Source organism: Mesoplodon densirostris, chromosome 1, assembly GCF_025265405.1.
Source record: "Mesoplodon densirostris isolate mMesDen1 chromosome 1, mMesDen1 primary haplotype, whole genome shotgun sequence".
Classification (NCBI taxonomy): Eukaryota; Metazoa; Chordata; class Mammalia; order Artiodactyla; family Ziphiidae; genus Mesoplodon; species Mesoplodon densirostris.
The window spans coordinates 16966686-17038774 of NC_082661.1; the positions used below are offsets into that span (position 1 = coordinate 16966686).

General features: G+C 38.6%; 1 protein-coding gene and 1 non-coding gene across 2 annotated transcripts; one reads left to right on the top strand and one right to left on the bottom strand.

Annotated features, from left to right (window-relative positions):
* Positions 1-7236: 7236 nt before the first annotated feature.
* On the top strand, positions 7237-55101 carry CCDC186 (coiled-coil domain containing 186). Its single transcript, XM_060099220.1, has 16 exons — positions 7237-7350; positions 16473-17168; positions 21869-21995; positions 28394-28522; positions 33610-33822; positions 34734-34853; positions 38183-38287; positions 38755-38853; positions 39021-39107; positions 40690-40832; positions 44173-44428; positions 45074-45263; positions 46675-46755; positions 48813-49023; positions 50271-50490; positions 51176-55101. Exons 2-16 carry the CDS (start codon positions 16534-16536, stop codon positions 51257-51259), a joined length of 2700 nt encoding a protein of 899 aa, XP_059955203.1. The 5' UTR covers positions 7237-7350; positions 16473-16533; the 3' UTR covers positions 51260-55101.
* A 10086-nt stretch (positions 55102-65187) lies between these two features.
* On the bottom strand, positions 65188-65260 carry TRNAW-CCA (transfer RNA tryptophan (anticodon CCA)). Its single transcript has one exon. It is a non-coding gene; the product is annotated as a tRNA-Trp (tRNA).
* Between the last annotated feature and the right edge of the window lie 6829 nt (positions 65261-72089).

Consider the following 72089-nt stretch of genomic DNA (forward strand, 5'->3'; position numbering starts at 1 on the left):
CTTTCTTTTACTCCCTTGGAATCCAGCTACCCTTCCCCTATGAAGCCCAGAGCATCCAGGATACACTGTAAACAGGGACATAAGGCCTCTCCTGTCTTTCCAAGAGACCACAACCTAGAGGCCAGAGTAAACCCACAGTGAGTTAATTCCTTTAATACCAAAAGTGCATGCAGCAGAACCAAAAGTGCATGCAGCAGATACTTAACTAATACTTTTTCTTCTCTGTTTGCTTTTGTCCTCCTGGTAACCCCCTGCATTCAGAGAGAATGGCTATTCAAAGGACACAGGCAGTTTTAAAGCTATGAAACTCAATGGTTCCACAGAACATGAGCTTTAAAGTCGGTCAGACCCAAGTCTGAGCAGTCTCATCTTCCTCATTTAGCTATGCTACCTTAGGCAAATCACTTCATCTTTCTAGGATTCAGTGGCTGTGAAGTGTGGCCAGCAGTAGTAACTTCCTCACAACACCTCATCATAAGGATTAAATGCGACACTGCATGTAAACTACCCAGCACAGCGGCAGGTCCTTACTAAATCCTTAAAAGGCAGCCATTATTTTTACTTTACTTCTATACCACTCCCACACACAAAGAATTTCTTCCACTCAGGTGGAATTAGTTCGCACACTGAAGACGAAAATAATTTGAGGATTAAAGTATTCCTATTTCTTTATTCCTACAGACAAGGAAGGGAGACCTGAGAAGGTTTAGTAATTTGCCAAACCCACGAGGACCAGCGCCCTTACACAGCTAAGATGAACACTCAGGTCACATTCCTAGGCCATGCAATTGCGCATTCAATAACCGGACGGCTCAATAAGGGAACCAGAGGCCAACAGGGCAAGCATATTTATAGCAGGGCCTGAGTGCCAAGAAAAGCGACTAGTACACAGCAGACAGGCTATAAATACGTGTTAAATGAACCAGTGTTGACCCACCTACATGTAAGCGAATGCTGCGACGTATCTTCCCTTCTACAGTAGATAAGTAGGGGGAAAAAGTCTAAAAAGTATTGTCTGCACTGTAGCTTTGAGTTAAATGAAGACATTGAATCCATGAACCAAAATTGTTTTAGAGTGAAGGGGAAAGAGGTCCTCCAATAGGATGCAAGTGGATGTTCATACTTAGAAGAATCATGCCTGGAAGTACTATTTTTCAAATCTGCTGCAAGGTCCCCATCTGCCCAAAGCGCAACTCCCACGTCTCAACTCCCACGTCTCTCGCCCCTCCTCCCAATACAGGATCCTCCCCACCAAAACCTCCCACCCAAGACCTGCCTTCCCAGCCAAAGCTCCCAGGGCTTCTCCAACCTTCCATACTCTCTCCACTTCCAGGCCCCTGGTACCCGCTCAACGTACGACCTCAACGCCCGACCTCAACGTTCAGTGCCCAACATCCGGCCCCCAACGACTGAAGCTCCATAACCCTCAGGCAGTCCCTTTCGCTTCCCCATGCACCTGGGAATCCTGACCTGGAAAGAGGCAAAAGGGCCGCTGACCCAGACCAGTCTCTGAAGCCTGGCGGTGGTGGCACCTGCCCGTGTCCCGGAGCCCAGCCGCCAGGTGCGATCCCTGCGGTTGCCTCGCTCTGGACGCCCAGCCCGCTCTCCCGCGGCAGCGGGCGCCTGCGCAGTCCGCATCCACGTGCTGCCGCTGCGCCTACGTGCTGCCGCTGCGCCCACGTGAGCTCTCTGCGCGTTGGGAGCTGCGCGCTGAGCCCGGGGCCGCCATCTCTGTGCTCTAGCGTCGGTACAAAAGCTGCAGGGTCAGAGGGAGGTGCACTGCGGAAACTTAAGGTAGTCGTTCTTGCTTCTTCTAGAAAGGAGTCCCTGGAATCTCCAAGGGCAAAAATGCAGACCTTGTCTCCGCAAGGGTCACCTGAGTTATATTAATCACTTAAAGTCTTAAAAAGTTTTCTCAAATCAATTCACTGCTTCTGTCTGCACGCGGAAACCAGGTACACGTGATCACACTGTTTGCTCTGAGAGCACGTAATTATAGGTTGATGTTGCTCAAAGAAAAAATATTTTAAACTATTTTTTGAACTATGACCTTTAAAAAATTCAGAAGAAAAAGGGTACCCTTATGTAACCATCACCCAGTTCACTATTATCAATTTACGGTCAATCTTGTCTGCAGCTGTACCCCACATACTCTCCATCGTTTTGAGGCAAATTCCGACTTGTATATTGTTTTCTTTTTAATAGATTATATTTTTAGAACAGTTTTAGAAATAAATATAGATTGAGAAGACAGTATGGAGAATTCCCACATAAGCCACACCCAGTTTCCCTTATTAGTAACACATTAGTAGGATATGTCTGTTACAATTAAGGAACCAATATTGATACATTATTACTAAAGTCCATATTTTATTTAGATTTTCGTAGTGTTTACCTATTGACCTTCTTCTGAGCCAGGATCCCATTCAGGATAACACACTTATTTAGTTGTCATGTCCCCTTAGGCTCTTGGCTGTGGCAGTTTTTCAGACTATCCGTGTTTTGATGGCCTTCCCGGCTTCCAGGGGTAATGGTGAGGCATTTTTGTACGATGCCCCATTGATGGAATTTGTCTGATGTTTTTCTCATGTTAAGAGAGTAGTTATGGGTTATTAGGAGGAAGACTACAGAGGTAAAGTGTCATTCCTATAGCATCATATGAAGGGTACGTTCTATGAGCATGATTTATGACAGTTGATATTTTCCATGATCACCTGGCTAGTACTTGTCAGGTTTCCCTACTATACAGTTACTTTTTTCCCCTCCCTTTACATACTATACACTTTGGGAGAAGTCATTATGTGCAGTCTACACCTAAGGAAAGGGGGTTATGCTTCACTTCCCTAAGGGCAGAGTACTTACAGAAATTATTTAGAATTTTTTTAATATAAATTTATTTATTTTATTTATTTTTGGCTGCACTGGGTCTGCATTGCTGTGCATGGGCTTTCTCTAGTTGCGCCGAGCAGGGGCTACTCTTCGTTGTGGTGTGTGGACTTCTCATTGTGGTGGCTTCTCTTGTTGCAGAGCACAGGCTCTAGGCACGCGGGCTTCAGTAGTTGTGACACATGGGCTCAGTAGTTGTGGCTCGCGGGCTCTCAAGTGCAGGCTCAGTAGTTGGGGTGCACGGGCTTAGTTGTTCTGCGGCATGTGGGATGTTCCCAGAGCAGGACTCGAACCCATGTCCCCTGAATTGGCAGGCGAATTCTCAACCACTGTACCACCAGGGAAGTCCCTATTTAAACTTCTTTTGCATGGGAGATTTGTCTCTCCTCTTCTATTTATTAATATATTCAATCATCTCTCTCTCTATCAGTAGGAACTCATAGATATTTATTTTATACTTTGAGTTATATAATCCAATACTACTTTATTTCCTTGCTCAAATTCCAACTTTGGCCATTGGGAGCACCTTCAGTTCTTTTTTTATAAATTTGTTTATTATTTTTATTTATTTTGGACTGCATTGGGTCTTAGTGCCACGCATGGGCTTTCTCTAGTTGCGGCGAGCGGGGGCTACTCTTTGTTGTGGTGCACGGGCTTCTCATTGCGGTGGCTTCTCTTGTTGCGGAGCCCCGGCTCTAGGCGCTTGGGCTTCAGTAGTTGTGGTGTGCAGGCTCAGTAGTTGTGGCTCGTGGGCTCTAGAGAGCAGGCTCAGGAGTTGTGGCCCATGGGCTTAGTTGCTCTGTGGCATGTGGGATCTTCCTAGCCCAGGGATCGAACCCGTGTCCGCTGCGCTGGCAGGTGGATTCTTAACCACTGTGCCACCAGGGAAGTCCCTTCAGTTCTTTTTTTTTTTTGCCGTACGCGGGCCTCTCACTGTTGTGGCCTCTCCCGTTGCGGAGCACAGGCTCCCGATGCGCAGGCTCAGCAGCCATGGCTCATGGGCCCAGCTGCTCCGCGGCATGTGGGATCTTCCCAGACCGGGGCACGAACCCGCGTCCCCTGCATCGGCAGGCGGACTCTCAACCACTGCGCCACCAGGGAAGCCCCCTTCAATTCTTTTTTGTTCTCCTTTGACATACTCCCATCAATATGGGGTTGTTTTTTTTTTTTTTTTTTTTTTTTTGCGGTATGCGGGCCTCTCACTGTTGTGGCCTCCCCCGTTGCGGAGCACAGGCTCCGGACGCGCAGGCTCCGGACGCGCAGGCTCAGTGGCCATGGCTCACAGGCCCAGCCGCTCCGCGGCATATGGGATCCTCCCAGACCGGGGCACGAACCCGTATCCCCTGCATCGGCAGGCGGACTCTCAACCACTTGCGCCACCAGGGAGGCCCAATATGGGGTTGTTTTTATTTTTTTGAGCACGTTCTTACTTTCTGGGATATTGAATCTTTACATCCATATATATTTAAGGATGTATTTTTAAAAGATTATGACTGTTAAAAAACATCACCAAAATGTATCACACCTTTAAAAATAATTTCCTAATGTCATCAAATTAGTATTGAAAATTTCCAGATAGTCTCAAATGATTTTTAACGGTTGGTATGGTCAAATCAGATCCTACATTTGCATTCAGTGATGTATTTTAAAAAGAGATTTCTCGCAGCTTATGTATTGAAGTAACTGCAGTTTTTCTCACAATTTTGTTGATTACATCCTCTCTAGCAAGAATACTTCACAGGTGGTGTTGTGTTCCTCTATTGCTCCACATCAGAAGACACTTAATATCTAGTCCTTTCTCTTTGGGGGATATTAAAATTAACTTAGCAGGTTCTAATGTTGTCAGACCTATCCATGCACTGTAAAGTTTCCCGTCAGCTTTTCATCTAATGATTCTGGATTCACTGATGATCATTACCTGGATACGTTATTTCACTAGGGTTTCCAAAATGGTGATAGTCTATCTGTTCCTCTGCATTTGTCACGTGAAATTCTATAAAGAACTTTCTCACATCAACTACTTGACTGAGATTCAGTTTGTAACAGAAAAGGTAGGATGCTTTATTCTTTTATCAGTTTTCAGAATGTGATGATTCCTTGGCATCCTCCAAAGGTGACTAATGACATTTTAAAAAATCAACACTCATTGATTTTTAACCTGGTAGATGTATCTCTATTGCTGTTATTTTTGAATGCTAAAATTGTCCTATCTTTGACCAGTGGGAACACCTTTGAATTGGCTCCTGAGTCTTTTTGACACAACTCCTATGATCTTTGCTTTCTTCTTTGCTTTCTGATACAACCAAAATGTCCTAGGCTTTCTTGTACATTTCTTGCCCCAGATGTAGGTTTAGCCCTTGAGCTCTGAGTATCCCAGGTGACTTTTAGTGGGAAATTATATTTAGAGATGATAGGAGAATAGGGGTGTGCATTGGGTTGATCATTGTTCTAGGCCTTTCCAGTGGACAGCATTTTTTTTAATGGAAATGAAATGTGCCATGAGTTCATACTGATATTTCTAAATTCAAATTTAGGGTTGAAGTGTTTTTACTTAATTTCTTTGATTTTTATATGTGTATTTCCTTTCTCCAATACTGAAAATCTTGGTTCCCAAGGATTACATATACGCTTTATACTAACATATTTCAGAAATAACAGTATGAATGTTATTACTGACAATATGCACACTGAAAAAGCTTAAAGATTCTTTTTTAATTTTTCCCTCTTGGAATAACATCTCAGTAGGAATATTTGGTCAATTTATTGTTTAAAAGTCAAATCATTTCTTGGGACTACCCTGGTGGCACAGTGGTTAAGAATCCCCCTGCCAATGCAGGGGACACGGGTTCGAGCCCTGCTCCAGGAAGATCCCGCATAGCCCGTGTGCTGCAACCACTGAGCTTGTGCTCTAGAGCCCGTGAGCCACAACTACTGAGCCCACGTGCCACAACTACTGAAGCCTGCACGCCTAGAAACTGTGCTCCACAAGAGAAGCCACCATAATGAGAAGTCCACGTGTGGCAAGGAAGAGTAGCCCCCTCTCTCAGCAACTAGAGAAAACCCACGCACAGCAACAAAGACCCAACACAGCCAACAACAACAAAAAAAGCCAAATAATTTCTTTACTGTCACACTTTCACTGCATAATGTGCTTTAATCAGTATCTTCATTTAAGGTGGGAGGTGCCATTTCCTGTTGAAAGGAAAGAGGAACAGAGTTACAAAATGTTGAATTTTTTAAAGTGGGGTTTGTTTTTTGGTTTTGTTTTTTGGGTTTTTTTGTTTTTGGGGTGTGGGTGTGGGTGTGGGTGTGGGTGTGTGTGGGTGTGTGTTTGCCAGCAGTTAGTATCAAAGAAGTTTAACTGAAAAAGAAGTTTTGCTTTATAAACTCTTGAATTGACTTGTCAGAATCAACTATATTCACTCAGTTGTACATAAGATATCTTAAAGAACAGCACTTAGCCGGACAGAGTAGGTTTGCAAACCCTCCAGACTGAAACTGCTCACCTTACTTCTCAGGACGCGATTAGGCAACTATATTGAATACACAACCTCCACCCACCCACCCACCCCCGCCCCCAGTACACTTTTGAAAGTTTTTTGCTAATTATTGAGCAGCTCCAGCATGTCAACCCCCACGCTGCGTGCTGGGATGAGGACACTTCCAGCGCTCAAGGCTCACAGTGCAGTACAGGAGACGAGGCACCAACAGTTTATTATTAAACAATGGCAGTAGGGGCCACGTGGTGTTCTGGAAACCCCCAGAACCTCTCCCAGAGATGAACTGTCTGACGGGCAGGTAGGCTGCTCCTGCTGACGCCGCCCACGTCAGGTGCAAGAATTACACATCAAAGCTTGTAAGTCACAATTTTGAATTCTCATTTTTATAACTTTATGTCCCTGACTAGGATAAGGGCCAAAGGGTTCAGAGGGATCATGTCCAAGGAGCGCGTTCTACAGGAAGCAATAATCTGCTTGGGCCGGGAAGGGGCGTGAGGAAGGACGGGACTAGAGGCGGGAGAGCCGGTTCGCCGGGTCGGCCGGGAATTGGGAGGGGGCTGCCCAGCAAGCCTAACTGTCGTGCCAGGCGCTCCCGGGGTAGGAGACAGCGCTGCGCCGGCCCCGCCCACTGCAGACAGGTTACCCAAGCACCAAGAGGCGTTGCGTCACGCCGCCCGCGCCGCGCTGATTGGCTCCTCCAGGTAGCCCCGCCCCCTCAGCTGTAGCGGGGCCGGCTTCAGCGTCGCCGCCATCTTTGTTGATGTGTCAGCTCCGCGGGGGCTTGGGGAAGTCGCGGCGGAGGGAGCGTGGTGTCGGCCCTGTTCCTCGCCGCTGCCCCCCTCCCCCCCCACACTTCCCCCCCAACACTTCCTGTTCTGCTGGACCCCCTTATGGAGAAGTTGGCCCCTACGCGGGAATTCCAATGGCCTCTTTAGGGGTGTGGCCTAAGGCTCGAAGAAGTGGGGTAAGTGCGTGAGGGATGCCAGGGGCGGGCCGGGGAGTCGCGGTGGCGGCGCGGCGGTTGCCCACCTTCCGCGCAGTCCTGCAGGTCCCGGGGCGGCTCCCTGCCTGGCTTCTCGAGGGGGCGAGGCGAGCGCTGGGGGAAGGAGTTCGGAATCCCCTCCTCTCCCTGCCTCCCTCCCTCAGTCCCGAGCGCCGGGGCAGGAAGCGACCGAGGGGTCGCCGGGGGCCGTGAGGGCCGCGCCTCCAGAGCGGTGCCTAAAGAGCGGCGGAACTTGGGCCGCTTGCCCCGTCTCCTAATGCGAACTGTAGCTAAGCCCTACCTGCTCGGCCATCCCTCATAGACTCAGTCGCCTATTGCTCCTTTCCTCTCCAAGTTCGCTGTGTTCGTGTTTTATGTTGACTGTTGGCGACTTTTTAAACTCTCTTCCAAACACTTCCATTACTGTGATTTTAAGTAATTTAGAGACGATTCTTTGGGATTGTGGATATGAGAGAAATCGTTCTTGGTGTTTATGTTGCCTTTTTTCCAAGGACATCAAGGCATTTGATAAACCTTGGTTGGTAAGGATCATGCTTCAGATTTGAGCCTCTGTCAAACTTGTAAAATGGTAAAACCCCTTCTACATGTTCCCTAGTAGCAGTCTTGGGGAACAGGTGTAATTATTGCTTGGCTGTTAACAGTTTAATAACTTGAGCTAATATTTACATTTTGATATTGTTTAGAGGAAAGAGGCCTGGATTTGGAACATTTGGATTACCTTTGACATGATAATCTTGTTACCTAGGAGCGTTGTTTAGAAGGCCATGCAGCCCCAGGCATTTGGCAGTTTTCTCCGTGTATGCGTGTGTAACGAACGTACTTTTGATGCCTAGCTTTGTTATTTTTTCCGAAATGATAGGTTGGGAGTTTTTCTAAGGAAATTGTGCGGCAAATCAGTGGAAGTGCTTCAAGAGGTGTGTTGGTAGTCACTCAAAAAGAAAAATCTATTAAGTGTTTAGGTATGGTAGTAGGTAGTAGTGGGTGTAGCCTTCCCAACTACTAACTACACCGTCATATTTGCAGTATGTGGAAAAGGTTAAGGTTCAAGAGATTATTGATAGTAAAACTGAACTATCTGCTTGTGTATAAAGTCTGCTCGTCTCTGTACAGCTACTTTCCAATTCTTTATCCATCACTACAGAAATAGAAAACAGTGATGATTGGCCTCGTTCTTTTTTTTTTTTTTTTTTTTTTTTTTGGTCTTTTCCTTTTATTTTAAATTCAGTGACAGTATTGAGTGATTAACAAATCTTGCAGTATAAAGAATTAAAACTCCATATTACATTGTAATAGGCAAGCATGCATAATTACTGAAGATTCTGCCTGGAAATGCCTGGATGGTGTTTATATTGGTTTTATTCTTTTTAAGACCTTGTCTAATTCTTAATACCTGGATATAAACTCAGGTTTCCTTAAACAGTGGAGATTCCTTATAGTTTCATTGGTATTTCAGAGTCTTGTTTGTTGCTCACAGGAAAGGAGTGGTGTAGCACAGTAACCACTCTAACCTTTTAGTTCCTTCAACCATAAACTAAAGAGTTGTTCTTTGATGCTGTACAGTAACAGCATAGCTGATAATGATTACTTATTATATTCATTTTAAAACCATCTATTTACAGCTACATGCTGACATCCTGGAATGAAGGTAAAACAGTGAAGTATACTTACTCTTTAGGAAGAGATGATAGGTTGAAGCAGCCTTTATTAAGAGATTTAGAAAAATCATCTTTCCCTTTGAAGGGAATCATCTTTCCCTAATTTGTGCTAGTTTTTCAAATTCATTTAACAGTTTCATGTTAAAGTAAGACTCCTTAACCTGAAGTTCTGTTTCTTTTCTTTCAGTAAAATTTAAGTCTTTCTTTTATCCCTTATCTCTGGCTTTAAATAATTAAAGCTGATTCTTGAATTTCTCATAAACATGTCACACGGCTTGCAGTGTTGGGAATGTTATGCTCAGTGTCGTTTCAGGGCAATCTTGGGAGCATAGATCATTTAAATTTGCAAATTAACCCTGTAATCTTATCATATTATTGCAAACGTCACCTTTGAACTTTATTTCTCAGCTACTGAGATTTTAAAAATCTATTTGGGCTAAGAAGTAAACAAAAGAAAAAGTATTGGCATGAAGGGGTAATAGACACAAAGTGGAAATCAAACCCAGCAAAGTATTGATTGGATTGTGAGTATAGTTGTCATTCATTAAGGCACATGAACTGTTAGTCTACTTCAGGGATGATTATGTCGTAGCTGATGAGTAATTTAATTTTTTGGTAAACTACACTGTACCAAATTAAGCAAGCCCAGGAACTGTTAGTCTGCTTCAGGGATGATTATGTAATAGCTGATGAATAATTTAATTTTTTGGTAAACTGCATTGTACCAAATTAACCAAGCCCAGGCCAAAGGTGGCTTCAAAATTTAAACACTAACCAGAACTTCTTAATATAAGGCAGACTTAAAACTTAATTTTTTTTAAAGTTATTAGCCTTCCTTTTTGAAAAGGGAGCTATAGGTCAATTACCCTCCCCCCCCTTTTTTTAGCTTTCAGATTTGGGGGCGAAATTAGCTGAAAATACTTTTCATGTTTTCTTAGACTCATTAAAGTTCATTTGGTGAGCTCTGTACAAGTAGCTTCAAACTGAGATTTCTGTATTAAAAGTTTTTCTGTTTTTAACATTACTATTAGAGATATATAAAATTGCATGGATCTAAGATGCCAAACTGATAATATGACATATACTTAATAATGTGATGTATGATGTGGCTACTTATTCTCTTTTTCCTGGAATCCTGATGGACTGTAATGTCTTCTGTTTTCGTGTCACAGGATTTAGTACTATTGGGGGTGGGGTGGGGTATCCTGCTGCATCTATTGCCCTGAGTCTTTTCAACATCTTTTTTTTTTTTTTTTTTTTTTTTTGGTGATATAGTGTACACACTGTAAAATTCACAATGCCCTAACCCTTGGTTGCAAAACTAAACAAATCCCTACAGGGATAATTGACCTTGGCCTCATATAATATACTTCTTAACCTAGTGGACTGAAGACAACTTTTTTTTTTTTTTTTTTTGCCGTACGCGGGCCTCTCACTGTTGTGGCTTCTCCCGTTGCGGAGCACAGGCTCCGGACGCGCAGGCTCAGCGGCCATGGCTCACGGGCCTAGCCGCTCCGCGGCATGTGGGATCTTCCCGGACCGGGGCACGAACCCGTGTCCCCTGCATCGGCAGGCGGACTTTCAACCACTGCGCCACCAGGGAAGCCCTGAAGACAACTTTTAAGAGCAAGTAATAATGTTTCACATAAAGGAAACTCGGTATATTAAATTTTACCCAAAAGCTTAGTTACAATGTGACTACTTTACAAATATATCTTCCTCTTGATAAAACTAGAGTTCTTTGAAATAACCAGCTCAGTTTTTAATTGCTTCTGATTTTAATTGCCATTTTAGAACCTTGTTACACCTGGTCAGAAAGATAGGTCATTATTTTGTTTATGCTGCTTTCAGAGTGTATTCGGGGAGTGTGTAAAAGACCTTTGGATGTACTTACTTTTCCTTCAGAGGACAGTAAACCATTATATTGAAGAACAGGAGTGCCCTCACAGGCTCAACTTGCTTATCTTAATGGACATTATTTGAGAAGCTATAGCTGGTATTATTTGAGACTTGATACAGTTTGTAAGTTTAAAATTTGTAGTTTGTTGTAACACTTATGCTGAACTGAGTCACATGTTTCTGTTGGACTTAAACACTCATGCATATCTTATATAGCTTCTGATGGAACGCTGACAGACCTTCAAATTAAAATACTGTAAACACAAGAGCAAAAGATTTAACATAGATTTTATATGTTGGTCCACTGCACCAGAGAGATATCTCCAGAAGAGATATCTGTTTTATTCACTGCTGTGTTCCCAACACATAGAACAGTGCCTGAACATAATACATGCTCAATACATATTTGGTGAATGAATGAATTAATATCTAGTTTAGAAATGTATTTCTGGCTTGGTACTTTTGTATGAGGCTTGTATGTTTCTATTACCAAATATCTGTGGATTGGATTCATTTGTATGTGCATTTATTGAGTAAGCTTAAGTTCTTTTGTTGTTGTTGTTTATACTGCTATTTACTGAGAAACAAGAAATAGTACTAAAAGCTGTTAAAGACAGTGTTTTCATTTATAAGGCTTTTGCTTGGAAATAATTTTGTAGAATTGCTAGTTCTTTGATTAAGAATAAAATCCAAGGTGGATAGTGGTTGGCTTAAAGGCAAGTAAATGTTTCTCGACCAGTTGCCTACAGCTGACGAGCTCCAGGAAGAGCGAAACCACTTCTCACTCCACTGAAGCAATTTTGAAGTGTGAATTGGTCCTGTAGTACTGTGTCAGAAACAGAAACAACTCTCGGGGGGAACAAAGTGCTTGAATTAAGAGGAATTTTGTGACTGCTAAATTTAAATACAGTATTTTCCCCTAATGAGTAAGAGTTGCTAAAAAGTCAAATAACCTGTGTTACTTCTTACCTCAAAAAAGCAACAGATATTCTACTCTATAATTGTAGTCTCTATATCTATATACATGAGTGTGAATTTGATTTTAAGCACTTCTTAATTAAAACAATCTTGTAAACAAATGTCTAGTTTTACGTCCTACCCCTTTAATCAATTTCTAGGCTGTTCCATCCTCAGTAGCTTTAATGATAACTACCCCCTTTACCCCCACCCCCAAGAAAAAACTTGGACAGCAGCCAAATTGGCCTACATCACCATTGCCAACTGGAGGCCCACAAGAGGAGTCAGCTGACTCTTTTTTCCCCTGGTTAATCGTGGAGAATCAAGCTCATCATGGCTCCCCTCCCCGCACCATTCTTTTTTTTTTTTTTAGATGTTGGGGGTAGGAGTTTATTAATTTATTTATTTATTTTTGCTGTATTGGGTCTTTGCCTCTGTGCAAGGGCTTTCTCCAGTTGTGGCAAGTGGGGGCCACTCTTCATCGCGGTGCGCGGGCCTCTCACCATCGCCCGCACCATTCTTGTACAGTTATTTACTCTTTAGTGATGGCTTTTTACATATATACACATAAATCTTCTTTAACTTCTCTCCTTTTCCTTTTGCCTCCAATCAGTATTCATTTGAGCATCAGAAAACTATGTTTGCAAGTTAAGTGATTCTCAGATACAAGTTCATCTGAAGAGTTTTTTCAAAGGTCATGGGCATATATTACTGAGCAACAGTATAGAAAGTGCTTGTCTTTTGAGGTTGAACTAAAGCCTTCTTTAATTTACAGGAGGATAATACGTAAAACAGTCGAAGCTGAGGTAATTATAAAAAGTTTTGTTTTTTTTTTACCTAGATGAATATCCAGCAGAATGAGACCTTTTTGTTGTTCTGTACTGTCTTACACAAGACAAGTCTTCTTACAACCTGGTTCCCACCCTCTAAATGCCCTTCAACCCCCCTCACCCCAGCTCCTTGTGTAAACCCAGTCCCACCCTCACTGAGAACCACTGAACACCCTTTGCAAGAATGACTGTAAAGGTAGTAGAGAATATATTTGTTAGATTTATTTATCTATTTATTATTACTATTATATTGCTTGAGATTTAAGAAGTTTGATTCAGTTCAGAGTGTGGTTCCTCTTCTTTGCAAGAGATCATTTAAAGGGCTGTTCAGAAATGTCACAAGGAAAAACAAAAACAAAACAAAACCAAAAAACAGACAAAAAAAAGAAATGTCACAAGGAAGGCTGCCACTATGTACCTGATGAGTATAAATGAAGTATGTTTTCATTTACATGAGAGATTATTTTTGTACTTCCCATGAGGGAAAATTTGAAGGAAGATGTGGCCTTAGAATATGTCCTTCAAATATAATTAGGCTCTGGATAGACTGAAGGGAAGAACGTTCTAGATTAGAGCAAAGCCATGGAAATGTTAATGTGCACATTGTTTGGAGGAATCTTGAGTAGACTGGTCAGGGCCTGGCGAAGTGTAATACTATAGCTAAGTACTAGAATTTTAGGAATGTGTTGAGAGAGAAGATTGGAAAAATACTACAACTGGTTTATTGAGGAATTGCAACTCTGAGGTATAAACATGAAATGCTCACATCCCCTCCACTTCCCTCTGAGGTGCAATCCTTCAACAATGTCTTGGTTTGATGTCATAACTCTTCTGCTGCCACTTTTGATAACCAGAAAAAACTTATTCCAGAAATTAAGACAGGTTTCAATCGCTTACAAAACAAAAGCAACAAAAAATGTTAATCGTAAACTCTATCATCTCCCTAAAGAAGTGTTGAAGCTGTTAGTTCCCAGCTGCTTGGATTAAAGAAGAAGAGGTGTACTTTGCCTCTAAAATATGTTCCCTCTCCTTTCTCTAACTAGCCCCTTTGGAGTTGGGGGAAGAAAACCAGCCAGTGGAGGCAGAGTTCTCACTCTCTGAAACTTTAAAGAGGGAAGAGATAGGTCTGCCCTTACTCTGGTCCATCTGGTTGTATTTGATGGTGGTCTCTGGAGGTGGTATATGTGGATTTGGGGGGGGGACAGTGTTGTAGCTCCCTGGACCCTTGTGCCATTGAGGACTTGCTTCATAGGGCAGCTCCTGTTCCCCTTTGGCAGAGCCAATGTGGTATACTCTTCAACCCCTTCTCTGGGTTGGGTGACACAGGAGGGAGGAATGGAGTGAGACTGAGAAACCAACAATTCAGTGTTCCAGGTAGGAAGTTATCAGGCCTGGGTTGGGTTGCAGGCTGGGGACAGTGACAGTAGAAAGGAGGGTATGATTGCAGGAGACATGAAATTAGTAAAAGAATATGAGGCTAAAGGAAAGGAAGGAGTCATGACTAAGAAAAATGATACCATTGACAGAAATAAAAAAAAGATTATCTGGGGGTACTCAATTTTAGGAGCTATTGTTATGATTTTGGATTTAGCCATTTTTGAGTTGAGCCATTGGAAGTGCCTGTATTCATTTGAGATTTTATTTTATGTAGAGATAGAGTGAAGACAAAGAGAAAATTCATTATCTGTAACTCAAGAGCACAGGAATGAAAATAATTAAAGTGGGCATCAACTATGAGTTTTTGGTTTAAGTTATCAAAGTGGATGAATTCTGGGAAGGAAAATAAAATTGAGGACTGAACCCTGGGGAATATGAAAGCTGGATGAGAAGATAACGATTGTTCGTGTAATGCTTTTCTGTTGGCAAAGCATGGTACACAGGCAAGAGCCTTAAGAGTTCTCAAATGAGAGGTTTTTTTTTCACTTGCTATCTATGCTGGAGAGTCACAATGCCTTGTAGACTCATTCTCTTTTAAATAGATTCTTTATCTGCTTTCCATTACATTTGGTCAGCTCTGAATTTGACTTCAGTAGATATCACATAGCATTGACTAGTTATGATGTTTCTAAATTAAGATTTCAAATTCAGCAGCAACACATTCACAAGTTGTATCTTAAAATTAGTTACTTTGAGGAAGGTAACGTAGGCAGCTAATGTCCCTGTTTGAGAATTATTTTATTTTGTCCTAGATTTGGAATACAGCAGACTCACAAGGCTTTTTGTTACTGCACTTATTTGTATTGCCTAAACCAAACCTTTATTGCTAGTGTGGACTTTGTCTTAGTATGCAATATATGCAGCAAGATAATAATGATAATTTGTTTGATTGTCTGGAAATATGTTTTACAGGTAGGTAATTTATAGTATTAAGGCCAACGTCTGTATTAGTCGATGCCAGAGTATTTAACAAACAAGCTGGTCTTCTTTTCCTTTCTTAGAATTATTCTTCCCGTTTTTTGCGTTCCTAGTCCTCAAATACTGCTTTTCTCATATTACTTCTTTGCTTTAATTCCACAAATATTTGAAAACCTAGTAGGTGCTAGAAATTCTATAGTATAATCAGGTATACAAGTCTGTCATGATTTATCGTCCTTCTTAACAACCTTCACTCCTGCATATCATTCTGAGGATTCTACCTGACCATCTTCTCTAACCCTTTTTCACCATCCTCTGACCACCACCTCCACCACAGACCAACGTAAACATGTATCTTTCTTTTATTCAAATATCAATCTTTCTGTTTTCCATTTACACCTTACATCTGGAAGTATTTCTTCCCTAGTTTCTTTCAAAACTGTGATCTGCCCACTTTTTTATGCAACCTCACATGACTCCAGTACATGCTTGGTTGATGTCTGACAAAAGAAGTTGACAATTCTTCTTCATCAAGATTGCTGGAATGTTTTATATTTTTCTGTCTCAGGATAATTTTTAAAGTTGACTAATTTTCAGAAAATGGCTAGATTAGTAACCCTCATAAATGGCATAAAATATATTTTAACATTGTTGAATTAGTTTTGTAAATGTTTCTTTTATGACGTAAGCAATGCATATGAGGTCCATTTGAGTTGTACTGAACATCGTGTGTTCTTGATGAGAATGTTTGGAAATCGCCATGATACTTCCTGCATCCCTGGGTGAAAAATGAATTCCTGCCAGGGATCCTTTACACCCTGACTTCTTTCAGCTCAGCTCTAGGTGTCTGGGCTATAGGTAGCTGTGTTTTGTTATTGTTTAGTTTTCCTTTTGAAGTAAATATTTATCATTGTTAATGTACATTGTTTTATTATCTTGATTTGTAATTCCTTGCCTAGTGTTTTCATTGCTATCTTATTTCCCCAATAGTTTCTTACAAATTCTTTAGATAGTCTTTTTCCCTTTGTGGAGCTGAAGAAATTCTAAACAATTCTTGGGCACTAATCTTCCTGTTATTAGTATCATTCCATGCCCAGTGTCTTATGGGGGTGATTGGAGAATGCCAAACTGCAGCTGAAGTGAAGTTGTAGGACTGGACTGAAGGAGGAAAGAGAATGAGCCTTTGTAGCACCTGACTGGTTGTGGCTCACGTGGGTCAGCTGTTTTGTTCTTTCCCCCCCTCACCCAAGGAAAGAATTTTTCAAGAATTATTAGTGGTAAAATGTGCAGCCTTAGTTTTTCCACATCATGGAATGTGTGCAAATATGTATGGGGTCTTGGTTTAAAAAAACTTAAAAAAAAAAAGTTTATGTTTTGACTTTCTCAGATGTAAAACGAAGATCAGGAACAGCTTTGAAGAGGTGCAAAGTGAATTGGTGCCAGTCAGCATGTCAGAAACAGAGCACATAGCCTCCATTTCCTCTGATCAAAATATTGAGAAAACATCTGAAATAAAGGAAGACTCATGCAATTCGTTTTCTGGTGATGAAAACAGCAGCTTAGAAAATGAGTCCAAACTGTTGTCATTAAACTTTGATAAAACTTTATGTCAGCCTAGTGAACACAATAATCAAATTGAAACACAGGAAAATTATATTCCAGATCATGGTGGAGGTGAGGATTCTTGTGCTAAAACAGACATATGCCCAGAAAATTCTGAACAAATAGCTAATTTTCCTGGTGGAGATTTTACAAAGCAAGTTTTGAAAACAAATGAAGCAGAACAAACAGTAACACAAATATTGGCAGAATTAAGGTCATCTACATTTACAGAAGCAGCTAATCAAAAGACTTATTTAGAAAGTCCTTATGATACAGACTGCACCAAGAAACTTATTTCAAAAATGAAGAATGTTTCAACATCAGAGGATTTGTTGGAAGAAATAGAATCTGAGCTCTTATCTACTGAGTTTGCAAAAGAACACCGACTACCAAATGGAATGAATAAGGGAGAAAATGCATTAGTTATGTTTGAAAAGTGTGTGCAAGATAAGCATTTGCAGCAGGAGCATACCATAAAGAAGTAAGTGTTTTATTCTTTCAGGTTATTTTTTTCCACAGGGATTAAAGATTGAATTCTTTAAAGGAAGGTATCATTTTATCTACTTTTATTTCCACAATAGAGCCATGCACGTGGTAGTTGAGCAGATGTCAAGTTTGCCTAGTTATTTAATATATAACTCTGTATTTTCTTAGAATGTGGTATTTCATTTTCATTATTTTAGAAATAATAGGTAAACAGCATTTTATGAGAGTTGTATATAACATACCTATGTCAAGTACGTTAGCATATATAGAAACATACATATATGTGTGTATAAAGGCACTGTTTTGAATATGATTCAAAATTTCTATTTTACATGTCTTAGTGTATAAGTTTAAAGGCATAAATGTTTTATTAAAGTAAGTTTATTAAAGATCTAGAAAGATTTATAAAGACAAATAAATTTATATTCTTTCGAATTTTTCAGTTTTGAAAGAATGTAAAGCATAATGTCAGAACTAAGATACATTCAAAAGGAATGACAGGTTATAAAATTCAAAAAATTTTCTTAAAATTCCTACTGTAAATTCATTGGTTTAAAAAATTAAAATTAGGAGAACAGAAGAATTGGTTTAGTGTCATTCAGTAGATAAGAACATAATTATTTTTAGACTTCTCTTGGATTTATGGAGTTAATTTCTATTTCAATAACAGTTTAATTTCATTTTATCTTTTCCTAATAATGTTATATATTATTATATAATATATATATAATATATATATAATATATCACCCTTTGTTTTAAATTTATATATGTGAGTGATGCATATGTTTAGGTATTCCTATAACTTTTAATAAAGGAAAATAAAACTTGCTAGCCTTCACTAAAATACAGACGGATTCTCTTTTTAAAAAAGTGATACTTTAAAAAAATTTTTGGAATGGTAAAAAAATTTTTGGAGTGCGAGGGGTGTGTGTAGAGAAAGGGGAGGAGGAAATCTACACACTAGAGGAGGATGACAGAGGAAAATATACCATAATCCAAATATTGCTTGATATGCAATTGGCTTTTAATGATCTCCTTGCTTCTAGTATTTACTCTTCCAGATTTTCAGTAGATCAGTCTTCCCCAAGCCAGCTCACCCTTCATTAGTTTACCCAATGAATTTTAATCTCAGCATCCAGAGCCCTTCTTTTTTCTATTTTTTTATTTTTCAATTGTGATAAAATACACATAACATAAAATTTACCATCTTAACCATTTTAAAATGTGTGCAGTTTGGTAGTGTTAAGTATATTCACATTATTGTACAACTGATCTCCATAGCTTTTTCATCTTACAAATCTGAAATTCTATACCTATTAAACAACAACTCCCTGTTTCCCCCTGCCCCAGCCCGTGGTAACCACCATTCTACTTTGTTTCTAAGAGTTTAACTGCTTTTGATACTATTTGCCGTTTTGTGACTGGCTTATTTCACTTAGCAGATGTCCTCAAGGTTCATCCATATTGCAGCCTGTGTCAGAGCTTCCTTCCTCTTTAGGGTTGAATAATATTCCATTGTATGTATACATACCACATTTTGTTATCTGTTCATCCATCAGTGGACATTTGGGTTGCTTCTACCTTTTGGCTAGTGTGAATAACGCTGCTGTTAACATGAGTGTACAAATATCTCTTGAGAATCCAATGCCTTTCTTAATACTATCCAAAAACCAATGTCAGCTACTCCTGCTCATAACTTTACTGGAATGCTGCTGTTATTGAAAAAACTGATTTTATACTTGAACCATCAGTATTTCTGCCATTCTTGCTTTTTAGGGTAACTTCCTCATTTTCCTGCTATCTGTACTTACCTCTTAGACCTGCCCTTTGAGATCATCCTTGATGCCTCTTTCTACCTCCTTAGATTTGGAGACTTAACCACTTTCAAGCTTCTCTTGTAAATTATAAGATGTTACAGATTTAATAGTAGTAGCAGGAACACTTAAATGCTGTTAATTTTGTGCCTGGCACTTTACATGTATTAACTCATGGAATCCTCACAACAACCCTATGTGGTATGAACTGTTGTTATTCCCATTTTACAGATGAGGTACTTGAAGCACAGAGAGGTTAAGTAACTTGCTTCAGGTCACATGCTAGTAAATGGCAAAGTTAAAATCTGAACCCAATTAGTCTGGCTTCAGTGGATTTTTTTAATGTGGTTATCTGAAATGAACAAGTTACATGTTATTAAATTTATCTAAAAACATTAGGAATACAGTAGAAAATTAATTCCTCTTTTGTTCTGTCATGTCAGAACAGTGGCCACATGGTAGACTCGGGTAAGCACAGTTCTGGTCAGAAGCCCAGAGTTGGAAGATTCCCACTGCCACTTGCACGCTCTGTTTCCTTAGTTAAATCAACCTCTCCAAGACGAAGATTTTTTCATCTTTATGAGGGGACAATACTTACCTGATGGGATTGTTTTGAGGACATTAAAGCATTATAAAAATGTCAAATATTATTTTAAATCTAAGTTAATTTTTTGTTATACATGTAATATTTTATTTTATTATTATTATTATTATTTTTTTTTTTGCGGTACGCGGGCCTCTCACTGTTGTGGCCTCTTCCATTGCGGAGCACAGGCTCCAGACGCGCAGGCTCAGTGGCCATGGCTCACGGGCCCAGCCGCTCCGCGGCACATGGGATCTTCCCGGACCGGGGCACAAAGCCGTGTCCCCTGCATTGGCAGGAGGACTCTCAACCACTGCGCCACCAGGAAAGCCCATACATGTAATATTTTAAATTTCAAATAAAATGCTTTGTGATTAAGGTTAGCTCTAAAACAACTCATTTTTTTTCTTTTGCCTTCATTTAATTTTCTGTAAAGAAAACTACCTTTCAGTTCCTTTGGCTTAAATTTTCATGGATGCATCTATTTCCAAATGGCTTTGTTTACACATCCATTCCTCTATTTTCTAACATCAATATTATTGTCCAAGGTCCCAACCAGAATTCTTTTTTTTTTTTTTTTTTTGCGGTACGTGGGCCTCTCACCATTGTAGACTCTCCCGTTGCGGAGCACAGGCTCCAGACGCGCAGGCTCAGTGGCCATGGCTCACGGGCCCAGCCGCTCCGCGGCATGTGGGATTTTCCCAAACCGGGGAACGAGCCATGTCCCCTGCATCAGCAGGCGGACTCTCAACCACTGGACCACCAGGGAATCCCTCAACCAGAATTCTTAATTAAGAACAGTTATTTGTGTATAGGATGTGCATTTGGCATGTAAGAATAACAATTTCAGGGCTTGCTGTTCTTCACTTCTCCCTCCCTAAATTGTTTACTTCCGAGGTATAGTCAGGATTCTTGTGTTTCAGGTTGTTTTTTGCAACAAATTGAGTGTACACCTTAATCATGTACATAATCAAAGTTAAACCCCTGTGCCATAAAAGGCTTGAAGAAACTTGCATGCTACACATTTTTCTCTTTTCCCAAACATTTTCATGACTTTCCTCCTCACTGCATTCCTGTCCTCCTCAGAGAGGTCTGTCCTGATTACCTTATGTACAATCACAGCTAAAGTCACTCTCCCTGTCCTCTTGCCCTCCTTTAGTTTTCTTAATAGAACTTAATCACAACTTGGTATTTCATTATATATCTATTTATTGTTTAATTTCTCTGTTAGAATGTAAGGGCAGGGACAGTTTGCTGATGTACGCCCAACATATAGACTAATATAGGTACATAGTAGGTACCCAGTGAGCATTTGTTGAGTAAATGAGGGATCTTCAAAGGAGAAGATGGCAAGGAATTAGACCTGGGTCCAAATTTCAGTTCAACCGCTTACTAGCTATATAACCTGGAATAAGTTCTAGGCTTCAGTTTTGGTTTGTTTTCAAATTCATAAAGCATAATACTAATAATTTCATAGACTTATTAATTTATAGACCTGAGTGTTAAATAATGCATTTAAAGCTAAACTTAGTAAATAGTAATTGTACAATAAATGTCAAATAATAGCTGTTGCTAGTAATCCTAAAATATTAGCTGTTAACCCTCTTAGGTATCTTACTTTATAGTTCTGAGTACTTTTACAGGTAATTTTTAAGGTTTTATTTATATTTTTCTAGGGAACTCAAAATGAAATTTCTGCTTAAACTTTATTATTTTACATTGACTACTTTTGTAACTATAAGAATATCATTAAAATATTTTAAAAATCTAAAGCAAGATTTCTCAACCACAGCACTATTGATATATGGGGGCAGATCATTTTTTGTTGATGCTGGGGCTATCCTGTGCATTTTAGGATGTTTAGCAGCATCCCTGCCTCTGTGCACAAGAAGGCAGTAGCAACCCTCACCACTGTAGTGGCTACCAAAAAATTTCTCCAGACAGATGCCTGGAGGGGAAAAATTGCCCCTGGTTGCCACTGACTGACCTGAAGGGATTCCAGTGCTGAAGGGATGAACTACATAATTCATATGCCTGTAGACATAAACTTAAAAGTGTGTGGTTTTCTTTATCTGATTATATTTCTCTTAATTTTAAATATACAAATTTCTAGGAAAAAGTTAATAGCCTGACTGGCCAGGAATGTTTTGTAAAGTATAATATATCATTACGAAAGGACTACTTGGGAATTTTCATTTCTTAATCATAGGTATCTACACCCTAGTCTGCAAACAGATTATATTACACATTGTCATTTTTAATTATGTTTTACTGATACTGCCCTTTTTATATTTAGGTTAATTAAAGAAAATAAGAAGCATCAGGAACTTATCTTAGACATTTGTTCAGAAAAAGACAATTTAAGAGAAGAACTAAAAAAAAGAACAGAAACAGAGAAGCAGCATATGAACACAATTAAACAGGTAAAAAGACAAAAATCTTTAAAGTCTGTTCTTCAATATATGAAATAAATACATTCCTGAATATTTGTTTGTAAATTGAAGTTCTGTAAGTTAAATCATACTTTAAATGCAGAAGATTGCTTGGTATGTGAAGCATTCTCTTTTATGAACTGGGAATCATAGTCTGATCTTTTTGTTTTATATAAATTAATATTTCTCTGTGATATGTGTGACTGTATTCTATATATAATAGAAATCTGAGTGGGAAAGACTGTTTGGCAGTCAAATAGATGATTTGGAAGAAGCAGTATATACTTAAAAGTTTATATCTGGCATTAGAATGTTTTCAAGCTTATAGTTTAATATGTTTCCATACTCAGTATTTTGTGAACTATACTGAAGACTGGCTCTCTTCAGATTTTATCTGGTGAGCTAGCTTCCCCAGCCTTTCGTTTTCTTTCTTTGTTTCTTTTCTTTTTTTTTTTTTTCTTTTTTTAATGTACTGTGATGCTTGGACTGACAAAGTTCATCTTTGTTTTCTTTGTTTCTTTTTTTTCTTTCTCTGTTTCTTTCTTTCTTTCTTTCTTTCTTTTTTTAAATGTACTGTGATGCTTGGATTGACAAAGTTCATATTCAAGACTGGTAGCAAAACTCAGCTGCTCTTTATCTTTCTGAGCTGCTTTTTCTTCTGTGGGAAGGATTAGAAACATTGTAGCCTTAAAAGTCTTTCTTTTTGCCTCATCTTTCACAGAAAGCTATATAATGAAAATGAAAGTAAACAGCTGATAGTAATATAATAAAAAACCAAGTTTCACTTACCTATGCCTTGATATACTTAATGAACCTTTACATAGTTGGAAGGTGACCATACTTGTAAAATTTTACATATTTAATCCTGATTTTTCTGTGGCAAGGGCTACTGCATGCAGACCAAACTTAGAATTTTAAAGTGTGAGGGTGCCTTAACAGTAGCCTGAATCTGTATTTTGGTAGGCAAGTCACTGCTCATGACCAGAAACTTCAGACTAAATAGATGGAGGTGAACCAGAGCTGTTCTTTTCATGAGCTTGTTAGTGGCTGTGCCTTTTTAAAAGAGAAAATTCGATTCACCATTCTCTTGCTAGCCAGTATAGCAGAGTTTTCTTTCCTAATTTTATCTCTGAATCTGCACCACTTAATATGGCAGCCCCTAGCCATAGTGCTATTGAGCACTAAAAGGTGGCTAGTCCAAATTAAGAGGTGATGTAAGTGTGAAATACACACTTAATTTCAAAGACTTAGTACAAAAAAAAGATAAAATGGCTCAGTTTTTCATGTTGATTACATGTTGGAATGATATTTATAGGGTTTAATAAAACATTTATTTCACCTGTTTCTTTTTGCTTTTTAAAATGTGGCTACTAAAAAATTGTGGCTTATATTTCTATTGGACAGTGTTGCTCTAAATAATTTTGTCATAAGGAAAATTAGTACACATGTACTATATGTAAACTAATATTTAGGGTTTTTTATAACAGCTTTATTGAGATATAATTCACGTACCATATAATTCACTTATTTCAGTATATACAGTTCAGTGGTTTTTAGTTGTGCAGGGTTTGTCACAATTTTAGAAAATTTTATCATACAAAAAACTCTGAACCAATTAGTAGTCACTCCTCATTTCCCTCCAACCCCGCTCAGCTATCTCCCCCCAGCCCTAGGGAACAACTAATCTACTTTCTGTCTCTCTATATATTTGCCAATTCTGAACATTTCATATAAATGGAATCCTATAATATGTGTCCTTTTCCTTCCTATAAATGGAGTCATATAATATCTGGCTTCTTTCACTTAGTGTAATGTTTTCAAGGTTTCAATCAAATTGTAGCTTGTATCAGTACTTAAATTAATGGTCAAGTGATATTCTGTTGTATAGGTATACAACATTTTATTTATCCTTTCATCATCTGATGGATATTTGGGTTGTTTGCACTTTCTGGCTATTATTAATAATGCTGCGATGTAGAAGTTTTTGTGTGGACATAGGCTTTCATTTCTTTTGGGTGTCTACCTAGGAGTGGAATTGTTGGGTCAAATGATAACTCCATGTTTAACTTACTGAGGAGCTGGCAGACTGTTTTCCAAAGTGGCTGCACCATTTTATATTCCTACCAGCAGTGTATGAGGGTTTCATTTTCTCCACATCCTTGCCAATGCTTGTTATTATTGGACTTCTTTATTATAGCCATCCTAATGGTTGTGAAATTGTTTCTCGTGATTTTGATATGCATTTCCTTAATCACCAATGAAATTACACATCTTTTCCTGTGCTTCTTGGCCATTTGTAGGTCTTAAGTAGATACTTCTAGGGAAGTATTTTCTCTACCCATTTTTAAACTTTTTTATTGTTGAGTAGTGACAGTTCTTTTTATATTCTGGATTATAAACCTTTACCAGATATATGATTTGCAAATATTTGCTCCCATTCTGTGGATTTGTTTTCACTTTCTTGATAGTGTACTTAGAAGGACAAAAGTTTTAAATTTTGATGATGTCCAGTTTTATCTATTTTTTCTTTTAGTTGCTTGTGCAGTTGGTGTCATATGTAAGACTCCATTGCCAAATCCACGATCATGAAGGTTTACTCCTATGTTTTCCTCTAAGAGTTTTATAATTAGGCTTTTATATTCAGGTCTTGATTCTTTCTGAATTAATTTTTTTTATATTGTATGATATACAACTTCATTCTTTTGTATATGGCTATCCAGTTGTCCCAGAACCATTTATTAAAAAGACTATTCTTCCTCTATTGAATGGTCTTGGCATCCCTGTTGAAAACCAATTGATACATCAACTTATTTCTAGACTCTCAGTTCTGTTTCATTGATCTATTTGTCTTTCATTATGCTAATACCACACTATCTTGATTTCTGTTGTTTTGCAGTAAGTTTTGACATTGGGAAGTGTGAGTTCTCAAATTCTATTCTTCTTTTCCAAGATAGTCTATTCTCAGTTTCTTGTATTTCCATATGAATCTTACTATCAACTTGTCATTCTACAGTGAAGCCAACTGGGTTTGTTAGGGATTGCATTGAATCTGTAGACTTCATTTGGAGAGTATTGCCATTTTAACAATAGTATGTTTTTCAATTCACAAACAAGGGATATCCTCCCATTTATTTAGATCTTTAATTTCTTTCTAAAGTGTTCTGTAGTTTTCAGAGTAAATTTTGCAATTCCTTCATTAAATTTATTCCTAGGTAGTTTATTCTTTTTGATGCTATTGTAAATGGAGTTGCTTTCTTAATTTCATTTTCAGATTGTTAATTACAAGTGTATAGAAACCTTTTATTTATTTATTTATTTTGCTGCCTTGACTCTTCATTGCTGCACTCAGGCTTTCTCTAGTTGTGGCAGGCGGGGGGCTACTCTTCGTTGTGGTGCATGGGCTTCTCATTGCGGTGGCTTCTCGTTGTGGAGCATGGGCTCTAGGTGTGCAGGCTTCAGTAGTTGTGGGTCGTGGGCTCTAGAGCACAGGCTCAGAAGTTGTGGCGCATGGGCTTAGTTGTTCCGCGGCATGTGGGACCTTCCCGGATCAGGGCTTGGACCCGTGTCCCCTGCATTGGCAGGTGGATTCTTAACCACTTCGCCACTAGGGAAGTCCCAACAATTTTTTTATATTATATTCTGTAACTTGGCTGCACTTGTTTATTAGTTCTAAAATTTTTTGGCAAATTTCTTAGGATTTTCCATATATAAAATCATGTCATCTGCATGTAGAGAGTTTTACTTCTTCCTTTCTCATCTGAGTGCTTTTTATTTCATCTCCTGCCTGATTGCCCTGGCTGGACCCTCCAATACAATGTTGAGTAGAAGTGGCAAGAGTGGATATCCTTCTCTCATTTCTGAAGCATTGTCTTTCACCACTAAGTACGGTGTTAGCTGTTGGCTTTTCTCAGATGCTATCAGGTTGAAGAAGTTCCTTTTTATTCCTAGTTTGTGAGTATTTTTATCATGAAAGAGTGTTGAATTCTACCAAATGCTTTTTCTACATCTGTTGAGATGATTATGTGTTTTTTGTTCTGTTGGTATGGTGTATTACATTAATTGATTTTTGGATATTAAACCAACCTAGCTTTACGTGATAAATCCCTTTTGGTCATGGAGTATAATTCTTCTTATATATTGCAGAATTGTTTTGCTAGTATTTTGTTGAGAATTTTTCTACCTATATTCATAAGAGCTGTTGCTCTTGTAGCTTTCTTTTCTTGTGATGTCTTTGTTTGGTTTTGGTGCAGCGTAGTACTGACTTCATAGATTGAGTTGTTCCTTTTTTTGTGGGGGGGACAATTTGTGAAGAATTAGTATTAATTATTTAATATTTGGTAGAATATACCTATGTAGTCACCTGGACCTGAATTTTTTTTTGTGGGTAGTTAAAATTTTTTTGTTGTTACTAATTTAATCTCTTATTACAGGCATGCCTTTTTTAAAATTGCACTTCACTTTATTGCACTTCATAAGATATTGTGGTTTTTACAAATTGAAGATTTGTGGCAACCTGTGTTGTCAGATGGTGGTTAGCATTTTTTAGCAATAAAGTATTTTTTAATTAAGGTATGTGCAGTTTTTTTTAGACATAATGCTATTGCACACTTAAAAGACTACAATATAGTGCATACATAACTTTAATATGCACTGGGAAACCAAAAAATTTGTGTGACTTGCTTTATTGCAGTACTTGCTTTATTACAGTGGTTTGGACTGAACCCGCAACATCTCTTGAGATATGCCTGTGTAGGTCTATACAGATTTTCTGTTTCTTCTTGAGCCAGTTTTGGTAGTTTGTGTCTTTCTAGGAATTGTGCATTTAATCTAAGTTAAATTGTTCATAACATTCATTCATAATTCTTTTTATTTCTGTAAGGTCAGTATGTCCCTCTTTCATTTTGATTCTTGTGATCAATCTAGCTAAAGGTTTGTCAGTTCTGTTGATTGTTTCAAAGAAACATTTTTTGTGTTGTTGATTTTTCTCCATTTTCCTATTCTCTATTTCATTACTTTCCTCTCTAATCTTCATTATTTCCTTTTTCTTACCGGCTTTAGATTTAGTTTGCTCTTTTTTTTTCCCCAGTGTCTTAAGATGAAAGTTTAGTTTTGATTTGAGACCTTTCTTGTTTTTCAATATTAATGTTTATAACTACAAATTTCCCTCTAAACACTGCTTTAGCTGCATCCCATAAATATGTTGTGTCTTTGTTTTTATTTGTCACCTTATTTTCTAATTTCTCTTTGATTTCTCCCTTGGTTATTTAGATGTTGTTTAATTTTTACATGTTTATGAATTGTCAAGTTTCTCTCTGTGTTACTGAGTTCTAATTTCATTCCATTATGGTTGTCAAAGGAAGATACTTTGTACGATTTCAGTGTTTTAAATTTATTGAGATTTGCTTTAAGACCTAGCATAGGTTCTGTCCTGAAGAATATTTCATGTGCACTTGAGGAGTAGGTGTATTTTGCTGTTGCTGAATGGAATGTTGTATAGATGTGTTAGATTTAGTTGTTATATAGTTGTGTTCAAGTCTCCTATTTCGTTGTTAATCTTCTTTCTAGTTCTGTTCATTACTAAAAGTGAGGTATTGAAGTCTCCAACTATTATTATTGAATTGTCCACTTCCTTCTTCATTTCTGTCAGTTATTGATTCATGTATTTTGGTGCTATATTACTAGGTGCATGTATATTTATAATTATCATACCTTTCTGCTGGATTGACCCTTTTATCATTATGAGATGAATCTAAAGTACCTTTTTTTTTTTTTTTTTTTTTTTTGTCTGTGCCATGTGGCTTGTGGGATCTTAATTCTTCAGCCAGGGATTGAACCCGTGCCTTTGGCAGTGAAAGCACAGAGTCCTAACCACTGGACTGCCAGGGAATTCCCTAAAGTACCATTGTAAACAGCATCTTGTTTTTTATTCCAGTCTGAAAATCTCTGCCTTTTGATATGATTATTTACTCTCATTTAATGTTACTGTTGACAGTTGGATTTTTGTCTACCATTTTTTAATTTTCTATGTATCTGTATTTTCTGTATGTCTTTCTGTATGTTTCTGTTTTGTTTCCCTGTGTCTCATTTACTGCTTTATTTTGCATTAAGTAAATATGTAACATTAAAATTTTTTCATGATATTTTCTGAGTTATTTCATTGGTAATTACTCTAGAGCTTATCATCCATCTTATCAGAATCTGCTTCAGATTTATTCTGACTTAATCCTATTGATATATCAGAACATTGCTAACATTTACTTTTGATTTCTATGGCTGAAGTATATTCATTGCCATCTTTATGCTTGTTTACATTGTTTATATTTATTTGAAATATTGGTGGTCTGTTTGTTATAACTATAAAAATAATCTGGTAATAATTTTCTTTACAGTTAGAATCAAGAATAGAGGAACTAAATAAAGAAGTTCAAGCTTCCAAAGATAAAGTACTAGCTCAAGACATTGCAACTAAAAATGCAATTCAGCAATTACACAAAGAGATGGCCCATCGGATGGAACAGGTATTTTTCAAGTCATTATTATTATTAACTTTCTGATGATTCTTTGTTTATTAAGTAACCGTTTTAGACAATTTTGGACATTAGTGTGTATTAGGATTAGGATTTTAAAAATGCTAAAGCAATACATAAATGCATGCTAACTACAAAAAACTTCAACCTTTATTCCTGTGATTCTTTACAATATGCTGACCCTGAGCATTAGGAATGTTATATATTTAAAACTTACACTATCAGTTCTCAAACCTTTTATACTAATTAAAGAGAAATGTAGAAGATAAGACATTAAGAAGTTGTTGGTTTTAGTGGACCCAAGCATAGCTTCATTAGAATAACTTAGTGAGCTTTAAAAATATATATATTCTTGGGGACTTCCCTGGTGGCACAGTGATTAAGAATCCGCCTGCCAACGCAGGGGACACGGGTTCGATCCCTGGTCCGGGAAGATCCCCCATCCACGGAGCAAATAAGCCCATACACCACAACTACTGAGCCTGCGCTCTAGAGCCTCCGAGCCACAACTACTGAAGCCTGTGCACCCAGATCCTGTGCTCTGCAACAAGAGAAGCCACCACAATGAGAAGCCCAGGCACTGCAACAAAGAGTAGCCCCCACTCTCTGCAACTAGAGAAAAGCCCGCACACAGCAACGAAGATCCAGTGCAGCCAAAAATAAATAAATAAAATAAATAAATTTGTAAGAGAAAAAATGTGTGTGTGTGTATATGTGTGTGTGTGTGTGTATATATATATATATATATATATATATATATATATTCATATTCTTGGGGACTTCCCTGGTGGCACAGTGGTTTAAGAATCCACTTGCCAATGCAGGAGACACAGGTTCGAGCCCTGGTCCGGGAAGATCCCACATGCCACAGAGCAACTAAGCCCATGCGCCACAACTACTGAGCCTGTGCTCTAGAGCCCATGAGCCACAACTACTGAGCCCGTGTGCCACAACTACTGAAGCCTGCTCACCTAGAGCCCATGCTCCACAACAAGAGAAGCCACTGCAATGAGAAGCCTGCGCACCGCAATGAAGAGTAGCCCCCGTTCGTCGCGTCTAAAGTCCGCACGCAACAACAAAGGCCCAACGCAGCCATAAATAAATAAATAAATAAATTTAAATACTTATATATATTCTTTGGAATTATATTTTAAAATAGAAACAAAGTGATAGTAAAATGTGCACAATAACAATTCAAACAGTAAAACATGTCTTCTTCCAAACTTTTTCTCCCACTCCGTGACCTTCCCAGAGGCAACCATTGATGCCAGTTTCCTGTATATCCTTCTCAGAATATTTGTTCCATGGGCAAGCATGTATATATTTCCTTTCTTCCTCCCATCCTCCCCCCTGTTTTTAAACAAATGGCAACATACTACACTCAGTACTCTGTATCTATTTCCTCTCTAATGATGAGTGTAGGTGAGGTTAATAATAGTAGCTGAAAACGGTTTACAAGTATTCACTTATTTAATATTCAGGATAACCCTAGAGGTGGGTATTATTATGTAGATTTTGGAGATTGTTCCATTCAGTTGTTTCTAGATTGGCTTCATTCCTTTTCTCCCCTAACTTTTCCTCTCAACTTTTTGATTTGAGAATTTTTAAGCCTGTAGAAAAGGTAAAAGAATAGTAAAATGAACACTTGTTTACCCTTCACCTAGAGTCACCAAACCTGGTGAGTTTTATTTAGAAATAGCTTCCTAGCATGAGTGTGCACATGTGTACACTCCCCAGTTTAATTTTCCAGTTTGAGGTTTCTCCATTTCTCAGAACAGATATGTAGAATGTATCTGAACCTCAAATTTACAGGAGGGTAGAGTTAGTTATAAATTCTTAGGGACTTTATAGCGTGTCTCCCTCAGCCCCACATGACCTCATATTGGTACGTATTCAGCCTTAATGAAGCATTCTGGATTCCTGCTGCTGCTTAGGTTTTTTGGCCCTGAAATTTCCCATACTTTTTTTTTTTTTTTTTTTTTGCGGTATGCGGGCCTCTCACTGTTGTGGCCTCTCCCGTTGTGGAGCACAGGCTCAGCAGCCATGGCTCACAGGCCCAGCCACTCTGCAGCATGTGGGATCCTCCCAGACCAGGGCACAAACCCGCGTCCCCTGCGTCGGCAGGTGGACTCTCAACCACTGCGCCACCAGGGAAGCGCTCCCATACTTTCTTGTGAGCTCAACTGTGCATTAAAAAAACATTTGTTGTATTTCATCTAAAATTTTTGGTGTTTTGAATGGGGAGGGTTCATCTGTCATACTTGGAGAAGCAGAACTACTTCTACAGTTTATCTTAATTTTAGTTGACTATTGAATCCTCTCAATTGTGTTACTCATATCTTCATCCAAGTCAATGGTAAACATCTTAAACTAGTCAAATCCGAAGACTTTTACTGACTCTTCTTTCTCTATCTGTGCCATAATGGACTGACTTTCAGTAGAAGCTTAAAGAGTAGTCAGTTATCTCATTTAATACTCCCAACAATCTATGAAGTAGGTGCTGCCATTATTTGGGGTGGGATATAGAAATGTGAACTTTTAGCACCCCAGGTTATTATTATTATTATTTTTAAATAAATCCATTTGTTTTATTTATTTATTTAAATTTAAATTAATTAATTTATTTTTGGCTGTGTCGTGTCTTAGTTGCAACACCTGGGCTCTTCATTGCACTGTGTGGGCTCCTCTCTAGTTGTGGTACGCAGGCTTCTCTAGTTGTGGCATGAGGGCTCCAGAGTGCATGGGCTGTGCAGTTTGCGGCACGCGGGCTCTCTAGTTGAGGTAAGCGGGCTCAGTAGTTGTGGCACACGGGCTTAGTTGCCCTGCGGCATGTGGGATCTTAGTTCCCCAACCAGGGATCGAACCTGCGTCACCTGCATTGGAAGGCAGATTCTTTACCACTGGATCACCAGGGAACTCCCACCCCAGGTTATTCTTTTGCACCTGATTCAGGGATGACTGAGTAACAGGACATTCTGGTGCACATTCCCTGCTGTAGTTAAAAACCTTATAATATGTTATCTCATGTATTATAATTATCTTTTTTCTGCTTCTTATCTCTTAACTTCAATGAAGTTTCCATGTTGCTACCAGGTATCTTTTTAAAACACAATTTAACTTAATAAAATTTAAAACACCTTTTACTAAATCCTTCTTTGGCTTCTCTTTGCCTGTAGGATAAAATCTCAAATCATTAGCATGACAAGAAGAGAAGTCCTTCTTCCTTTCAGGATCTGATCTCTACCTCTTTTTCTGTTTTATAACTACTTCCTCTCCACTGTAATCAACACACCAAATTTAATCAATACAGAATAATTTAATGTCCTCTAAATATATCATGCTATTTTATACTTTTAGGCATTTGCGCATGATAACCACTCTAGCTTGAATTCCTTTCCTTGACTGATCCCTTTACTGAATCCTTCAGTGTCTAGCTCAAGTATAGCACCTAGTTCAAGTACAAATAGCATCTTTCACCCTTCATGCCAACCTTTCCCAGGGACTGTTAGTATTTTTGTATTTCCAAAGAACTTTGTACATTCATCCACTAGAAATTATTTGTTTTGTAATCTTCGTTTATGTGTTGTTCTTACTAGGTAGTGAGCTCTTCTAGGATTTACCATGGCTTATTCTTCATTGTGTTCCCAAAAGCTAATCCATTATCTACGCATTAAGTTATCATGGAACTGGACTTCTTTTAAAGTTGATATTACCATTAGTTGACTTTTTCTAAGTACAGTTATTCAATTATCTAAAAATCTAGCTAATTCTGTCAGCCAATACCGTCACGGTTTTGTCAATCATTTGTCCACAAGCACATCATCAAATCCTCAGGGATCTCTGCCATCCCTATTCCGGTGTTTTCTTTAATTTCTCTTGAAAATTAGTAGGCTATTTCAATGGGGAAAAAATCCCAATTGGATGATTTTTAAAAGTACTTATATGTGTAGTGTTTTGAGTGGTTACTAGATGTGCTTATCAGCTGTAGCAGAACTTCATGAAACATTTTTTGTCAGTCACTTTCATCAGAGCATAGGAGGCTTCCCTACATTACCCTAACACTAAACCTACTTCAATTCAGTTATAGTATTAGTTGGAGTTTACCACTAGATGCCATTGAAGATCCTTAAAGTTTAAGGATCCATCTTCTGTAAAATAAGTATGTGAATTTACTTAAATGAAGGGCTATCTGTAGAAGTTTTCATTGTATGAAATTTCACAGTATGGAGTACCAGCTTATAGTTACAGAGAATTTTAAGTTAGTATATAGATAGATGTCACACCTAATCCAATTAGGTATTTCTTATTAAAATGCCGAATACTTTTCATACAGAGGAACTCAGCAATCACTAATTAGCATATTACTTACTTTTTTGTGAGGGAGCTACGATTATAGATTTTAGAAATTGTCAGCCATAGAGTCAGGATCCTGACAGAAAACAGAAACTGGTGATTTTGGGAGAATTTCATAAAAGGACTCTTTACAAAGGTATGGGTGAGATTTAGGGAGTCCAACCTGGGAAAATGCAGGATCCTGGGGCTGCTGGAGGAGCCATTATCACTCTTCGGGCTAAAGGAATAAGGAGATGGTGCAGGTAGTACAACCCAGAGAAGGTAGTTGCATAGAGAGGTCACCTGACAGGAACAGTGTATGATTCTGGAGGAGGCAGATCTCATTCTCTGCCTACCCTCCTAATCTTCTGCTTAGTGCCTCGTGTTGGCCAAACCCAACTGGAAGTATGAGGGCAAAGAAACTTGTTGATATGGTCCCTGATGGTCACTTTCCCAGAGCACAGGGTGGGCTAGGAAAGAGTGGAAAAGTGATCTGAAGGAGTAAACGGAAAATAGCAACCATATTAGCTAAAGGAAAAGGAATAGGAAAGGGAAGAAGCAAATATTAGTGATACTAATTTCTTCATTGTATCATTTCTCTTTTTTAAAATTTCATGACACAGGTCCTGAAAATCTTGTGTAAAAGACCAAAAAATACATTGGTGATATTATAGGAAAATATTATTTGTTTTAATTAATTTTTATTTGAAAAATATGTTTTATTAATGCTAGATATTTTTTTCAAGGCCAACAAGAAATGTGAAGAGGCACGCCAGGAAAAAGAAGCAATGGTAATGAAGTATGTAAGAGGCGAGAAGGAATCTTTAGACCTTCGAAAGGAAAAAGAGATACTTGAAAAAAAACTTAGAGATGCAAATAAAGAATATGAGAAAAACACTAACAAAATTAAGCAACTTTCTCAGGAGAAAGGACGGCTGCACCAGCTGTACGAAACAAAGGTATAACTTTTGATATTGTATCTTATTTGAAACTTATTTTCTTTGCTTTTCCTTATTTAATCAAATAATCATAACTTAACATGGTTAAACCACTGTTAAACATAAAGTTGTTTTTCTTAGTTTACCTTCAAAGAATGTGAATGCTCTAATAATTCCAGTATCTTGTTACTTAGCTGCAAAAATTTTTCCTATGAAAAGATGAGAAACTGACACGTTGTTTATTAGACAGATCTTTTTAAAAACTTGCTTTTAAAATCTGCATGTTGAAGAAATGACTTTGTGCTTCAAAGGAAGATTTTATTTTGGTAAAAGATATACATGGTTGTCAAAATTTGAGTAGTTTTTGAGCCAGAAGTATACTTTGACCAGAATCTTAATGTAACACTTACACATCATAGAATAGAATTTATATTTCACTTGTAGAAAAACATGTTACTACATGCTGTCCAAGGAGATTTAATTACTGTGCTATTTAGAGTCCTTGCTATTAACTAGCATCCTCATGGCATGGTCTTGTGTCCAGTAGGTTTTCATTTCTTGGTAATCAATGTTATTTTTTATTAATTAACTTTTAGTTCAGGAATGTTGTCATTGTTCTCAAGAATTCTGGCAAAACCAATTTAATTCATATTTCACCTTAAAGTCAGCCAGTTGAGAAGAATCAGAAAGGTATGCTTATACTCACAGCGTACTAGTTGGTTAAAATATAAATGTTAATCATCTTATGTCTGTTAATTGGTTTTAGACTTTTACTGTCCTCTTATGATTTGAACTTTAAGTCAGTTTATAGGCCGTAATGTGCTAGCCCTGAATTATAGTGTTATTGCATTGATTATCTTGAGATATAAAAGATACACAAATGATTGGTTGGTTGTTTAAATGAAAAATATGACCTAGTGATATTATTTTAGGAAGGTGAAACTACTAGACTCGTCAGAGAAATAGACAAATTAAAGGAAGATATCAACTCTCACATCATTAAAGTAAAATGGGCACAAAACAAATTAAAAGCAGAAATGGATTCACACAAGGTGAGTACTGTAATACAGTGGAAAAATTATTAGAATCAGTTTTAAGAGCACATGCAGTAATAGTTATTAATGAGGCATAAAGCTTAGTGACTCCTGTAGGATAGCTTGGGCCTGAATATTTGGTGATTGTAAAAAGATATTTCCTTGCATGATTTACATATTAAATTGGATAGAATGTTGTTTTATCATTCATTGTTTTTAACCCCCCAATGACTTTATTCTTTAAGCATTTTTAGTGTTCTATATTTTATATTAAACATTGCCAGGTTCGGGGGAAGAGGAGAATATGTAGGTTATCAAAATTGAAAGTAAACTCTGGAAATTCTTAAAAAAATATTAGTGATGATACAATTCTTATAATCAAGAAATATGAATTTTTATTTAAATATAAACATAATAAAGAGAAGTTTCCTTATCTGTTTATTATGAATATAATTCTATTGGTATTGTGTATAATGAATATCATATTATTAAACAATATAATAAAAAGTGGTGATAAAGGCTGGTACCTGATGCCACAATTTTAAGCACTAACTGAACTGGTATAAGCAGTAATAAAAATCTGAAAATGATAGAATATGAAGTAAAAAAAAACTTTGAAATATGATTTAAACAAAAGAGCCATATTATTTATAACAGTTACCACATTTTCAAAAATAGGCTTAATGATACTGTTTAAATTATCATTGGCATCTCTTTAAATAATCCTAAGTTGGTAGAACTGTTAACCTTTGGATATTTGTATATTATAATATCAGAGAAAACTGTAGGGAGAGGTGTCTGTGTTGACAGTGGTCAAAGATAGGTTAGAGAATGGTAGGTTTCTGAGCTAATTGCTGATCAGCAAATGAGTGTTAGGAAACTATATGGGCAGAGAAAGAACTGCCAGAAGGAGTAGGAGCAACAATCCTTAGGGCTCACACAGGGCTACAAACCATTTAAAATTGTATTTGACACAGGAATCTCTCAATTGCTATGTTTTGAATAAATGAAGTGAGTACCTACTATGTATCAGGCTCTGTTTTAGTTATTGATGATATAGAAGTGGGGGGGAAAACAGATAAAGTTCTGTTCTCTATCTCTCTCTCCTTCTTGTTGAGCTAATATTCTCATATTTTAAAAAACAATATCTGAAAAAGCCTTCAAATGTTTAAATTTTAAAAGTAACACAGTTTTAGTATGTCACATTATTTTTTAAAGACCTGCAACCGAAAGTATGTAAGTAGGCACTTAATTGTATGGTAGGTTTATCCAAAAACAAAATGATATATAAGAAGCGGTGTGTGAAGGATAGATGCAATTTACATTAAGAGATGGCAGGAAAGGCATTCCAAGTGGAGGAACAACAAGATAAGGAGAAAAGGGAGATGAATAATTGGTGTTTGAGAAAACCAACCTAACTAGAACAGAAGGTTTATGTTAGGTATTCCTTCGTTAATTCAACATTTATTATACGTGAACAATTAATATGTGGCAACTACTGAGCTAGGTGTTATCCAGAAGCTGTATCCTCAGTGGGGGAAGCATGTAAGCTGCTGTACGATGTATCAAGTGTTACAATCTAGGGATTCCCTGGATTCTATCTATGGGAAGGCAGAATAGCAGCTTCTACCCCTTTCTGAAGGGAAGCTACTAGGAGGAGATGATACCTAAACTCTCATTTGAAATCCACATGATAGCCCAAATTATGGGACTGGATGGGTACTCTGAAGGAGAACGTTGGAGCTACAGGGTAGGGCTGCTCTGGGACAGTCACCACAGGAAGTCTAGCTAGTCAAGGACACAGCAAAGGCAATGATGAAGTGGGCAAAAACAGGAGTATGTTGTCTTGTAAACAGAGGAAGGCTATTCAGAGTCAGGAGTGATCAGAACTGGAACAGGTAAGTCAAGAATAAGAAATGAGAAAAAGCAATTGGATTTGATGAGAAAGTAGTCCCTGCAGACCTTCAGAATTGTTATTTTAGGAGAGTAGTTAGGAACAGAAACCAAATTGCAGCATGAATCTGTAAAAAAGTTTTGGATACCTTGGCCATAAACCAAAGAATTGTCTTTTATGTGGGTCTACAAAGAACTACTTAAACACTTTGCTCTTTTTGTCTTTTCAGGTTAGTAACTTCTAGTGATTTGATGAAAACTCTATCAAATTTAACTTTATTTAACGACTATCAATTAACTGTTCAGGCCACATTTAGTTTTTTGTCAGAAGCATAAAATGTCATTACTAGAATAGTATCTGACTCCAGTGGCAGTGCTAAGACAAGAACTTTTTCTGCCGTCTGGTCATTGTTCTCATCATTCATCACATCACTATGCCAACCTTGTTGCTGTCTGTAAAGGAAAAACCCAGTTTTCCTTCAGTGAAGGGAAAAATCCAGTTCTCCCTACTGTGGGTTTCTTCCCTTTGTGTCTCTTTTACTTTTACACAGAACACTTCACTTCTGTCGCTTCTGGTTACCAATGTGTGAAGGCTTTTCCCCACAACAAGCAATTCTCTGTGATACCAGCTGAGTGGCCTACAACTTAACTCAGTTTTGACACTATCGATCCAGAGATAGTGTCAGATCCCACAGGTTAAAGGCTCAGTCCCACAAGACCTCCCCCACCTCCCACTTCAGGCACCAGTCCCAAGCACAGGTTATCACCTGTTCTTCTGATCAACTGGCTATAGATTAGAGGTTCTAACAACCCCCCCACCTTGGGTTCAAAAATTTGCTACAGTACCACACAGAACTTGGGGAATGAGTACAGTTACGTACCTTACCAGTTTATTGAAGGACATTATAAAGGGTCAGATGAACAGTCAGATAAAGAGATACATAAGGTGAGGTCTGGGAAGGTCCCAAGTGCAGGAGCTTCTGTCCCGCTGGAGTTAGGGTGTGTCACCTTCCCGATATTGGATGTGTGCACCATCTGGAAGCTCCCCAAGCCTCATACTTTTGGTTTTTTGTGGAGGCAGCATCACGTAGGCTTGAGATTGATCATTAACTCCATTTTTACCCTTCTGCCTTCTCGGGGGAATGGGGGACAGGGTTGAAAATTCCAAGCTTCTAACCATGGCTTGCTCTTTCTGGGGACCAGCTGTCATCCAGAAGTCCAGTCAGAGTCACCTCATTAGAACAAAAGACACTCCTATCAATTGGGAAATTATGAGGATTCCAGGAGCTCTGTGACAGGAACAGAGGTTCAAGACCAGTATTAGAACAAGAGATGCTCCTAATGGTTTTATCACTTAAAAAATTACAAGGGTTTTAGGAGCTCTGTGCCAGGAACTGGGGACAGAGACCAATATATATTTTCTATCATCTCACATTGTCTTTTTGTCAATGCAGGAAACCAAAGATAAACTCAAAGAGACAACAACAAAGTTAACTCAAGCAAAGGAAGAAGCAGATCAAATTCGGAAAAATTGTCAGGATATGATAAAAACATATCAGGTATACTTAAATTTTTGAATAAATTAGTAACAAATTATGCCAGATATCAGTACTCTTGTTTCATAAATTTTTGTATCTACAATATTCGAAGTGTGGAATAGATTTGGTAGGGCAGCTAAATTAAATACAGGCCATTTCCTATGTTAAAGTACTTGCAGCTTAAATAGAGATCTTACTAGAGAAGTTTTTAACCAAATAAAAACACTAGAAAACATTAGAAGAATGAAGAGTACAAGAAAATGTATAACTTAAAAAAAAAAGCCCACTCTATTATGTTATATATGTTAAGTATGCTCTTCTAGTTGGTGCAAAATTGATGTATTTAAAATCTTTGAATACAGTCATCAATTTTACATACATGAGCTATGTATTTCATGATGAGGAAACTTAATTGCAAAAGCCTTCTTCACATTTCAAAGCATAAAACTTTAAAAATTGTCATACTTTTGTCATTTCTTTCCCATTAGGAATCAGAAGAAATTAAATCAAATGAGCTTGATGCCAAGCTTAGAGTGACAAAAGGAGAACTTGAAAAACAAATGCAAGAAAAATCTGACCAGCTAGAAGTGAGTAGCTTTGTTCTTTGTATACCTTGGATGGTATAATATAGAGGAGAGAAACAACAAGTACTTATTGCCAGCTACTTTTAAGGCCTTCTGGAAGGAGCAGGTAATAAATTTTAGATCTGGTTTAGCATATAATGATTTGTGGTTTCTTTTAAACTTTCTTAAAGATGCATCATGCCAAAATAAAGGAACTAGAAGATTTGAAGAGGACATTTAAGGAGGGCATGGATGAGCTACGAACACTGAGAACAAAGGTAATTCAGTCTTTAATCATGACTCCAGAGGAAGGGTAAATATCTTTAATTTTGTACTCATTCTGATTTTTAAATCTTGGGGAAAGGATATTTATATAGAAATATTCCAGAATCAAATAGTAGCATGTCAATTCCCTAGCAACAAAATTGACTCTTAGAGAAATAAAAGTGTCTTCCATTTCAGTCCCTTTAAAGTGTTTTCCAAACGTTCCTGTTTCACAGCACATTTGCTTTATCTATAAGTTATCCTTGGTCCTCTCTTACATGGGCTTTAGAGCTGTGTCAGAAAATAATAGAAAGGGACTGCCCTGGTGGCGCAGCGGTTAAGAATCCGCCTGCCAATGCAGGGGACGCAGATTCGAGCCCTGGACTGGGAAGATCCCACATGCCACGGAGCAACTAAGCCCGTGCGCCACAACTGCTGAGCCTGTGCTCTAGAGCCCATGAGCCACAACTACTGAGCCTGTGTGCCTAGAGCCTGTGCTCTGCAACAAAGAGAAGCCACCACAATGAGAAGCCTGCGTACCGCAACGAAGAGTAACCCCACTTACTGCAACTAGAGAAAGTAGAGAAAGCCTGCACGCAGCAATGAAGACCTGATGCAGCCAAAAATAAATAAATAAATTAATTAATTAATTAATTAACGAAAAAAGAAAAGAAAGAAAATAATAGAAAACCTTTACATTTCTCCTAGATATATTTAATAGTCTTGTATACAGTTTCTTTAAAAAATGTTTGCTTGCTTGCTTGCTCATTTATTTATTTATTTATTTGACTGCGTTGGGTCTTAGTTGCGGCACACAGGGTCTTCGTTGCATCATGCGGGATCTTTCGTTGTGGCATGTGGGCTCTTCATTGCAGCGTGCAGGCTTCTCTCTAGTTGTGGCACATGGGCTTAGTAGTTGCAGCATGCGGGCTCTCTTAGTTGCGGGCTCTCACGTGGGCACGCAGGCTAAGTAGTTGCGGTGTACGGGCTTAGTTGCCCTGCAGCATGGGGGATCTTAGTTTCCCGACCAGGGATCGAACCCACATCCCCTGCATTGGAAGGCAGATTCTTAACCACTGGACCACCAAGGAAGTCCCTTGTATACAGTTTTAATTTCTAACAACCTCTTAAATCTTTTCCAGTGTTATGGTTCTCATTGTAAGAATATTTGCCCTTTTAATGTAAGTGTGAAATACGTTATCATTATATATCTTTCATTTATTTAGAAATAGGCTTTTAGGTAACCACCTTGAATTTGCGATCACTTAATAATTTTTAAAGTGTCTTTCATGTACCTTTCTATTTGTTCGTCATGCCAGTACTTTGAGGCAGATAGGGAAGGTACATCCTCTTTTCAGATGAGAAAATGGAGATTCAGCCAGAATGAAGTGGCATGTTAAAAATCCCATGACTAAATCATGAGAAATCTGAGACTGAAACCCAAGACTGTTAACTTCCTATTATATTTTCTTCATGTTAATTAATATTGCTTCAGAATTTAGCTTAGATTATTAATATATAACCATTGTCTGAAATAGCTAATAAAGAACAAGAAAATACTGTTTGTAGTTTAACTTGATTATGATTATTTGATAGGTAAAATGTCTAGAAGATGAACGATTGAGAACAGAAGATGAATTATCAAAATATAAAGAAATTATTAATCGCCAAAAAGCTGAAATTCAGAATTTATTGGACAAAGTGAAAATTGCAGGTCAGATACAGGAGCAGCATCAAAGGTATAAAATGAGCAACTTCTGTTTATGCTAATCAACAGGCTTTTTGATTCTATCTCGTTTCTGCTTTTAAGTGCAATTGTTGCACTAAATAAGAGTAATTTTATATTTTACTAGATAAAAAAAATTTTTAAATCCTGTCTTCATTTGAACTTATTTTGGGTTATCTTTGTAGTTCCCATCACGGCTTCTAAAAATCAAAGTTTATATTCCCTAAACATTGGCAGTAGTTTTTTTTTTTTTTTGGCAGTAGTTATTTATAAGACAGAATGGCACGGGTTCATGCCCCAGTCCGGGAAGATCCCACATGCTGTGGAGCGGCTGGGCCCGTGAGCCATGGCCACTGAGCCTGCGTGTCCAGACCCTGCACATCCGGAGCCTGTGCTCTGCAATGGGAGAGGCCACAACAGTGAGAGGCCCGCGTACCACAGAAGAAAAAAAAAAAAGCAAAGACAGAATGGATTGTAGTTTTTTATCCGTTCCTTAGCTTTCAAATTCTATTACTTATACACAGTAGTTTTTCTTCTAAAAGGTAGATATGTATCTATGTCTATATCTTTGCATGTATGTAGCTCAAGGTCAGGAGGTAACATTATTCTTTGACTTCTTTTTTTTTTATATAAATTTATTTTATTTATTTTTGGGGTGCTGCTTTGGGTCTTTGTTGCTACGCACGGGCTTTCTCTAGTTGCGGTGAGCGGGAGCTACTCTTTGTTGCGGTGCGCATGCTTCTCATTGTGGTGGCTTCTCGTTGCAGAGCACAGGCTCTAGGCATGTGGACTTCAGTAGTTGTGGTGCAGGGACTCAGTGGTTGTGGCTCATGGGCTCTAGAGTGCAAGCTCAGTAGTTGTGGTGCACGGGCTTAGTTGCTCCGTGGCATGTGGGATCTTCCTAGAGCAGGGCTTGAACCTGTGTCCCCTGCATTGGCAGGCAGATTCTTAACCACTGTGCCACCAGGGAAGTCCTTTTCCTTGGCTTCTTATAAAACCATTTAGCTAAATTCTACTTACGACATTACCTGAGAGAGCCTGGATTCAGGCTGGATCCAGATACTTTCTTTTTTATACCCTACCAGCACCCAGGCTGCTGAGTGTTGCTGAAGAAATCCTCAAGATCATCCAGATTGATGCTGCTATAAATTCATGGTTAGCAACTTCAACTGGGAATACTAATGCACCTCCAGTCCTACCATATGTCCTTAGTCAGAGCCTTCTCCCCATCCTCTTAGCATTATTCCAAACCTTGCTGCTTTCTTCACACTTCTGATCTTCCCTCTCACCTTGCTCTTTACTCTTGTCAGGCGATTACCTCTTACTTCACAGAAAAAAAGAGAGCTGTCAGGTGACAGTTCTCTCAACCTCTTGCTATCAGTCCTATGAACTTGCCTGCATCTGCAGTCATTTTTCTTTTCCTTCTGTTATTATGGAAGAAATGTTCCTATTCTTTCTGAATCAAATTGTGGTCCCTACTCCTACTGTGGATCCCATGCTCTTCTGCCTTCTCAGGGTCTTTCTTGATTATTCCTTTTTTATCCTTTATCTCTTACCTCCCTTTTTTTTTTTTTACTGACTTTTCTTCTTTCTACATTTAAATATTATATCTTAAAAACATCAAAACTCCTGTGATCTCCTTTCTCCACAACCATAACTGTCTTTATAGAATCATCTGTGCTTGTTCTCCCATTTCTTCACATGCTTTGTTCTTCTGTTCCTCTCCATTTATTCTAATTCCCCAGCATTCCATTACAAACTGCTAATGCATCCTTAAATATAGTAGATACTTCCCAGATTAACCCTTGCTTGAATTTTCAGTACAGACACACTAAGCCCATTACCTTTCTTGACATGCTCCGTTCTTTTGGCTTCATTTCCTTGTACTTTCCTGGTGTTCCTCCCCACTTTCTGGCCAGTCTTTTCTGTCTCCTTGGCAGCCTTCTCTTTATGTCATAAAGCTGTTTTTTGTTCTTATTTTATTATAATCCTGGGTGATCCTAACTCTTCCAGTAGTGTGCTGCAGGACCTTCAAATTAATTATCATCAACCCTTTTTGCTGAGCTCCAGATACACAAGTATCAAAGACACCTCAAACTTATAATATGTACAATACTGATTCATATATCTTGTCCACAAATATGCTTCTCTGATGTTCCTGAGATGAATGATGAGTGTGACATCCACATGATTTTCCAATCCAGGAACCTGGGGGTTACCCTTGGCTCTTCTTTCCTTTCCCTCACACATGTAACCAGTCACAAAATATTGTTGATGCTAACTCTTCAATATCTTTCAAGGCCATTTACTGTTTACATCCCCACTGCTGCTACCATTGTCCAAGCCATTATCAGCTCTCACCTGGCAAACTGCCACGGCTTCTAAACTGTTTTGTTTTGTTTTTTTGCTTACTTCCCTTTTAGTCTGTTTCCTACACTGTGGTCAGCATAATCTTTTTGACAAAGGAAATCTCAAACCTCCCAATGATTTCCCATTGCCTCAAGGATTGCCTAGTGAGTTCAGATGGCTTAACATGGCTTGGAAGGTCGTTAGTAACCTTGCTTCTCCCTCTGTGCCTTCTTCTTTATTCTGTATTTCAGCAATAGTCGGTTAACAAATGTTAATTAATTTTCTCCTAGGTGCCGAGCCCTGTGTTAAGTGCTAGGATATAGTACTGTCCTTATCCTCATCAGTATTGAACGTCTGTTTGTTAGTACCAACAAGAAGTCATTCTCTTGTTCCCTTCCCAGCTTTGCACATACTGTTTCCTCTACCTGGAACATACTTTGTTTTCCCACTCACTGTTACTTTCCCTTTAGCTCAGGAATTAGCAAACTATGGCCCAGAAGCCAAATCCAGCTCACTGCCTCTTTTTGTCAATAAACTTTTTTTGGGGAACACAGCCACTCTCATTCCTTTATGTATTATGTGTGGCTGCTTTCACACTACAGTGGCAGAGTTAAACAGTTGTAACAAAGGCCATACGCTCCAGAAGCCTACATTGTTTACTGTGTGGGCCTTTTATAGGAAAAGTTTGCTAACCCTTTAAATATTAGTTTACTCATCACTTACACTAGATTAGGTGACCCACTCTGTGCTTTCATGATCAAAAATGTTTTTTCACACTACTTGACTGAAAGCTCTTTGAAAGCAGGGGCCATGTCAGTCTTGCTTATGTATATTCCCAGCTCTTAGTTCCTAGCATATATTAGGCATTCATAGTAATCCAAATAAATATTTGGATGAATGAATAAAAGTACCTTCATAAAGAATGTCATTTGATGAAAATTCTCAAACCATTAATGTCTTTTAATAGTTTAATTTTTTTCTTAAATATAAACTTTGTTTTTTAGAGGTAAACAAGAAATTGAAAATTTGAAGGAAGAAGTGGAAAGTCTTAATTCTTTGATTAATGACCTACAAAAAGACATCGAAGGCAGTAGGAAAAGAGAATCTGAGCTACTACTGTTTACAGAAAAGCTCACTAGTAAGAATGCACAACTTCAATCTGAATCCAATTCTTTGCAGTCACAGTTTGATAAACTTTCTTGTAGTGAAAGTCAGTTACAAAGCCAGTGTGAACACATGAAACAGACAAATATTAATTTGGTAAGTATAAGTGTACATTTAACTTTTAAAGCAACATAGCAAGTAGCACAAATTAAATTTCCCTAAAAGCATAAACTTAATGGTAGTTGATTAAACTTTTTTTTTTTTTGGCACTGACTTTCTGATCATTTCAAATGCTATGAGAAATGTCAATTTTTCCTTTGAACTTATGTAGTTTATAATAAAAATTTTTCCCTAACATCATTAGGAAGAAATATTTCACTTTTGAAAGTAAGAAAACCAGGGTTTTTGTCATTCCTAACTGGATTTATTATATATTTCTTAAAAGGACTTTAAATTTCTATATTTTTATAGCTTAAAAATGGTTTAATATTTCCAGGTAGTGAGAGTATCTTCAGGTTACTCATAAAAATAATTTGAGACTTTAAACCAGAAATAGAGACCTGAAAAAAAAAATACAGAGACCTGTATCACATGTTGTTTTACATGTATAGAATGCCATATGCATTAATATATCCCCCTGCGTTACTATATAAAGAATTTGAGCTCAGTAAACAAAACCTGATAATGAGTGATGACAGAAGAATTTACTATGAAAGACCTTGTATTTTTAAGGTTTTAAACTGTGAGCAGTAATTGAAACAGATATTAAAGTTGGTATTTTTTATCTTATTTAATATTTAGGAAAGTAGATTGTTAAAAGAAGAAGAACTGCGAAAAGAGGAAGTCCAGACTCTGCAAGCTGAACTCACTTGTAGACAAACTGAAGTTAAAGCATTGAGTACCCAGGTCGAAGAATTAAAAGATGAATTAGTAACTCACAGACGTAAACATGCCTCTAGTGTCAAGGATCTTACCAAACAACTTCAGCAAGGTATAAAATTCTTCTACACTTAGACCTTGAATGTTTTTGTTTCTTTTCATTGTTAAGGATTTATAGAAAAAACATATTTTACACCAGTTTCTCCCACATTGATTAGAGCTGTTTGTTCTTTTTAATGTATTAATGTTAATAAACAACATGGCTGACCTTCTTGTAGTTCCATGAATAGTTTATAGCATGTTCTATGTTAAAAGACATTTATTCACAGAACCACAAAATGTAAGAATTGAGAAAGTACCTTACCAAGGCAGTAGTGTCTAGACTTTGTTGATCACATACTGCTGTCAATAAAAAACTATTTAAGTATTTGTTCTCCAATTTGTATCTAGTTATTTGTAAATTTTAAACATGTATTACTCTAGTTTATGTACATTAGAAAAACATGAAAAATACAAATTTAAAAAGATTAGATTAAATATAAGTATAAATAGAGTTCTGATATTTTCTCCCTACCCTTGTCTGTGAGTTGTTTTGTGCAGCATCTAGGGTACCTGCCCCCACCTTGTAGACCTCTCACTTAGAGATCATTGAACCCTAACCCTTGATCTTAGGGGAAACTGAGACCGAGAAAGGTTATAAATTACCTGGACACAACAATTAACATTTAGAACTGGAACCCAGATTTCTTACGTTTAAAAATTCATACAAATTGGGAGTCTGTGCTATGTGATTGGTTACAAACATGAAAAGAGATGTATTCTGACATCCTATTCTCTACTATTCCCCACTGCTTTATTTGTATTAAAATAGGGTGAGGGCCTCCCTGGTGGCGCAGTGGTTGAGAGTCCGCCTGCCGATGCAGGGGACACCGGTTCGTGCCCCGGTCTGGGAGGATCCCATATGCCGCGGAGCGGCTGGGCCCGTGAGCCATGGCCGCTGGGCCTGCGCATCCGGAGCCTGTGCTCCGCAACGGGAGAGGCCACAACAGTGAGAGGCCCGCATACCGCAAAAAGAAGGAAAAAAAAAAAAAATAGGGTGAAATATAGTAATATGGTAAAAGAGACTTAACATTTACTTAATATAAATATATTCAGATATTTGCCGTAAGAATTTAGTTTGTTTTCATAGATGTGATTGAAGGGAAATTTGGGAGAAATTTGTGGTACTGTAGAGCTCTTTGAAATCTTTCAGAACTCCAAAAGTTAGGTTCTGTGTACCTAAGTGATGCCAGTATCAGTTGTTATCATAATGTTTCCATATATTTTGTATATGACCTGTACATTTCTAGATGTCATTTTATATGAATGACCCTACAGCCCTCCTTTTGAAAGTACATATTCAAGAAATTTCTCTTGCTATTTATGCCATTTTGGCCTAAGTGATTTTAGCGATTAAAATCAGAGATAGTGGGGACCAGTGGTCATGACAGTTATCACAAGTAATCCATTTCTTTTTCCTGCAGCACGAAGAAAGTTAGATCAGGTTGAGAATGGAAGCTATGATAAAGAAGTCAGCAGCATGGGAAGTCGTTCTAGTTCATCAGGTGAAAAATTAATGGTTTTACAGTTGTTTTTTAGTGATTGATTATAAAAAGAAATAACATTTTACGGGAATTCCCTGGTGGTCCAGTGGTTAGGGCTCTGTGCTTTCACTACCGAGGGTGCAGGTTCAATCCCTGGTCAGGGAACTAAGATCCCATGAGCTGCAGCACGGCCAAAAAAAAAAAAAAGGAAAAGAAATAGGATTTTTTGTTTAAAAAGTATCGATATGCTTTTCTTTAATTTTGAATTATAAAAAGCAGTAGTTGTACATAATTATGTTGTAAAACATATTTCCAGTTAAATGTTTAAGTTTAATCATTAGACAGGGTTTCAAGTTTGTCATGGGGTTCTATACCATCTGTCTCCTTACCTCCTTTTCCTTACCTGCTTCTTTATTCTGTGCAACAGTTTACTCTTAAATTTTTAAATTCAGATTTGTATCCATCTATAGAGAGATTTGGTGTAGTATGTTCTTTCTTTTTCTTTTAATTTTATATTACTTTTAACACCTGAGAGCTAATGAAAGGGTCATCATTATATATCAGATTTTATATATATATATATGTGTGTGTATGTGTGTATTTTTAAATCTTTTTGCTTTTCTCATGGTAAATATACCTATAGTCTAAAACAAAAATTAAGTCTATAAAATTATGATCAGTAGCACTGTGAAAATGATAATTGGCAAAATACCAGCATATTTACCATTTTTGGAATGCCAGGAACCATGCTAAATGTTTTTAACGTATCATTTAGTCACAGAACAGCCATGTGAAATAAGTGTTGTATTCCCATTTTACAGATGGGGAAACTTAAGATTCATAGTGGTTGCATGACTTTCCCAAAATCGACAGTAACAGAACTCTCAGGCTCTGGAGTCTGCATGCCACTACATACACTGCCTGCACATTAGGGGAAAAAACATCATCAACTGTTACAATAGTGGGAAAATTGTGTAGTAGAAAGAACATGGGTTTTAGATTACACATTGGGTATTTAGATCCCAGCTCTACCATTTACTTGTGCATGACTTTGGATAAGATATATTACTTGTCTTAAATCTACATAATAGGGTTGGGAAAAAAATGTGTCTTTGTAGGATAAAAAGGATTAGAAATTCTTCTCAAATGATATTGGTAAAAATAATAGCTAACATTTACTTAGTGCATACTATATATGCTGTTCATGCACTTCAGACATGTTAACTAATTTAAATGAGGATAACAGTCCTACGAGGCAAATCATATTATGATTCACATTTTGAGATGAAGTGACCTTGATACAGAGAGTTAACTTGTCCAAAGTCATACAGCTAGAAAGTGGAGAAGTAAGATTTGAACCTAGGAAGACTGGCTCCAGAGCTTAACCCACTGGCTATATTCTGTCTTCTGTCTTTATCTGTGTCTGTCTCAGTTTAATTTTGGTGTCACTTCAGACTTGTTTTTCTGACTTTTCTGGAGTTTCTCATTTCTCTATTGCACTTACTCATTCTGTTCCTGAAAGACATACTAGACCCTTCTTCCTTCCTTCCTTCCTCCCTTCCACCCTCCCTCCCTCTCTCCCTCCCTCCCTCTCTCCCTCCCTCCTTCCTTCCCTCCCTCCCTCCCTTCCTTATTTATGGCTGCATTGGGTCTTCATTGCTGTGCACAGGCTTTCTCTAGTTGCGGTGAGTAGGGGCTACTCATTGTTGTGGTGCATGGGCTTCTCATTGTGGTGGCTTCTCTTGTTGCGGAGCACAGTTTCTAGGCGCGTGGGCTTCAGTAGTTTTGGCGCATGGGCTTAGTTGCTCTGCGGCATGTGGGATCTTCCCGGACCAGGGATTGAACCCATGTCCCCTGCATTGGCAGGCAGATTCTTAACCACTGTGCCACCAGGGAGGCCCTAGACCCTTTTTTCTATCATCAATGTATTCAGAAACAAGAACTCAGGTCAAGTATGACTTGTGCTCTGTACCCAACTCTGTTAAATTGAATATGTGAAAATGATACTAGAAGAAATAATATATGAGATTAGAGTTGACTCCAGACTAAGTACAATAAGTGGATTTTTTTGTCTTCAGGGTCCCTCAATGCTCGAAGCAGTGCAGAAGATCGATCTCCAGAAAATACTGGGTCGTCAGTAGCTGTGGATAACTTTCCAGAAGTAGACAAGGCCATGCTGATTGAGAGGATAGTAAGGCTGCAGAAGGCACATGCTCGGAAAAATGAAAAGATAGAATTTATGGAGGATCACATCAAACAATTGGTGGAAGAAATTAGGAAAAAAACAAAGTATGTATTATTATGGTACTGTAATCTGTGTTCAAAATACCATTATTCACATGGTAAAGTTATTGTGTTCAAAATTAATCATATCAAGAGCTTTTCTTCCAAAAAATAGTTCTTAAAACTATAGTCATTCAGTTCCCAATCTTTTACTGATCACTTATTTACGTTCTAGGTTTTGGGACTACAGACATGAAAGAAAACACAGGTCTTTCCTTTAAGGTGATACAGAGTTCAGGAGACACTAATTTTTTAAGATACTAAAATACCTTTGGACTAAAAACAGATAGCGCTCTACTTAGCTTTTTATTTTCAAGACGGTGGTTTTAAGAGATACCAGGGTTGTGGATTATCATTCCTGTTGGGCAGGACATAGTGAGATATTATTGGGCATCTACTAAATATAGTAGAGAAATATAAATATAAGGCACTGTGCCTGTAACTTAACAGTATCTCATTGATTTCTTAAAACTACCCAGGGAGAGAATGAGTCCTCTAGTTCAGGGGTCCCCAACTCCCGGCAATGCAAGCTCCCCATCGCTCTCATTACTGCCTGAAGTAGCCCACCCCACACCTCAGGCCGTGGAAGAATTGACTTCCACGAAAATGGTCCCTGGTGCCAGAAAGGTTGGGGACCACTGTGTCTAATTTGACAGGTTAATTAACTGGGGCTCAGGTCAAATTACTAAATGTTCCAGAGTCACCACTCATCCTGTAACTGACAGACCGAGAGCTGGAAATCCAAACCCGTCTCTGACTGGCTCCAGAGCCTGTGCTGGGCCAAATTCCTCTCACAGATACCATATTCATTGAAGTAATATTGTGGGTCTTTACCCATGACTTAAAATTTTTTATTTTGAAATAATTTTAGACTTAGAAAAATTTGCCCATGACTTTTAAACAAAAAAGAGTAAAACACAGTTTTAAGTTTAATGACAGGAAAATAGAAAATATTAACTGAAACTGGAACAATAAATTGCTTACATATTTTGATTTGAAGTAATAAGGAAAAAAATAGAAAAGCAAGTTTATGTATCTTTAATCTAAATACCATGTTAGAACAAAATGGGATTGTTTAAGAAACCATCTGAATAAGGAAAACCCCTTTATTTTCTAATATAGTTCTGTTATTAACTAATAGATAATTATATTTTATGCTAATCATCTTTAAGCTTATGATTAGTCGACTCTTGCAAATTACAGTGTTTGTAATTCTGCAAGGCCATAACTGATAGTGTCGTTTTATTTTGCAGAATAATTCAGAGTTACGTTTTACGAGAAGAATCAGGCACACTTTCTTCAGAGGCATCTGATTTTAACAAAGTCCATTTGAGTAGACGGGGTGGCATCATGGCATCTTTATACACATCCCATCCAGCTGATAGTGGATTAACATTGGAACTCTCTTTGGAGATCAACCGAAAACTACAGGCTGTTTTGGAGGATACGTTATTGAAAAATATTACTTTGAAGGTATTTGTGTTTCTCATTCACTTACCAACCAATAAGCATGACAAAAATGGTGCCTCTTTCATAGTTCGATCCAACACATGGATGGACTATTTCTGTAATGCAGGGTAGCCATTTTTTCCATAGATAAAATTTTGTGTTTTTCTCTTTTTGAAAAGTACAGTTTTTAAAATTAGCAGGAAAGAAAGAAATAGCAAAAAAATCAGTTTAGCTGTTGGATAGACGCTAAGATGAGTCATTTACTGAGTCATTTACTTTGCAATGGGTGGCCTTTGACATATATTACAATTAGTTATAATTGATTACTGAGACTTTAAGATTGAGGCATTTATTTTCTAATGTATTCCAGCTTTATTTTATTTTTTGCAGCTGTTATCTGACCCAGCTATTCTATCTGTGCTGTTTGGGCCTTGATGGTTAGTAATGGATTTAAAAAATAATTCTTTTAATCCGGTAATATTTTTAGGCACTAAAATTTGCTATAGCTTCAGTAGAAAGAGTGTCTGACTCTGAAGTGTACAGGATTACTTTACTGAAAACAGCCGTGTGCCTAGTTTATCTCACATGGCATTTAAGACTGTCACTGTTTCAGTTCAGAATTTAGGCAAAAATAGTTCAAACTGAAATCTTTTTACTTATTATACTTAGTAGTTCTGTTTTCTTTTCCCTCTTTTTCCAATTGTTAAAGGAAAATCTGCAAACACTTGGAACAGAAATAGAACGTCTTATTAAACACCAGCATGACCTAGAACAGAGGACGAAGAAAACCTAACACAAAGTTCTTCCTCAGTAAACAGACAGAAGCTACACAAGGAGCAGGTGCCATTGCCCAGTATTGTTGGAAACTTTTCCCTGCTTTGTGTGTCAGCCAATAAAAAATTTGTTTTGCTTCATCTGTATAAAAAAGTACCTTTTTACAATACAGGTGCATTGCTGTGTATACTGTAAGAATGTAAGCTTTGATGAAACTTGTTTTTATGTGGTGACAGCCTGTCATTGAATCAGAACAACTTATTTAATTTGCTGATAGTCATATGAAGTGCTGAACATTATGACAAGGGCTTTTGAAAACCCCTTCTCCATATTTCTTCCCTTTAAAATATATAATGTCAAAAATGATTTCACTTTTTAAAATTATGCATGAAAGGACAGGTGTTAATCATTCAGTAATATGATATTTCTCCAACATGAAGAAAACTAAAGAAGTAATAAAAACTTGTTTTGACATTCTAATACAACATTTGCTTGTGTGTTAGGGATGCCAGTGAGTTCTTAAACCATTTGATTTTAATGGAAGCTAATAGGAAAACTAGCTCTTGGTAACTAGCAATGATCAGGCATTGTATGCCCCTGTCAGGTTTCCTTATTTGTGCTAGGTACATTTTTTTCAGATTTGAATTGAGTTAATAGTTGAGTTTTTTAAATCTCCAGTTACATAAAATATGATTTAAATTATCTGCTTATTTAGAGAATTCCTGTGGACTTCAGTTATATTTTAAAATGTAAAATGGATTAGTCTCATTAGAACAGAGAAATGAATAATGAATTCTTTGAAACTGAAGTACTTTAGTTTTACTGACATCAAGTATAAAGATAAATTTAAGATATTTATAAAGAACCAGTTCCCAAGAAAATCCAGCATATGGCACTATTAACCATTTTATCTGTGTACCATTCTTTACTGTTAGTATAATTATATATTATAGTGGGGTGATCTTACAGTGCCCAGATATGATGTGTTTGGTATATTTATTTAAAATACAAAATAATTACATCTCTGTAACCAAAAGAATTTTAGAACCAAATTTATGTATCCTGTTGGATTTTTACAATATTTATGATGTACACTTAAATGTTGACAGTCATAGTATCAGTATTTCTGTCATTGAATTTTTTTCTCACCTCTTGTAATTTCTCACTTATTTTAATTTTTGTGTGTGGTTTTTCACATTTCATTATATTCAGATAATTTCTGTAGTAGATACCTTGGCACATATACAGATGTTGCAGCAAGCCTCATTTTCATTTTGGATTTTCGCCAACTTCTTTCTCCCCTTAAGAGAAGTAAGCTTTGCGGTGGATTAAAAGCCTTTAAAGAATTGTGTGGCTTTAACAGTTGGGCTGGGCTTATGGTGGCAATTTCCCTTTAATGTGTTTTAAGTTTTTTTTTAAATCAACATTGCTTAAAAAGATCAGTTACTAAGGATTAGATAATTCAATGCAGCATTTTTTCTGTATATTGAGTTATATGTTGTCATCCAAAAACAAAATCTTTTCACTTCAGAATGGAAATACAAGTTCAGAAACATTTTATATTTAAAATAGCTATAAAAGTTTTAGCCTTACCATAATGTATCTTGTTCTTTTTACCAGTAATAATTTATCAAAATAAAGAAATAAGAGGGTAAGTGCAATCACATCTGAATTATTTTCCTAGTTGTTTTTGACAATACTATCGATACTCTCAAATACTATTTAGAGTAGTCAACATAACTAAATTTTTACAGCTTCTTATGTGATATAGATTCATACACTACAATATTTGTTTTTTTCCTCCCAAGACACAAAATGTATTAATGGAGACCAAATAGTGGTCAGAACCATAGTATTCTGTCTATACACCTTAAAAATATATATACTTTTTTTTTTTTTTTTTTGGCGGTACGCAGGCCTCTCACTGTTGTGGCCTCTCCCGTTGCGGAGCACAGGCTCCGGACGCGCAGGCTCAGCGGCCATGGCTCACGGGCCCAGCCGCTCCGCGGCATGTGGGATCTTCCCGGATGGGGGCACGAACCCGTGTCCCCTGCATCGGCAGGCAGACTCTCAACCACTGCGCCACCAGGGAAGCCCTATATACATTTTTTTGCATACAAATATTACATATGAAAATGAAACCTTCCAATATTAACATTTGTGCCAGCATTCACTTAGAGAAGTTTAATGGTTAAACAATTTTAGAAGAATGTAATTATAAACCATATTTTGACTTATTATTACTTTTCCCACCCATAAATGTATGGAACTGTGGAAAACTTGAAGAAAATGCTTTATTTTCCTTTTGCTCCTTAGTTTCTACTATATCCTTTTGTATATGGATCAGGACTGAGCAAAGTGTGTACAAAAATGTGCATTTATCAGCTCCCTGTCTCTAAACTGATTCACAAACAGATTCTGATGTAAGCATTTAGAGGGCCTTCTACCCTTACTGTACTTACTGAATATATGGAGAGAAGAATGGGGTGTCTAGAAAAGGAACATGGTCTGGATAAACTTGAGATCTTGGAGAAATTTTGTTTTATGTGTTTATTATTAATGGAACACATCAAATGCTGTTTTTGTTAGCAGTATTTTGGTTTCTTTGAGCAGGAAATGATTTTTGTGTGTGTGTATATATATGTATACACTTCACTAGGTTTAATTTTAAAGTGAATACTTGCTGTGACTCCCTTTTTCCCATACCACTTCAAACGTTAGCCTGATAAGTTTTAAGGATTGAAAATGGTGGGTTTTGGACAGAAGAATGAGTTTAAACTTTAGTGGGTTTTTTTTGTAAACTTTCTATCCATAACCATTTAAAGCAGATTATCTTGAAATTAAATTTTGTCAGGCTACCACCATGTTATTTATTCATGTAATAAACACAGTTATTAGAAACCTCTTATTGTCAGTCACCATACAGGGTATCATCATTATACTGGTAGACAGACCAGACAGGGCAATTCCTGTCCTTACGGAACTTATGGTCTAGTGAAGACAGCTGCGAGGCAGTAGGAGCAGCTCTTTAAGCCTCTGCAGCTCACAACCATCCCCTGTTGGAAGACAGTTGATTCACTTGTGCAAGTAGGTGACCCAGAAGTCTCACTCTGGCGTGAAGCTTTGGGAAATGACTCCTTGCTGAGGTACACTGAGAGCAGATTGCTGTTCTCATGGTGGTTCTGCACATTCCTAAGTTGTTTTCACAGTTAATAGTTGAGTTTTTTTAATTGTTTAAAAATTCTTTAATTATGTTTAATTATTCTTTAAGAAGAAGGAAAAAAATCCAAAGACTATAAAATGGTATTTGATTTTTGCCATTTTAGTAAATTATTAATGTCTACTTGATGCTTATAAAGATGAATCTAATCACATTGTCATGCATATTTCCAAACTTTGTTTTGCAGTATACTCTAAAGACTTTTACATATAATTTTAGACCCAAGATTTACCAGTAGAAGGAAAAAAGCACTAGAAACCATTAATATTGTAAATGTTATATATGCTACCGTGGTGAAAATATTTTTATCAATCATGTTATTCCATATCATTAATTTGCCTTATGGACGCTGAGTCCAGTGGTCTATCTTCCAGTAACCTTTTTAAAACAAAACAATTCTTTTTTGACACTAAGATTGTTAATTTTTAACACCAGTTGGTGGCACTAGAAACCTGAAATTTTCAAGGCTGAACAAGAGAAGATAATCCAAACAAAGAATTTTCAGGAAAATAAATGAAAAATATAATTGTATATTAAAGATGTATTTTTCTTCTGGAATGAAATTCTTTTTTAAAATGCATATGGCTGTCCATTTTGACTATGATGAAACTTGTTTACCTTCCAAAGTTCATATATATATATGTGTGCATTGTACAGATAATCTTTAGTTTGATTATACTGTTCATTTTGTAAATATGTTTCTGTATAAAATGAAGCTTTTCAAGAGAATTTTATGTATATATTGTACTTATTAAATAAGTAATGCCTATTTACCAAGTTGTATTTTACTGGCATCTTTGATTATTTATTTACACACACCACTTGCTAACAGACTGATTCTCCAGACTTGGCAAAACCTGATTCAGATTGCTTGAATTTTCTTTTTTAAACCAGATTAAGAATTTTTGCTTTCCATTTTTGTCTTTACTGATTACCATTAAAAGTCAGTGAACAATAGTAAGCAAATTGAATGGCACGTATATTTTAAATTTTTGTTTAAATTATTGATAGCAAAATTTGGCCTTTTATAAAAGGCCTTTTATACATGCCTATGTGAAAATTCCTCATTGAACTTGACAAGCCAGTAATAAATTCAGATTTTCCACAAAATTATGGAATTTACTTGCCCAAATTATCCAGCTTTAACAATAAAGAACTAATACATTCAATAAGAAGATATTGAAATGGCATTAATTTCATGAAGGTAACGTGTATGATGGATATTTCACATCACAATTGTGTTGTTTTCCATTTCTCTTAACAGTTCAAGTACACAGATAATGCAACATTCCGTAAAGAGTTTACTATTGGAAAGAATCCCCTGAAATCAGGATCCTTGGAATAAAGGTAAAATTAATAGAATAGAGGAAGCTTTCCTGACATTCTTAATAGTCTGCGTTCGGCAACTTGTAGATTTGTTTGCAAGAGAAAGGAATATGTAAAAGAAGAGGGTGAGTTATTGGAAGAGTATCGGCTTACGGTTCTTAACTTCAGTGTGACCCGCAGTCGTAAAAGACCGTTCCAACAAACTGAAATCCAAGTCTGTTTTTTCTTAATAAAGTCTGCTTCAATCAATGACTGTAGAATGAATGCACAGTTCTTCAGGACCAGCAACTTGGGAGGATGCCTCTGGCTGACCAATGCTAATGCTGTTTTAATGATTCTGAGAACAGTGTGACCAGACTTGATGTCCCTGCCCCTGCAGAGATGCACCATTAATTCCTAAGTTACATTTAAGAGACTTGATTCTTATTTTTTAAAAGAAGCATCCGGGCTTCCCTGGTGGCGCAGTGGTTAAGAATCTGCCTGCCAATGCAGGGGACACAGGTTCGAGCCCTGGTCCGGGAAGATCCCACATGCCGCGGAGCAACTAAGCCCGTGAGCCACAACAACTGAGCCTGCGCGTCTGGAGCCTGTGCTCCACAACGGGAGAGGCCGTGACAGTGAGAGGCCCGCGCACCGCGATGAAGAGTGGCCTCCGCTCTCTGCAACTGGAGAAAGCCCTCGCACAGAAACGAAGACCCAACACAGCCAAAAATAAATAAATAAATTAAAAGAAGCATCCACTTAAGTAGTTTTCTATTTCTGAGGAATTTTCAGCCTTTAAATTTTCCAAAGGCCATGCTTCTTGCCAGTCAGAAGACTTGCCAGTCTGCCCCCTAATTGTACTTCCAAAAAAAGGGTAGGATGTTAGACCCGAGAGGAAAATCTCTACCATTTAACCCAGTGCAAAAAGAGTTCTATTGAAAGTTTAGGATTCACTGAAATAAGAAAACTTAACTTGCTGATAGTCAACTTCTAGTTACATTTACTTGGGAACTATATTAAATACTAGAATGGCTTTCCACATCATCCACTTTTTTTTTTTGCTTTTAATAACTAACTAAAGGCCCAAGGGCAGGAAATTGTGTGTATGTGTTTTCAGAATCCTTATGCTTTATGTGTCCCAAGAAATAGCAGTTAAACCTGCCACAGTAGCTATTGTTTCTTCGGCAGTTTCTTCTTTATGAAGTCTGACCAGGGAAGATACCCCCAGATGCCCACTACTTCTGATGCCCTTGATCTAGTCTGCCTGCCCACATGAAACACTTTCAGCTCTATTCCCACCAGAGCCCCCATAGATCCCATCTCCCCTCAAAAAACAGGTCCCTAGGAGTCCATGCTAAAGGAGGCTGTTGCTTTGGGCTTCCTGGATTTTGTGTTTTGTTTTTGGGTTAATTTGGGGCAAGCCTGGAGGGATTGGAGGGAGACCCTGGTGGGACTTGCCGGCCAGGAAGAGTCTGTTCCTGGCTTTCCTAATTGAAATTCAGAACCCACTTTCTTATAGAAATCGTATTTTGAAACAGTGACTGACTAAGTCTTATCAAAATTTATGAGTAAAAAGACTTTGTGTGCTTGCCTGTAACATTTATTACCTTTTTTCTTTATGTGGTTAAATGCCTTCTAAGCTCCAAGGCACCAACTTTCAAAAAAAGTTAAAGCAGAGGCTTGGAAGCATAACTTCATGGTAGAATGGTGCTCCACATGCTCAAGCCCCAGGTGCCTTCTGAGAGATTGGATGATCCAATATCACAGTCTCACAAAGGTGTTCTGAAGTTTAAGCAGTCTATCTGAGTAACTTGTTTGCAAAGTGCATACTCTGAAGCACAAATGTTGCTGATGGTTTTTAAAGATCACACTCTACCTGCAGGCATGACGTCGTTCCATTTCAGTAACAGCTTTGGGATAAAGCGGAAGAGGACCCTTCCTTTTGTCTTTGCCCACACCCGCTGCCTCCCCCATCACACAACTTATCACACCTAAAACAACAACCAGAACTCTACCTGTGCAGAGCTGGTTTGGCTGTCTCTGAGTTTCCAGCCTTCATCGATTCCTTCAGCATCCTGCTTGGATGGGCTTTTATTTACCAAGTCAGTCAAGTGAGAGATTAAAGGGAAAAGAGAAAGTCCAGCGACATTCCTTGTCACGTTCAGTGCCTTGTCAAATTACTATTTCGCTGGTGGAAGTGCTCCATGTCACAGACGGGCTTGCCTGTGCTGTGGACGATATACCGCAGGAGGCAAGACCCATGTAACGTGGCTGTTTAGAGAGGATGTTCCATGGTGATTCCTGATCTCACTTTGTACCTTTTTGAAATTGTAAGTCGAACTAGAGATGTACCAGCTTAGCATATGTCTATATATATTTTATTTTGAAGGAGGGGATGCCAGAGAGTTAAACACTGAAGTCCTAGTAGAAATTAACCTTGTGTGATTGTGTGTTGGCATGGAGTAGAGGTGCAGGGTTAAAGGACTGTTTCAGTTTTTAAAAGAATGTATTCATATATTATGTAATTTAAAGTTGACTTCTATTAAAGCTTCCAAAAAAAGAAAAAAAGCCAGTCAATCCTAGGAAACAGAGTATACTGAAATGTTTTTCTAGATTAACCTCTGTCTTAAATGCTCATTAACAGGTAAATAGGTGTCATATTGTATTGCAGCCTGTGGAGATGAGAGGCAGAGACCTTAGCAGGTTTGGGGGGATGGGTAGAGTTGGGGTAAGGACCAAGTTCAAGTAAAGGTGAGGTCTGTGGTGATGGCCTGAGGGCCATGGAGCTCATGGTCTGATACAGCTGGCTACATGATCCATCCTCCAATGAAGTTAAAAGGCCCTCTGATTGGTTCTGGACACTTGTCAGTATAAGAAAAGTAGCTACATATATGAACATGGTTTGTCCTTTGAGGTGCTCTAATGTGTTTTAGGAGTTTACCCAATGCTGTATTTACTTAACACAGTAGCATTTAGAACCTAGTCTCTCTGGTCAGAACTAAATCAAATACAATGTACTGTATTGCTTTTGCATTTTAAGAATGTTTTCCCTTTGAAATGATAAGGAACACAGTTAAAGGACAAACGTATCAAGGCAGGGGCAGGGAACAAATACTAATGAACTGCTTCGAGGGAGGCTCTGACAACCGTATGAGGTAGGAAACAGGTGCACAGTAGTTCTGAGGATCTTCTTGCTAGGGATCTGTTGAGCTGGAATTTGAACCTGGTTTGGGGTTCAAATTTGCCTTTCACTATCCTCTATTGCCTCCCAAAAGTCAAAAGTACTAATACTTCAGTGAGTGGGTTGAAGTCATTTAGATTCTTTGTCTTTGCACTAATATGGTTTAAACAAAAGACCAATAATCTATTAAAGAAGATGGATGTGCAAGTTTGTGTGATTTAGCAGACTCTTAGTTGGAGACTTGGTGCCCCTCTTTTCTTCCTCTTTCTGATTGTCTTTTGACTAAGCTCTTCCTCTAACTGCAGTCAGAGAAGAACAGAAATAAAATCAGTCATTTTGTTCCCTTTTAAACTCAGTAAAGATTTGCACGGGACTCACAGTTCATAGATGATATTATAATTTTCTTGACAGTCTGGGCAATGAATAGGTGTTCCTTAAGCTTCTGAATTACCTACGGGTATACCTTTTCATGCTGCCCTGTTGGTGACTGTAACGGAGCCTCCCTTTCCTGCCCCATCTCCATCTAAGGAACGAGAGAATGCTGAGAGCTGTAAAATGATCCGGACATGGACTTGGACAACCCTGCCTCGCCACTGATTGTGAAACCTTAAACATGTCACTTTACCACTTCGAGCTTCAGTTTTCTCACCTGTAAAATGGGGATGATAAAACCTATTTTTCTGAGGACTAAATAGGATACTGAATGTGGAAGAACTTTGTAAACTGCAAAGCTCTGAGATGTGGACATATAAGCTAAGTCTTTAAAAATAAAGGGGTAATTCCTGTTTTTTTTAAAAAAACTATTATTCAAAATGTTGAAGGATGCATATATATGTATATTATAAAATTTGTTGCTTTAATAGAATAACCTTTACAACAAAGTGAAAAAATACTGTTATATATAAACTATGTCTATATGTAAAGGAGAAGTCCTGACTGGATACATAGACTCAACAGTGGCTTCCCCTGAGGAGTGGTATACTTTCATATTTCACTTTAAATTCTTGTTTCCAAAATATTTTTCAATGAGTATGTCCTCTTTTTTGCTATAGTTGACTTTTAAAAGTGTATTCTAAGAATCATATCACATGCTGGTACCATAGGAGTGCATAGTAAGAGAAAGGGAGGAGGGAGGGGTGGAGATTATATACACACACACACACATAGTTACTATCTGGAAAGATCCTATTGTTCAATTTTCTTATTCTCTTGAAAAAGATTGAGTTTGGAAAGAGGTAGGGGAAGGTGATGTATTGCCAATGTTCATTTGAGCAGCATTCCCTGAGAAGATCTATAATTCAATTCTTGCTTCAGACCTTTGTGCAACCTAGAGACACCTGCAGCCTGATGCCATTTCTGAAGGTGGGACGGCGGGTTCGGCGGCTGCATGATGAAAATAAGTAACGAGAAGAATGCAAGTTACTCATTTTCGAGCCAACCCCATCCTCTTGTGCACAGCCACTGAGGTGTCAGCAGGGGGAGTGTTTAGATGGCTGGAGCTTTAAAATTAATACTTGTTTGACATTGTCACATAGACTTTGTCCTGAGGGCCTGATTCTACTGTGAACATACTGTGGGTGTTTCACCCTTTTGTAGGAAGGAGGAAGGAAAGGGGGAAATAGCACTATGGGGCTTAGAATTTTACTAATACCAGCCAAAGGGAGGTGTTCACATGACTTGCCTCCTGTAGCCCCTGGAGGTCAGGAGGTCTAACCCGGGTTCCAATTCCAGCCACCCCCTAGCTAACACACAAGCACTGGTGGGCTGTTGAAGATAGGAAGGCAGACGGTTAGCTGGCACCTAACCACGTGCCACCCCTGCCACGTGGTTGTCACTCATTTTCTTAGTTTAAGAAAGCTCCATTGTCAATATTTCGTTTAGGTTCTGTGGTGCTTTCAAAGCAATATAGATAACTCGAGCACTGCCCCTGACTCAATGTGTGTTTTGATAGAACTCAGGCTCTGTTTGCTGCCACTAAGACTCAGTCATTATGCTAAGCAAGATACACATGTAAAATAAATTTTCCATCCTTTTCTAGAATTTCTGCCTGCTTTTGGATTAATTCGTTTGTATGATTCAATTATATCTCCAGTACTGGCTTAGGAGTTAACCCTTTTTTAAAAAAATGTCTTGGTGGTTGCCCTGGGGTTTACAAAATATCTTAAAAATATGAAATGCTTCACTTATTAGTGAGTCATCACTGTGCAGGGGCCATGTGAATGGATGCACATGGATCTCTGTGATGGATGCAAATTATTGATGAGTCATCACTGTGCAGGGGCTATGTGAATGGATGCACATGGATCTCTGTGATGGATGCAAATTTACAACATGTGCTGCTGAAGCAAGCACCTTTTCTAGATTTTCTTCTGCCTGCTTTAGAGTTGGATGATGAGAAACAAAGACCACAGGGCTCTGTGGAACCGCAGGTCTGAGAGATGAAGGAAGGCTCGAGAGAGAGCATCCAGGCCCAAGTGACCAGGCTTCCAGGTCCTACAGGCTAGTAAAATTTCAAAAACAAAATTCTGAGCTTGCAGACTTTTATTTTGCTAATTGAGAATCAAAAAGAACTGCAATTTATCACCATAATTTCATGAAAGACAGGATGTTTTCACACTTTTCAAAAAAGGCTGAAAGATTCCACTTTTCAACTGCATAAGTTTAGTTCTGCAAAATGCTCTATTTGTTTTCTTCCTTCAGTGGAGCCTGGTATTTGAAAACCACTGATTCACTTCAGTCATTCATTATAAGATGAGGGGAAAGGCTCATAGGAGGAAGTGATCTGCCTGAGGTCACACCTCATCAGGCTTTTCTTTGCTCCAGAGGCAATGATGACCCTGATAGTGCCCGAAACAGTTAATACCAATACCTTATGGTTCTACAGGTCCTTGGAACCAAATGAGTTAAGGAAGCTCTGAAGATGGAAGTTGTGTGGGTTATTGACTTATTGCCTCTCAGGTCCAAATGCACTCCGAAATATCTGCCCCGTGATCTGCCCCTTTAACCATCTCTCCTTTAACCTTCCTCGGCAGAGAGCAATAGAAGCAAATTACAGGAGGAAGAAGTTTTTGGAAGTTGCTGGCAGGGGCCGGGTGTCAGCCTTGTGCATGAGAGGACATTCAGTGGAGCCTGCCCCAGGCATCCCTCTGCAACTTTGCAGCACTTTATGGTAACCTTTCCATGGCCTTCTCAACATGGAAACCAAAGCCCCTGCATGGCTACACAAAGTTGCATGTGGTCCAGAGAGTTACACACAAAATAGCCCGTGCAGGTCCACACCACTGGTTGCTGACCACCTGCTCCCCAGCTGGCACTCCTACCTATTGTTTGCCAAGCAGCTCCAGACCAGCTCCATCCTGGCCAAACCTGCTAACACCTCTGCTACCCAATGGGCTGAACCACACCTTCTCCAGTGCAGTCTGAACCCCTTCCAAGTTTGTGCTTCCTTGGGTTCTCTCCCTCAGCCAAAGGTATTGTATAGAATTTCCTTATATCTTATAGTAACTCTTTATCACAGTAATTCTTTGTATTAAGCTTTTGCTTAGCATACTGTATTGTTTCTGTGTCTTGACTGGACCCAGGCTGCTACTGAAAGGGAGAGTGAAATACATTGTATGATCTTCTGAAGAGGATTTCCTTCTTTTTTAAGGCTGACTAATATCCCGTTGAATATATATACTACATTTTCTTTATCCATTTGTCTATTGATGGATATTTAGGTTATTTCCATATCTTGGCTTTGTGAATAATGATGCAATGAACATGGGATGCCGATTTCATTTCCTTTGGATATATACTCAGAAATGGGATTGCTGGATTCTATGGTAGGTCTATTTTTAATTTTCTGAGGAACCTCCATACTGTTTTCCATAGTAGCTGCACCAACTTACATTCCCACCAACAGTGCACAAGTGTTCCCCTTCATCCAATCCTTGATAATACTTTTGTCCTTTTATTTTTTTTAATTTTTTTAAAGATTTATTTATTATTTTATTTTATTTTTTATTTTTGGCTGCATCAGGTCTTGTTGTGGCACCCGGGATCTTCGTTGAGTCATGCGGGATCTTTTTGTTGCGGCACGCGGGCTCTTCGTTGTGGGGCCCGGGCTTCTCTCTAGTTGTGGTACGTGGGTTTTCTCTCTCTAGTTGTGGCTCGCAGGCTCCAGAGCACGTGGGCTCTGTAGTTTGCGGCACGCAGGCTCTCTATTGAGGCATGTGAGCTCAGTAGTTGTGGCGCGAGGGCTTAGTTGCCCCGCAGCATGGGATCTTAGTTCCCTGACCAGGGATCGAACCCAGTCCCCTGCATTGTAAAGTGGATTCTTTACCACTGGACCACCAGGGAAGTCCCTTTTGTCCTTTTAATAAAAGCCATTCTTACAAGTGTGAGTTGATAGCTCATTGTGGTTTTGATTTGCATTTCCCTGATAATCAGTGATGTTGAGCACCTTTTCACGTACCCATTGGCCTTTTGCATGGCTTCTCAAAGCCCATGATCTTTCAGCACACCTGGTTCCTAAAAGTCTGAGGAGGTACCTAACCCACTACATACATATGCTTTAGCTAATAAACATTTCAGTTGGAAAAATAAGTCTGGAAATTGTTATAAATTACTTTAGAGGAAACTGGTGGTATTCAGAAGGCAGTGTGGCACCTCTGCAAGGACTCTGGAGTCCATTTATTCACCCATCAAACAAATATTTCCCCAGTGCCCATGAATGCCTGGCCTGATCTAGACACAGGGATAGTACAATGAAAGAGCAGGTTTTGTCTGCCGATGCGTAGATCTTACAAACTACTTGTGAGTAGGAGTGAGGAAGAAAGAGGGCAGAAAGTAAATAAGGGAACAAGATGATTTCCAAATATGCAAAAATTTTGAATTCAGAGCTGGGTTCAAATTCTTAACATTGTGACTTTGGGTTTTGGACCTATATCTATATCTGCTCTCTCTGAGCCTCAGTTTTTATACCTGTAAGAACACTTACAACATACATTTGTTGTGAGAATGAAAGGGGTTTATTTTATAAAGCATATAACATGGGCCTTTTAGAATAAGTAATAAGGTGTTATTGCTATGAAAAAATCTTACACATTTCTTGCAAAATATCCATAGAAATCTACACAGCTCTTTTTGTTCAGACTCTATTTCTAGGATATGATTATTCAGCCCTATAGAGAGGAAATATTAGCTAAATTATAAATCACTTATAATAGTGAGTACCATGTACCAAATACCAAGTACCATGTATATTTATTAAATGAATAAATGAATAAATTCTACTCTGGATATAGTTCACTGAATCCTCTTCACATCATGAGACCCATCATATAATTTTCCGAACAATCTTATATTGATAATCATGCCCGTCGTACTTCAATCCATTCAGCAAAATTTACAAAGCACATGTCCAGTGCTGTTTTAGGTGCTGAGGATACCAGCAGTAAACATTTTTAGAACAGATTAAAATATTAGCAAAAAGCAAGTAACTTCAGATTAAGGGTACCTTCAAAACAGTTTGAGAAATTATTTCAAAATATTTTGCCCTGAAGAGAGGAGCTTTTTTCTTTTAAATTTAGTTGGCAAACTAGTTGTCATCCTAAGTCAAGTGGAGTGCTTCCTTGAGCTGCTTTCAGTTGCTAATAGCGGTACCAAGAAACTGTGAGCTGTAAATACTCAGTGCTTTTCTACAATTTAAGTGGCACATAGTTGGAAGTGGGGATGAGGAAAAACGAGGACAGAATATAAATAAACTAACAAACAAGATGACAACAAATTGGCCCCAGCCTGTGCTCCAGGGACCTACAGAGCGGTAAGAGACTCACCAGGGTCTGGTTAGCACATCCAAACTCTTCTGGCAATCTCTCTCAGCATCATTTGGTCTCATAGTTTTCTCAAAACCATGAGAGCCAATGATGAGAATTCAGGTAATTCCAGGAAGCAAGCAAGTTAATTGGAGACCTGTTTTGAGAGATTATGGTGGTGAGCAATTGCTGTGTCTCAAAGACACTGCAAGGAGTGGGGGTAAGAGGACAAGGAGCATTTCATGGCTTTTTTTTTTTTTTTTTTTTTTAGCATTTTGGGAACACAAGAGCTTTAATTGTTCTGCTTTGTGTTTGTGGGAGAGGATTTGAATATTTATTCATTTATTTATTTATTTGGCTGCGCCGGGTCTTAGTTGTGGCGGCATGTGGGATCTTCGTTGCAGCATGCGGGCTCTTTAGTTGTGACGTGCGGGATCTAGTTCCCTGACCAGGGATCGAACCTGGGCCCCCTGCATTGGCAGCATGGAGTCTTAACCACTGGACCACCAGGGAAGTGGTGGTCCTTCATGGCATTTTGAGAAGACACCTATTGTATCAGGCAGAGCAAACAATGGTCGATTCAATGGATGCATCACCCCAGGGCACATGGACTATTCTGAGATCAGAGTTTCAGTGGTATTGATTGTGGCCTTGAGCAGGTAAATTTTAATAAAATCAATAAATCTGACAACACTAGCAAACAAATGCCTCTCTGACAAGGACTGGGAGCAACTTCACACCTAACTTTTCTGGAATGCCTCCTCTCTGCCTGTGCTAATCCATTGCTGTGTTATTGAAAATGGCAGATGCCTACTATAAACCAGGTAGTGTTCTGTTAACTTGTTTGATTCTTGCCAAAAAATCAATTTTAGAGATGAATAAGATAAGTAAGTTTAAGCAGCATGCTTGAGGTCACCTGGCTAGTAAGTAGCTGAGTCAGAATCTGCACCCAGGCCAGCTGACTGTAGAGCTTTTGCTCTCAGCAAGGACACCAAATTCCTAGTCACCTGAATCCTCAGCTCTAGCATAGTCCAGGACCTAGGGAGTGCACAATCACCACTCATCAAATAAGTGAATGAATTATAGATTATTCAGTGTTCTCTTAACTACTATTTACCTAAGCAGTTGCAAGACCAAATTATACAATGCCAAGGAAAAATTAACGCAGGCATATAAACAATATCACAATAGATCTCTGTACTGGTCACATTTTTCCTGGGTAATTCAGATTAATTTGTACAGCCCAAGGTACAATTTGCTCTGCAGGTCATTGAAAAAGAATATACCATTCCTGGATTATTACAGTATACAAAAATGGCATGTATTTCTTGCTAGAGAAATGGTAGAGTCTCTAGGAAAGATTCTTGCTTTTTGCTGGTTTTTGCTCTAGCAGGATATGGGAGAAGACATTGACTTCAACAAACACAAAGAGCTGTCCAGGCAGTGGACTGCCCTTTGGTATCTGGGCACATTTTAGTTGAAAGGAAACAGAGCTTTGTCATTGCATTTTTTTTAAACTACGTTTCTTTTTTTAATATTTATTTATTTGGTTGCGCATGGTCTTAGTTGCAGCAGGCGGGCTCTTTATTTGTGGCTCACTGACTCCTTAGTTGTGGCATGCGAACTCTTAGTTGCGGCATGCATGTGGGATCTGGTTCCCTGACCAGGGATCGAACCTGGGCCCCCTGCTTTGGGAGCACGGAGTCTTCTCCACTGCGCCACCAGGGAAGTCCCTGTCATTGCATTTTAATGTATAATGAAAAACAATATTATTTTAGGACCGCTTCAAATTATATTTTAAAACATATCTTCTATTTACAAATGTATTTTTATATTTTAAAAATATTTGTTTTCTGTACTGAAAAGCTCCTTTGGCAGACATTTTGCTAACAATCCAACAATATATTAAAATTTTTTTGTATTAACTACGTTGGTTGATTGATTTGCCAACAGCCAAGGTAAAAGCTCTTTGAGCTTCAACATTTATTGGATGGGAAAGGATTACAACATGTAAAATTCCATCACATATTGTAAAATAAAGATATGGCCCAGATAGACCCAAGATTTCAAGGCCAAGTACAGTTAGTTTGCCAGTCGCTGACTTATTGACATTTCTTATTCTGATCTGATTAATCGACATGAATCAAACGTCTATTGTAAAAGATATGGAGAAGATAGAAATATTCAAGTAGAGATCTATAGAATTAATCATATGGGTGCAATCAATTACTGTCTTGTACATCATTATTAAAAAGGAAAATTGAAAAAAAAACTTTAAGCAACCTCAAATGACATGAGTATAAGTTTTTGTGGAGTATGTTCCCTTTAATATTATTAATTTTGACCATTCTCATTACTCTATCCTCAGCAGAATGTCCTTTCTCTGAATGAAAACTAATTTTAAATGATTTAGGAGCACCCTGAGGTGACAAGAACATCTAACAGAGTTAGCAACACTCGGCCTTAAAACCTCAAGTGGCTTTAAAAATTGAAAGGCACAAAACTGAATGATTTTATTCATGTCAAAGCACTAAAAGACCATGTTATGTTTGCCTGAAAATGTGTAAATTGGAGTATTTTTTATGCTGTCACATTTTGCTTAAGATTTTAAATTTCAATGTTTATTTTACTTTTTAGCTTTGTTGAAAGAATGATTTTTAGCAATTAATAAAATTAGTTTCCCATTTCATGTGACTGCATATGAGGGGCTCAGGTGCCTGACTTTGGATCTGGGCTCATTTCACTCCTTCACACCATCTATAAGTTCTTCCTTTGGAATGGTTCTGGGAAATACTCACTGAGATTTGCTAGTCTGAAATATGCTACAAATCTTTCACGTGTGTAATTCACTTCCAGGCCTCTGCTTCTGTGCTAAGAAGTCCTCGACATAATGTGACATGCAATGCCAATATGACACCCACCTCCTGGAATAAGACTGGGTTTTTTATGCTGAGAGACCTTATATTTGTGCGTAGTGATGAGCTGGGACTATTAATCAAGCAATTTAATCAGCTTGAAAAATTTGATAAGTTTCATACCATCAAAAAGTCCAATAGTGGGGATATGATACGAACTTGAAGGAAGCTGTGGCAAAATAGCTGAAGAGTATACATTCTGGAATCTGACCACCTGGGTCTGATCACTTGATCAAACCTTTTTGTGCTTCAGTTTCTTCGTAGGTACAATGATGATGAGAGTAGGTACCTTGCTCATAGTATTGTCTTGAGATTCAAATGAGATAACAAGCCTATACCATCTACTCTTTCATGCAGTGTGAGCACTGAATAAAAACAAGCTGTTGTGGTAGAGTTCAGAACACCAGCACTGAACATGGCTCTTCCAGGCAAGGAAGAACAGTGCAAGGTCATAGATACCAGGCAAAAGACTACAGTCATGAAAATTGGCATGATGTCATTAAAGACTGGCCTTATCCTTATAAAAGAATCCCCAAAGCGGTACATACAGTAGAGGCCAGTCAGGGAGTTATGGTGGAACTCCTTGTGTCTAGTGATAAAGAGAGCAAGGAGTGTGTGTGTGTGTGTGTGTGTGTGTGTGTGTGTGTGTGTAGTTTTTGTGCTGCGACCTGCTACAAGTTCTTAGGCAAAGTGTCCCTGTAAAGTGGTCATCACCCCACACCAGCATAGACCCGAAGTCAGTTTTCATTGATCTCTCTGGCGAACCTCAGGAAGGGTGTTTTGAAAAGCGTTTGTGTAAAACATAAAGTTAATTCTTAAAAGTCTTGTAGATAATCCTCCCTGACATAGGAACTCCTAGAAGGTTCCTTGGGACTTACGTGTAGGCTCTAACTGCCACTAGGTGGCAGAGGAACGTTATGAAACCAGCCAATCCTCACACATTAGGAAGCATGCATCTCCCTTTCTTTGTCATCACCTGGCGGGAGCCCCGTCTGCAGGATCCTGAGAGATCTTTCCTGTAACTTGGGCTTTTAGTCCCTGTCTTTGGGTATACTCAGCCCCCAGAGAAGTCTGTGACCCTGGTTGGCTGGTACTAGCATAACCTAGTGTGTGGTTCTACTGTTGCCCAAATCCCTAAACAGAAAATATCAAAAGCTTTCCAACCTTTGAAGAATTTTCAGGTCTCCTAGAGCTGGACATTTGGAAGAAAGGCAACATTCCTGCAGCACTTTGCAGATGTTTGTTAGAGAGAATGAGCCCAATGCGCTGTCCTGCCGAGCCGTCTCGTTTCCCGCTGGCGGATCCACTTCTCAAACTGCCCACTCCCAGGAGGGGCCAACAACACTACTGTTATCTAAATCTTTAACTTCTTAATCTCAGAAATCATTCTTTTTGGATATTGAGCATAGTTTCTAAGACTCCAAAGTTTGGGAGGCTAATTTGGATTAAACTTGAGCGACTTAATCAATGGGTCTTACTTTTCTTTCTTTCTTTTCTTTCTTTCAAGATAAGTTTCTGAGTCTGAGCTAGAAAGCACTATTTTTATTTCTGAGCTCTGTCTCAGCTAGCTGGAGAGAGTTCAGGATGGGGTTGATCAAGCAGCATTGCAAGCAGAGAGGAAAGGCCCTCCTGGAAAAAGAGCTGCTTTAATGTCATATCACCACCACATGAAGAAGAAATCCAGCAGGCTCTGCTTAATGACTCTGAATTTTATTACATTCACTATAGATTGCTAAAAATAACAAAACTTTCTCCTATCGTTTATAACCATCCAATTAATTGTTCCAATTTCTGGAGAAAAACTAAAGGTAGCTAACTGAGGCCCTTGGTTTAAGAATCAAGTCCTCCTCTTCTATTTCCACATGACAGATGTGACTGAGGACTGGAACAGGGCCAGCTGAGATGACAGCAAGGCCTGCAATTCATATAAAAAGGACGAGGACCTTACAGTCTGAAAAGACACCTTACCGAGGTGACAGGAAGCTGGCTTCAGATCAGGCAACTGCGCGTGTGTCCTCTGGTGCAGTCCCCTCTCTCCTACCAGTGCCCTAAGCCACTGTCAGTTAAAGCCTCAGTGTGTCTGGGATCTGTTCACGGCCTCCATCTCCGGCATAGGCAGTGCTCTCTTACTGATGAGCTACCAGCCTTTGGTGTCAACTGAGCTGTTGCCAGACCATTTTTCTGCCCATCCAGCCCTCCCTTCTGCAAGGGACAGTGGCCATATGCTCCCTCTGGGGCTGGAACTTTCCAGCAAAGGATCTGTTTCTCAGGTTAGGAAGAAAGTGGGAGAGAAAATCCAGCTTTCAAATTAAGGGCACATGAAATTCGGGGCTTCCAAATTAAGTCAACACAATCATTTCCTTCTTTGAAGGAACCCTAGGCCCACGCAAGCCTGGGCTGGAGGTTCAGCCCCTCCTGCTTCCTATAGGGTTGTTGGAAACGCAGCCATCTATGCATCAAAGGAAGCCTGCGAGCGGCCGCCTGCCCGCGGTCGGGGGCGGGGCGGAGGCGGACAGGAAGGCAGACGAGGAGCTGAACCCGCCTTTCTGAGCCGGCTCATCTCTTTGTCCAGGTGTCTAGGCAGGGCTTTGAAAGGCGCCCTGGGAGTGGGGAGCGAGCTGGGAACAGCTCCCCTTAGGAGCTTCCAGCCACTTTACCCGACCCGCGGCTGTGAGTCCCTTTTCACTTCCTAAATCATCGCTTGAGGATTTCCCACGGCTTGAACCACGGTTCTGCCCTTCTTTTCCTTCTAGAGCCTCACCTCCATCTGCGCCCCTGCCGTCCCCCGCCTCCCTGGGTGTAGAGCCCCGTCTCAACTCCTCCTTTGGCCCAGGGCCCCTCGCAGCCCACGGGGACACTGATCAGGCTTCCCTGCCGGAAACCTCGTCTCCTCTAAGTGGTTTTCTCTCTGGAAAGGAAAACCTCACTCATTTCTGTCTTTCTCATTCTAGACGGTTTAACCCTGGCTTGACATGTAGGGAATTTTTCTCAGGGAGCCATTTCCATTTACTGTAGGATAATATTTGCTTTAGTAGCTGGGTATGTTGCTGGAGCTTTGGTAATAAAACTGAGGTGTATCTAGAAATTTGCAAACTTGCTTTAGTGGGGAGTGAAAAATATGGTTTTCCCTAATAAAATCTTTGATAAAGGACTTGTGCTGCATTGGGAATGCACCAGTACTGCATCCTCTGTGGTGGCTGTTTAGATGGGCAATCAGCCACTGCCCCGGGGTCCTTACACCTCATTTTATGATGCTTGGGGATCAGCAGACGTAAATTTGCCTTTACTTCAAAGGCCACTGGAAGAGAGGGAAGAGCTGCATTACTTAGAGCTTAACATGTCTAAGATTCACACATCTCCCAAGCCCCCATATCACCCCCATGTCACAGTCTGGGTGGGATGACAACTTCCCCAGTCCGCATGAAGATCAGAGATTTTGAGATTGTTCTTTATTGGCATGATTGGAATCTTTGCCAGGTGTGCATATATTGATAAGAATCTAATGATCATCCTGAAAACTGCAAAGATGATGATAATGAAGACACAGAGGCATGTTTTTAAGGAATCCAGTTAAAGTACAGTACTTACATTAGTAGACAGGAATGCAAATTCCCAAAACGCTTAGGTTTTGGTCCTGGAGCTGGGCAGGGTACAGAATCACCCAGGTTGGTCTTCAGCCAGAGCATGGCTGGAGAACCCCGATTGTGACTGCTGCACGCATGGCTTATGTCGCTGTCACTTTCAGCAGTTACTATTTTAACCAGGTCAGTGCCTGATCTCTGCCTGCTGGGAAAGTCAGCTGTGTCCTTCCTCCAGCCTCCCTCCCACCCCAGTGGTAACCAAGGCATCTCTAGCCGTTTCAGCAGGGGGCGTGCTCTGCGCAGAATACAGCTTGGCTCCTGGGCCGCCTGTTCCGGAGCTGTCTTTGGGACTGAGGGGCCTTCTCTCTGCTTCAAGAAGGCAGACCCCAGGCGTCAGGCCCACTTGGGACTTAGTGAGCATCCCTGGGGAAGCAGAGAGGAAAAGGGGAAATGGGTTCATAATGCAAATCATTGCTCACGCCCCCAAGTTTCAGTCCGGCCTCGGAATGCAAATGAGCTCTGCCGCCACCTCCCAGACAGTAAACTGGCAGGGGAAGCCTAGATTTAGAAGTAAAACGGTGACCCCTTTGCAGTGCCTGGTCACTTTTGGCCTGAGCAGGGGAGGAGTGCACTTCAGTTTTCCCCAAAGGAGACAAGTCAGGATCCAAGGGCTGTTTTAATTGGAATTATGTCTACCTGAAGAAGTCTAAATTTTTCTCAGGATCTTTGTCATTCTCTGCGTGTTGCTCAAATAAGAAATGTGAGTATTAGACAAATAAGGGCAGATGAGAAGGGCCGTTTTAGCTTTTCTTTGGGGGAATAGGGGGTGTGGACCCTGAATTATTT

What these genes read in the sequence shown, in the direction of transcription:
- CCDC186 (XM_060099220.1), top strand. Translation starts at nt 16,534, where the DNA reads ATGTCAGAAACAGAGCACATAGCCTCCATTTCCTCTGATCAAAATATT. An exon ending in ACCAGCTGTACGAAACAAAG is followed by an intron (nt 33,823 to 34,733) that starts GTATAACTTTTG and finishes ATATTATTTTAG; the next exon opens with GAAGGTGAAACTACTAGACT. An exon ending in CAGAAATGGATTCACACAAG is followed by an intron (nt 34,854 to 38,182) that starts GTGAGTACTGTA and finishes TTGTCAATGCAG; the next exon opens with GAAACCAAAGATAAACTCAA.